The sequence below is a fragment of the Idiotropiscis lumnitzeri genome, chromosome 14 (genome assembly GCF_059441095.1).
Source record: "Idiotropiscis lumnitzeri isolate Australia: NSW breed Sydney's pygmy pipehorse chromosome 14, RoL_Ilum_1.0, whole genome shotgun sequence".
NCBI lineage: Eukaryota > Metazoa > Chordata > Actinopteri > Syngnathiformes > Syngnathidae > Idiotropiscis > Idiotropiscis lumnitzeri.
In genome coordinates this window covers 20,123,314-20,181,603 of record NC_142404.1, presented here as the reverse complement: position 1 = coordinate 20,181,603, position 58,290 = coordinate 20,123,314, and the positions used below count along the sequence as shown (strand labels likewise).

The following is a 58,290-nucleotide window of genomic DNA, read 5'->3' as shown; positions in this document are numbered from 1 at the left end:
CACTAGAACTAACATTTTGGCAAATCAAATTGTTATTGAAATAATTACGGAGATTTTTTTGTTTTGTTCTTTAATTAGCAAACTGTGGATGTTGTTTATGAGCGGACCCTTTAGTTTTTTTTAGACGTTAGTTTGTTGCTGTGTAGACCAGTCATTTAGAGTTAGCGTTAGAATGATTATTCAATGTCCTTTGTCCTGAACAACTTTGTCTTCTCCTAGTGCGCACATGCAACCGCGTCAACACACCCCGACACGTCCCCGCTAGAAAATGGCGAAAAGAAGCGTGTTCATTTGTCATGACGTCGAGTTGCAGTTAGGTCAAAATCCGCAATGGCCATTAAAAGTTACAATTGTGAAATGTGCAAATTGTGGATATTTGTTGAGCTCATCTGGGCTGAATCGCAAACGTGTGGATGGCGACTCGCTGGGCTCCGTCTTGGAAAGGTTTTATATACATCGACACATCCATTCATCTTCTGTCGCGCTTCTCCTCACGCGGGTCGCGGGGGGTGCTGGAGCCTATCCCAGGTATCTTCAGGCAGTAGACATCGTGAACTGGTCGCCGGCCAATCGCTGGGCACACGTCGACGAACATCCATCCGCCCGCACACTCATACCTCGGGGCAATTTCGAGAGTTCAATCGGCCTGCCGTGCATGTTTTTGGAATGTGGGAGGAAACCCGCGCAGGCACGGGGAGAACACGCAAACTCCACACAGGATGGCCGGAGCCGGGATCGAACCCACGCCCGATGCTGTCTCGCACTGTGAGGCCGTCGTGCCGCCCTACATATACGCAATCCATTCTATTTTTATAGCGCATTTCATAACAGATGGAGCTGTAACAAAGCGCTTGCCATATGGTGTCATACAATTGTGGTCTGCTTCCCCAGAGGAAGAGGACCAGAAGAGCCGAAAGCTCACAAGCGACATTGTCCTTGGCTTTTCGTCGCGTGTGTAGTAGAAGATCAAGCGAGGTAAAGGTTTGAACATTTTACTGAAATGAAAGCGTCACGCTATTGGATTCTTTTGGTCTTTCTGCGTGGTTCTTGGCGCTCTCGCCGTCAAACTCCGTGTCCGGTTCGACACGTCCTCTGCGTTCGTCTTTGCCTTCCTCGCCGCCGACGTCCCCCGCCACCACACGACCGTGGCGGGCATCCAGCTCCCACTCCAGGAGAGCCACGCGGGCCTCCATCTTGCGGTGACTAGACTCGGCCTCCGCCATGAGTCGAGCCAGTTTGGTTTGCAGGGCCTCCAGGGTGCTCTCCAGACCGCCGAGTTTCGTCCCGACTTGCTGTGCGCCGGCCGCCCCGCCGACGTCAAGCATTCCCATCTTGGTGAGGATCTGGTGGCCCTTCTCCTCCAGGTGGCGCTTGGCCGCCGGGTACTCGGACAGCACATCCGTCAGGTCCTCTTTGGATAGGCTGAACAGGTCTGAGTAGCCGATGCTTCGGATGTTGGCCGTGCGCCGATTTCCCGATTTGTTGCCTACCGTGTGAACATGGTGTTTAAAAAGGAAGTGGGAGAGCTCAACGTGACTGACCTCTGATGTTGAGAATGCTGATTTCTCCAAAGAAGTTTCCTTCGCTGAGCACGGCAAACTCAGAGACGCCGTCGTCTGCCACCACGGCCAGCTTCCCATCTTTGATGATGTACATGTCGTGGCCCACGTCGCCCTTCCTGCACACGTACTCCCCCGGACTGAAAACCTGCACCGCGCCCACAACAACAACCTTTGTCATCCCAACTCCTGCAACGTCAAAACACATTATCAACACCGAGGAAACGGACACTCGGATCATCACCGCGTGTCGTGTTGGGTAAGTGACTTCCAAAATACAATCTATTACTTATTGCTCATAACTTGCATGTAAAAGTCATCGATTTCAGAATGTTTCGGCAAGACTCTTGATGAGTGCTAGAACGTTTACTGGCCAGCTTGCACTGGCTCCTTCCTTCCCTGAGATGTGATTGAAGGTTTTGTTACTTCCTCCCAAAACATTAGATGGTTTAGCACCTTGCTGACTTAGCGTTAGCGTATGTTTCATCTGGAGACCTACGCTGGCGACATGTTACACTATTGATGACTCAGAGAGCTAAAAAGAATTCGCTGCCCGGGATTAAGCTACCTTTGTAAAAGTAATTCAATCTTGGCTTTCTGTATTTTTACACTCTTGCATTGAGTTAAAGCGCACCTGGATGGTATGCAAATTTCCTCTTGCCCCATTATGTTGATTTTGGCCTGTTTTCTTGCCACTTCTCCTCTCCCCCCTCGCGTTGAGAGAGTTGGCTCGGTGGCAATAATGGAATTGAGGCTGTTACTTTTGGGATTTTTCAACGACCAAGCGGAACAAGATCTGAGGCGGCCCACTTCCCCGGTAGGGGTCTTCCATCCTGTTCCTCGAGGGCCGGCGTCCTGCCCGTTTTCCACCTCTCCCTGGTGCAACACACCTGAGCGATCGTTATCTAGCTTCTGCAGACCTTGCTGATTATTTTATCATTTGAATCGGCTGTGTTGCAGCATGGAGAGATGGAAAACCTGCAGGACACCGGCCCTCGAGGAACAGGATTGAGGACCCCTGCAGTGTAGAGGATCAACTAATTGGATCCGGTACTGTGGAAGAACCACTTGCCCAAAGGCGTCCACATGTGGCGCTTTATTTCATGAAGTGGACGCTCATTTTGGTTTAACTAACGTTGTGCAGCACCTTTTCATGTGAAAAATGCCTCTCACTCGGCATCCAGTTCCGCCTGGTCATTCTGGAAAGATTCCTCAATCTGTAATCTCTCAAGGTTTCTTTCTCCAACACTTAATTTACAGTTAAGAACCGGGAACACCAGCAGCCAATGCACACGCCACAACCGCCCAATGGCTAACCTGCGGCGTTAGCTTGAGCACCAGCTCTTCGAGGAGACTCTTCTCACAGCTCTGGAAGATGCTGACCTTGGAGAGGGTCGGTAAGTGTACACTGACTGCGATCTCAGTCCTGAGGTGAACTGGTAACTGCTGCAGAATCTCATTCTCGCGCATGATTTTCTTGTTGATGTGCAGGTGCTGGTACCAGTTGTCGATGCGCTGACGCAGCTCCTTGCTGATGTGGTGGCTGCGCAGGTAGGCCTTCACCTAAAAGACAGACAATGGAAAACCCAGATCCAGCTTTGAGTCGTTCTGCCTGTCAGTATACAGTAAGATGTTGTCGAAGAAACATTTGTCTGAAACATATCAACTTTAAAGCAAGCGTGCCAAACTGCTGCTTGTTGACTAAAGTTTATCTCAAAGTCGCAGAGGCCATTCGGTTAGCACGATGGCCCCACAGTACAGAGGTGCAGGGTTCCATTCCGGCCCTGGCCTTCCTGTGTGCCGATTGCTGCATGCTGCGGGGGTTTCCTCCCACATTCCAAAAACATGCATGGCAGGTTGATTGAACACTCTAAATAGTCCCCAGGTGTGAGTGAGACTGAATGGTTGTTTGTCTATGTGTGCCCTGCGATAGGCTGGCAACCAGTTCAGGTTGTACTCCGCCTACTGCCCGAGACAGCTGGGATAGGCTCCAGCACCCCCGCGACCCTTGTGAGGAGAAGCTGTACAGATAATGGATGGGACTTAAGTTGGATCACTCGTAAGTCACGGCAGCTTTGTATGTAACTTCCTCTAACCTCTGCCAGTCTTACCAGCTCATGGTTGGGAAAAAAGACGTTATCACGGTCCCTCAGGCTGGTGATGACATTGCCCACGTTTCCCACAATGGACGCGAACACCAGCACGGCGATGAGCAGGTCAGCTATCATGAACAGGAAGGCCTCTTCCTGATAGGGCAGCGGGGTGTCTCCAACAGTGGTGAAGATCTGGGCCGAGAACCAAAAGCAGTAGAAGTACTGGCGGCGGGTAGATGCGAACACCGGGTCGGATATGTTGGGGTAAACCCAGTTGTCGCTCCCGAAACCGATGTAGTCGGAGAGTGCGAAATAGAGGCAGGCGTTCCAATGGATCAGCACAAAGATGTAGATCATCAGCTTCGTGATACGGAAGGTGTTGGGATATGAAGTCCTGGTCTCCATGCGGTCCAGGGCCTCGTTGAGTCGCGGTGTGCGAAGCAGACGGTTGATCCTCACCATGGCCGCCTGGATGCCGAAGACCAAGTAGAACAAGTCGGTAGGGAGCAGGGACGCCAGGTCCCGGAAGAAACGCTTGGAGCGAACGTAGCGACTCTTTAGACGACCCAGATCTGTAATCAGGACACCCTGCTCCAGGTAGCCTGGAAATGGTTCAAAACCGTCAATCAACCAATGAAAAAAGCTGGAACCATTAAGCTGATGGGGTTTATGCCGCAAATAGGGCAAGAACTCTGGTAAAACATATGAGCCAACCCATATATTTCTGGTTGCCAACGCATTCGGTTAGACTTTTGGAAACATTATCAGCTAGTCAACGCTGAGAAAATGAAATGAGTTGGGTCATTTTGAAGGAATCCTAAAATATGGACAGAAAAACATCACACACACGGCGAGCATGAAAAAAATCCAAATAATTTGTTGCTTGTGAAAGGAGTCTGCAGATGCACACGATCCCTCGCTTGAATCGAAAACCAGCTGTGACATTGCAGACCGAGTTCTGGACATTCTCGCTCGCTTGTTACTCAGAAAAACTGTTCCAACATAAAAAGGCATCCAGATCCATCATCTTGTAAGACAACAAACCTGAATAAGCAAACAATACGTACCCGAACGTACGGAGATGATCATGTCGGCAGCATACATCAGATCGGATGCGAAGTCCAGGGTGAGCCACACAACCAGGTAGCCCAGCGCAATGGAGGGGAAGCAGGTCCTGTTGCCAGAAAACAAAACAGCGTTTCTGAGTTCTGGCGATGCAAAAAGACGGAATGTACTGGCAGAACTGCTCGGACCACGTCTAAATAACGGTGCTGATGTTCCAAAGTCATTTGGATGACACAATGCGCGTACCTGAGGATGACCACGACCCAGTTGTAGACCACGGGCGGGACCATGAGCTGCAGCCAAACGTAATAGAAGTGCTCGGCCGGGTCCACCACCCAACTTGTCCAGCTGGAACGAAACAAGCACCGTTTGCCAGCGAGTCACTTTTACTTCCTTACATTCCTACTCAAGGTTTAGAACCTTGGTATTACACTTGTGTTCTTCTCGCCACGGCTGGGTGAGGCAAAGCGTATTCTACGTCAGGGGTCAAGTGAGAGCTACTTCTTGGGTACTGATTACTGCAAAGGGATACCAATTTTCATACAACTCCTCACATTGATCATGTCATTGATTTCTCACAATCAATCTGAAACCGAAAGCTATAATTTATTGGAATGTACCGGGTCTTCAAATCATCCCATTCCTAGTACATTACAATGTCCCATCACGGGTGAGATCTTTTTAGGGGTTCTCAACCTGGTGGCCACGGACAACACGTGGGTTACCCTCCGTGGCCTACGTCATGCCAAAGCCACCGCAATGCAGAATTAAAGCCAAGAACTGGATTTTTTTTTCTAAACAATTTTCAAGTGAAAAGTTTGAACTCTTTAATTTGTTTAACATTTACATTTGAAAAGAAATGGAAGTTAGAATTAACGTGAATGAATTCATATTATTAGCAGTCGTAGTCATGGTAGTCCTGGTGGTGGGGTTAGTAGTCATGAATTCCTAATTCGTGCTTTTGATGCGTGTACCAACAAACGAAACAACGTACACTGACAACATCAACGGTGTACAATGGACAATCTATCATCTCGCAGGCTGGGGGTTGTTTCAGTCCTGCATCCTGACCATTTTTTTTTTCTGCCATTGTTTTCCCTTGTTGCTGTTCTTGCTCTTCTTGGCCTTGGTGGCCTCGCTCTCCATCTCTTGTCAACGACTCCTCGGGTGACAACCGCTCCTGTGTCCTCTCTTCCGCCGTTTCCTTCTCGGCCTTCGCCTGAATCCGCGGTTTGTTGTCCCGTCGGCGACCGACCCTTTGGTTCCACCTCCTCTCCGCGAGCAGCTCCATCTCCAGCTGCCCCAGCCTCTTCCTCCAGGTTTCCTCCGAGTCGCTCATCCGGCGTCGGTGGCCCAGCTCCAGGGCATCGTAGCGCTTCCTCCAGCATTCCTCGCTCTCCTTCAGCTGCATCTCGCGCAGGGTGAGCTGGTGCAGGGTGTCCACGTAGGCTCGAGTTCGAGCCCGCCGCCTCCATAGGATTTTGGCCAGCAGGGCATCCTTGCCGCTCAGCTCAGAAAGGACAATGTGCTGCTTCAGGGTTTGGTTCTCCTGCCTCAAGGCCTCCATCTCTTCTACATTGAGGAAGCCTGAGACAAAAATCTTTGCCACGTAAGAGAACTTGTCGTTCACCAAAAAAACATTTGTCTGAACCCACGTCATCAAAAACTGATAGTCAACTAAGACCTGACGACTGCAATTGGTCTCTATTCGGAGTTCCGCAAGAGTCCATTCATGGACCACTTTGACTTGAGAACTACACACTGCCTCTTCTGTATTCCACATACGGGTGAGTTCCTTTCTGTTTTTTTGGCTTTTTTTTTTTTTTTCTCCTCTTTTTGTCCTTGTTTCTGTATCTTCTCCCAACGAGCTCAGCGTGTCCACTTTTGTCAGGTTTAAATGCCCATTTTGGGAGGGCTTACTGAAATAACTTACTAAATGTAACGGCCGAAATAAAACGCTAGCTGAATGGCCAGGAGGAACCAGACACCGTTGTTCATTTTCCTCGCCGGCGGGGGAAAAGAGTGGGACAGAGAGGCCGCGAGCAGCCTGCTCGCGGCCGCCCCATGCAACTCCTCTTTCTCCTCCTCTCACCGGCTCGGCTTTTATTAGTTTGACTCAAGAATCACATGAAATTAGAATACAATGAAGGTCTGTTTAGCCTAAACTAAATCACCAGAATACAGGAGATTAATTAACAATGGTGGTCTGTTTTAGACTAAACTAATCAGCAGAAGACAGAAAACATCAATAACTAATCATCAGTAACTCTAGCAGGCAGAGAATCACAACTCACAGTGTAAAGGTCAATTTAACTATACACATCATCAGGATACGGTGTCTGTGTGGGTGTGTGATAAAATAACAAGTAAGTGTCTATGTGTGTGTGTTTAAACATGAATGAGTGTATAAAAACATGATTATAAATACACAAACCGATTAACTATCCTCAGCCCATCTTACAACTTTTATTAGTCTTCAGTTTATTATATTTTTGTGTTAGACTTTTACTGTTGTTTGGCAGGGACGGCTCTTGTTTGTTTTTCTCTCCCCGGGCTTGACCGTTACATAAGCGGCTGAGAAAATAAATCGAGTGTATTTTAGAAAGATCAAATAAAAGGCCGCAGGGGCTTGACTGAGGCTCCAGAGATTTCAGATGGCGCTCTAGCATCCTTTAGCCCCGGTCGGCATGGCACCAATCCTGTTGTTTGAGTTTAATATTAACTTTGGCGGACTTTGTGCTCTCTTGGTTAAATGTGGTTTGTTTGATTTTGTCACATTGGTGCTTCGAATTCCGAAGACGTGATCGCGACGCATTTCATGAGACGAATGTGAACGACGATGTGACCTGAAGGCTGCCGCGCGAGCACGTTGAAAAGTGTTGTTGCCGGTTTACTCACGTTGCGGCGACCTCAGAGGGATCCGCTCCGTCCCGACCTCGGCGCTGGCGGACCCCGCCGTCTGCCTCGTGGGCCACCTTGGACCTCTGCCGCCACCTGAGCCACGCGGAGGCCGAACCACCAGAACTTCCGTCCATGGTTGCTTTGAATCTGCTGGTGCGGGCAAGAGGCTCTTGTCACTACGGACGACAACACAACATTATCGCCTCCTCCGGGAGTGTCTTCATTTCCTTCGGGACATCTGAGGAGGATCGTATTGTTGGACAGATTTAAGTGTGTTTTCTTTCTTACTTTTCATACGATGAAGTCCCTTTTTTTTTGTTGTTGTTGTTTTTTTTTAATTCTAGAAAATACAACTTTGTCATAATCTTTTCCTCCCCATGGATCTACTCATTTCTCAACTATAAATTGTACAACAAAACACAATTCTGTTCCTTGTATTTTTTTTGTTTTATTAAACTTCATTTTTGGAGAGTTGAGACAGTTTTTTTATCACAATTTTTGCTCCTTTTTTCTGAAAGGGAAAAAACGGAAAATGTTTTTTCCATTATTCGATTTAGAGATTTTTCTGAGGCAATTCTTGTTTTTCTATTTTTAGGGATTCTGAATGTTTAGTTTTTCAAAGTACTCTATTTTCTAACCAACAGAAAATACACAAATAAAAACTAGATTGTTTTAAATGTGCTCTGCTCTCCGACAAACAAACAAATACGAATTCTGAAACCAAACAGCCAAGGCATCTTCATTTGCGTATGTATAATGTCTCTTTTGGTCATTGGATTTTATGTTTGAAAACAAATTTTAAAAATAAAAAAACAACCGATTATTTGATTTCCATTTTAAAAAAGAAACATCAAAATGGAAATACATCTTAATCTCCTGATTTGTCTGGAACGAGGAAAGAAAAGTCAAAAAACGGTTTGAATAGAAGTTCTTAATTCTCAAACAAAAATAGAATATAGCACAAAACACAAATCACAATACGGCTCGTAAATTTCTTTTCTATTCCCGGAAGTTGTCACCGACTGCATTTCTCTGACTGACCAGCAGACGGCGATATCATATGCAGCCAAATTCCATAAACGCTAACTAACTACACGTAGAGAAAACGGTTGGTACCCCACCACCCAAAAATATATATAGAATTGGCAAGTTTATCCTTGCTTCTCGGAGTAAAGTGAGACCCCTTAGATTTCAACAAAAATGATCTCAACAATGAATTCCGAACATTTCTGATTGCGTTAAAGGGGAACGTGCAATAAAAGTGCGTAACGGCCAGGAAGTTCAAACAATGATAATTTAATGAAAAAAAAGTTAATACATTGTTGCCAGCTAGCTTATTGCGCACAAAACAGGGGGGGAAAGGTTTCCACATTTTTTTTACATTTAAATTGAAAGAGTCATAATTCTCTGATTTCCAGTCAAACATGAATAAATATGTCATAATTTCTGTAGTGAAAGCAAACAAATTGTCTTTGTGTATGGAACATAACTGGCATTGATGGAGACTGGACTTTAAAAAAAAAATCTAATTTTTTGAGGCCCACCAAAACCTTGAACCACATCTCTGATCAGCACATGAGACTGGAGCAATAATCCCAAATACTGAATAATTTTCATCTGAGATTTGTTTATCCTCCATGGTGAGGATAAACCGTTCCGATAATTGATTGACGGATGTTGTGCCAATTGCCTTTTTTTTTCAAGGCAGTGAGCTCAAATTTGGAGGAAAACTAAAATTTGAATTTCTTTGTGTTTCATTCAAATTCTACTTTTTTGCCCAACCTGTTTCAGGAATTTATTTGATTTATTTTAAACGAAGCTGTTCAAACACAATTCAAAAGCTATTTCTGATTTTCATTAGTCATTTTTCATTTTTAAAAAAGTCTACTCCTCATTTAGTAATTTCATGTCGTTAACGTTTGTGTTTCTTGGACCAAATCACAGTTTTTGTTCTTTTTCGTGTTGGTTTCCAGAAGCAGCGCGTACTCGCGCGTGGCACGCAGGGCTGACGCGCACGAGCACGTCGTCGGGCGGAATCAGTGACTGTGTCGCTCTCGCACGGCCAAGATGGCGGCGGGCCGAGGAAGAACCTCCGTGTGACTCGTCGCTGGACGGCGATGCTCGCTCGCTCGCTCCGTTCCGTTGGTTACCGACAGAATGCCCCGACTGTGCGCCTCTCTCTCGCCCCCGCACCGAGGCGCCGCGGGCCACCTTGCCGCCGGGCGCTGCGCTGACGTTGTGGCGTTCGTAGCGGCTAGCCACCGCTAGCCACCGCTAGCCACCGCTAGCCACCGCTAGCCTCCGCTAGCCACCGCTAGCCACCGCTCGACTGGACTGCAAAACAAGGTGAGCCAAGCCAGCAAGCATTTAGTTAGCATTTCGCACTTTCCTTAGCACATGCGATGATGTCTATTTATTTGGCAGTTAAAGCCTCGTAATGTTCACTTTGGGCATTTCGTGAAGGCGCTTCGTCTTTGCGCCATTGACTTGCTCGCGACGAGCTGAGCGCGGAGAGTCCGCAGAACATTTCCGAAGAGCACAAGCCAGCAAAGTCACAACTCCATCGCGGGCGTGCGTTGCTCGTGTCCGGAACAACCCGCGATCAATCTGCGACATGCGATAGACAATTTCTATCGGGAAAAACAAAACAAAACCGTAGGCATTGCTGGACGATATAGTGGAAAGGTGTTATCGCCAAATAAGTAATGAATTGCTCATTAATGATTTGTTGTCTTTTTACTCTTTATAATCACGACCCGGAGTAAAAAAAAAAAAAGGCTGACTTTAGGTAATTTTATGTTTAAAAAATGTGTACCCTTATGAAGTGGTTAACATTATTTAATGCAATCAGAATATCATAATTGTATCGCACATCTTGTTGACAGGATGGATCCGACATTGCAGGTCACTTGATATATAGACTTATAAATTGTAACATAAAAAAAAGGAAACTTACATATAGCTCTTAACATATATTGATGTCAAGTATGCTCACTATACAGTAATATTGGACGTCGTAAAATGTGATATTATAATAATTGTTTTGACAATTGTGCCCATTTTTTTTTATCGTTCAGTGTAATAATTGCAGTCGTAGTTGAATTCATTACACAGCCCTAACATAAAATATACAATATGAAAATGAAATATTTCGCAGTTTGAATTTTGTTTTTAATTATAATTGTATCTTTTTCAGTCAAATTTATCAAGAAGTATTCCACGTGTATTATAAGATTACTCTTTCTTTCTCAAAAATAATTTTGTATAAACATGTAAAGATAGATAGATATAGATTTTTTTTAATGATTCTTTCCCTTGCGCATGAATAAACTTATTCTAAATAAAGTGGTCCTTTTTTTTGCAAGAACATAATTAAAAAAATCATATTGTTCTGAGAAGGAAAATAATCTTAATTTGACAAAGTAAAAATTGTTTTTTTTAAGTCAAGTTGTATTCTTTGTAAAAAAAAAAGCATTTTTTGAGGAAGTCCTAGCCGCATTTATGTTTTTTATTATTTTTTTCTTCAAGTAAATGCATTTTAGTTGTACAAAAAAGTATTTTATTTATTTTTCTTGAAAAATTCAAGGTTGTATTTTTTTCAAGAACGTTCAAGAAAATAAAGATTCTTCCTGAGACAAAAAGTCACAAGCTAACGCTTAATTCTATATTAATTTTTTGTCCTTCATTCATCTCCACGTTTGTACTTGTTTTCTGGACAAAAAAAAGCAGCGATGTGTGAAAAGCGATTGATGGTTTGTTCCAGGTGTTTGCAGCGGCTAGGCCCCACCCTGGGGTGCAAAGGTCATCGGACGGCTCGGCGCTCACACGCCTGCATTCTCACTCGAAGGACGTCGCGACTCAAAAGAGGCCCGTCCGTCTCGTTTCGTCTCGGCAATCGACGTCGCTTTCTTCTGCTTCGATTGCCGGATGTATTGCGGTGAGTGTTGCTTCGTTTTTGTTTTTTGTTTTTTTCCTCTGAGGACTTGAGCTTGTTCTTCGGCTCGTCTGTTCAAAGGTAAGACAAAAGCGGTTTAAACGTTAACTTGTGGCCACTAACCGTCAACACTTGGTTGGATTTGTGAGTTGAACGGTGGCCAGAGATTTGTCCCGATGGCCGGTCTTGCTTATGATCTTTGGAAAGCCCCCCCAACTTTGACCGGGACCTCATTAACTTGTTGAACTGTCGCGGATGTTTTGGTCCGAGCGTTTTTCAAGGGTGGGGACCTCTAATGTTTAACACACACCAGAAGGGGGCAACATTGCCCCGCTTAGGATATGCTATCAGCACAGCTGTCGAGTAGAAGACAAAGATTTGGGAGCGAATCTCGGCTTCTTGTGTCGATTGTTGGGGGGGGGGGGTGCCAACACAAGTTTAGGCACCAGAGACATAAACAGAGTGACGGCTGCACGGCATTCCCAGGCTGGCTGGGGTAGACGCGGCCTCTCCAGTTGGTCCTGGGTTGTCCCCGAGGCCGCCTCCTGGTGGGAACACCTTGCCACCGAGGAAGGGTCCAGGAGGCAGGAGGAGGAGAGCCTTGTTGTGGATGAACTGGCACAACCAACGAGACAAATGTGATGATGATGATGATGATGGCGGTGGTATCGTGTCTACAGCAAGCATGGCGTGTTTGTGGCTGCAGACCGGATGACCGGCTGCGGCTGGAGTAGTGGGTTGGCAGCACTTCCTGCTTGTGACAGCGACGTCGGCAGGCCGGCCGTCCCCGCCCCTGGCCCCGCCCCTGGCCCCGCCCCTCGCTTTTAAGTCGGACAGCCTCCACCCGCTGGGTCATCGTCACCCGAAGATGAGCTGGCTCAGCAGGTTGACGCCACGCGCCCCCCCCGCTCGCTCGGGCCGGGGTGCCACCCCACCGGAAGTGCCCTCTTGCACCGCCGACCCCGAGACCTGCCTCATGGTCTTTGAGAACCATTGGAGACAAGTGAGTGCTTTTGACACCATTATATTGATGCTAAGACTTATGAAAAAAAAATATATGTATATCCTTTTATTTTTGTTGTTTTTTTGTAAGTCGCAATTTGCCATCCATCACACATTTTGGACTCTTATGAGAATAAAGTATATTGTTTTTTTTATGTGACTTGTAAAAATGCAATTATTGGGAGAAAATCAATTTATTTTACAGACCAAAGGAATTCCATGAAAGGAAATAGATTTAAAAGAATGCAAAAAGTGTTTTCTTAAAAGAAAGTCCTCATGTTTCTAAAGTTTTTATTTTTTTCTCAAGATCAATTGTCTTTCAGGCCCTTAAGCAATTCTCATTTCTCTGTGTTCGAATGTATGTCCACTCTGGTTATTTTTTGTCAGTGTCATTTATTGTTATTATTACTAAGAGTAAAGTCGCATTTGCTCTGCAAAAAAATTGACCATTTTTAAAAAAGGCAAAAAGCGACTTTGTGTTGTCGTCGTCGAAGCGTCGGAGGAAGTAACGCTTATCATCAAGCGCAATCATCTGCTGCACTGCTACCACCACACGTTTCTTGCGGACAATTTGAGAGAGAAAAAAAACGTTACAGTTTAATGAGGAAAAAATAAGTCTACAAAATAAGTATTCCTGACCAAAAATGTCATTTCAGGGCTAGGGTTATTTCAACTCATTCACCAACGGCCGACTTGAAAAAAAATGGATCTTTGACGTCAATGGCAGTAAATGAGTTCATATATTTTTTTCTGTTCAAAAAAATGTAACTTGCAGTACTAGATTATAATATGAATATTTTCTTGGTTGGGGGGGGGGTAATTAGAATAAGCTTGTTCATTTCTTTTGTGTGTTTATATATCATTGTGAGAATTGTTACGCAGCCAGGTCAGCATAGCAAAAGTGAATCTGTTCTCATTCGGCCCATCTCGAGAACTGTCGGCTCCAATAAAATGTTTTGACCGTGACGCCGAAGTGACCATCTGAGCGCGCTGCAGCGTCGCTACACTAAGCTAGCGTCTGCGTCCCGCAGGTGTCCCGTGTGCTGGACCAGAGCGAGCCGTCACACTCCACCGACGACCTGATTGCGGTGATGAACCACACGGACCAGATGTTCTGCCTCCTGGCCGAGGAGCGGCCCCCCCAAAGCCAGGACGACGGCCAAGATGTTGGGCCCATTCTGCAAGTGGTGGTCCGCGAGCGCGTCCTGGAGCGCCTTCTGCTGTGGCACCTGCGCCCCAGCCCCGACATGAGCAGCCTGGGGGCGTTGCTCAAGCTCTTGGAGATGCTGATTGGTCAGTCGCAGCAGGTCTTGCTGAGCCGCCCGGCCGTCCTGCACCCGCTGCTCAGGCTGGTGGGGGCCTGCGCCCACCTGGACCGCGGGTGCCCCCCCGTGCTGGAGAACAGCCTGGTGCTGCTGCTCAATCAGGTGAGCTTTGAAAGTCATTTGGAACAATAGACCAAAAAATGTCTGAAGAAAGGAAATAATGATTTGACAGAAAAGTTGCCATTTCAAGAAAGACACAATTTATCTTTGGGACTAAAAACAAGGAATTGCCTTTTAAAAGGGCAAAAAGATAGAGCGGTATTGAAAGAAAACAAGAAGTTGCCTTGTGGAAAATGTCTTGGAATGAAAAGCACAAACAGCTCTTGAAAGACAAAAAAACCCAAAAGTTGTCTTTGCCAGTTCATGTGCCGTATTTTCAAGACCATAAGGTGCCCTTCAAAGTCCCAAATCTCCCCCAAAACCCTAGAGCGTGGAACGCTTTGCGTTTGGACGGAGATCTTTCCAGTTGAGCAATCCGTCTGAGCGGCTGGGCGCAGTACGCTAGCACCCTCTATTGGTGAAGTCTGCAGAATTGACAGGTGTGACGGTTTCAGGCAAAGCTGACGGTGTCTTACTCACAAGCTGCCTCAAGCATGCGTGCTAGCTATTGTTTTAGCGCTAAGGCATGTCTTGACATACCTGCACCTAATCATAAATTGTGAAAATGCACTAATGTTGTCTTTCAAAGAAAACTGTGTGCGTGTGTGTCCGTCGGCAGGTGTGCGTGCGGGTGGCGCGCGAGCCGGCGCTGCTGGAGACGTTGTTGCGGGCGGCTCCGGCGCAGCAGGGCTCCACCAACCTGCTGGTCTTCTCCCTGCTGGTGCCCTTCATCCACCGCGAGGGCGCCGTCGGACAGCAGGCGCGCGACGCCCTCCTGCTGGTCATGGCCGCCTCGGCCACCAACCGCGCCGTGGCGCGCTACATCGCCCACAACTCTTACTTCTGCCCCGTACGTATACACTCGCCAAAAAGACCCAGAAAGTTGGGGGCCGTTCTGGTGACGAGTCTCTAGAAAGCATAAAAGCAATAGCGGCTCACGGATGGTTTCGAAAGTCAAACGTGACATGTCGTCATGAACTGAACGTCAAAAACATTCTCCAATTCTTCTCTGCAAAAAGACGCATCAAGTGTACCGTTTTAGATTCCGTCTTCGGCTTACTAAGTTGAGGATTGATGATTGGCTAACTCGCACGCCATCTCAAGCCTCCGTCCCACCTCCCTTCCCAGGTGCTGGCGACGGGTCTGAGCGCACTCTACTCGTCGCTGCCCCGCAAGATGGAGGTGCGTGGGGACGACTGGCACGCTCTCCGGCGCGAGGACTGGATGGGCGTGTCGTCGCTGGTGGTCTTCATGAACTCGCTGGAGTTCTGCAACGCGGTGGTGCAGGTGGCCCACCCCATGGTACGCTCGCAGCTTCTGGACTATCTGCACAACGGCTTCCTGGTCCCTGTGGTGGCGCCTGCCCTCTTCAAGGTACACGTTTGGATCCTAAAGTTGGCCTACGTGAACTTGGCTTGTTTACAGCACCAGGTGGGCATCGGCGGTCGCGCTCTACATTGGTTTCAATCCGATTTGACTGGCCGGACCTTTTGCGTTCACCGAGGTTGAACCGAGTCCCTTTGTCGTACGGTGTTCCGCAAGGTTCTGTTTTGGGGCCCTTGCGGTTTTTGTTGTACTTGCTGCCCCTAGAAAACATGGAATTTCCTTGCATTGCTTTGCAGACGGCAGTCAGATCGATGAGTCCTGCTGAGCAAGAAAGTCGCTTTCTCTTTGAGAGCACTTTTGTCCTGCCTTGAGGAAATCAAAATCGGGATGTCACTTAACTTCCACAATTTCAATGAAAAGAAGACAGAGGTTATGGTCTTTGGTCCCAGTGGCCCTTCCGCTCTCAACCCTGTTGACCTCGTCCCCCTGACATCTTCTCCAAAGCCAACAATGTCCAACTTGGCTTTGAAACTGGACAGTGATTTGAAATGAGATCATCAGATCGGTGCTGTTGCTCATCTTGGGCGGCTGGCCTAAGTGAAGTCCTTTCTTTCCGAACAGTAATGCACGCCTTGGCTAGATTACTGTCATGCGCTTGACTTTGGAGTCAGCCAGTCCTCCCTCAAGCGTCTCCAGTTGCTCCAAAATAGGGCTGCTCGGAAGACGGATCACATCACCCCAATCTTGGCCTCTCTTCTCCGGCTCCCAATGCACTTTCGAGTTGGCTTTAAGATACTTGTGTTTGTCTTCAAATCTTGAAGTGGCCTCGCCGAGCTCCTCCTCCTTTTCTGTTGCCGGCCCTTCTTTCGTCGTTCCCGCTCCCATTGAATGTTAGGAAAGCCCCGCCCACTCTGTCCAAAACTCGTTTGAAGACACATTTTTTTTCTCGCAATTTCAACATGAGACTGTCTTTTAATTTGTGTTCTAATCTCTATGACACCACCTGGAAAGCGCTCCAACTGCTGTCTAATGCGCTTTAGAAATAAAGTTGTCTTGTCCGACTCCTCGAACGGTGTGCGTAGTCGTCGGTGGACGAGATGATCGCCAGCACGGCCTACCTGGACCTGTTCCTGCGCAGCGTAAGTGAGACGTGCCTGCTCAAGACCTTCCTGCGCTTCATCCTGCTGCATCGCCTCGACGACGACTCCATTCTGGACACGTTGCTCACGCGCATCAGCAGCAACTCCAGGGTGGGTGCGCATGTTTCGATATTCGAAAAAGCAAATTTGAGTTTTGATTGCCATGTTTGAGTGAACGCGTGCCGTCTTGTGTTGTAGCTCTGCATGGTGTCCCTGAGCCTCTTCCGGACTCTTCTGTCGTTCAACTGCGAGGACATCATGCTGCAGCTTGTCTTCAGGTACCTTTTGCGTTCATCCTCGATGACGTCGTCGGCGTCAACGGCGCTCTGCCCCCCCGCCAGGTACCTGCTCCCGTGCAGCCACGTCATGCTGAGTCAGCGCCGCGCCATCCGAGAGGCCGACATCTACGGCAGATGCGCCGACAAGTTCCTGTCGCTCATCCCCGAGTGCTGTCGCACCGCCGCGCGTGGCCAGGAGGCTGCCTTCAGGGGCAAAGGTGAATGTTGAAAGGAATCAGAAGATGTGGGAAATTGAATTGGATAGATTTATAGACGTCGTTCAAATGAAAAAGAAAATTCCATGAAAAATAGAGAGATGATTGTGATTGTCATAGGAGCTCTCCTTGCCCACGTAGCAGCGCATCAATTTTATTGTTATTTATTTATTTATTTTTTACATTTCGGAATGACTAAAGGTGACTTGGTTTTAAAATCCATTGAAAGTTTTGTTGCGTTAATTTGGAATGACCTTCAATTAGTCGAGTTTCATTTTCAGATTTACCGTATCGTATTATGTATGGAGTGTTATATTGAAATTGAATGTAATGTTTAATGTTTTGTTGCCAAATTGAGCAATTGTATTATTTTTATTTATTTTTTTACAAGTCGTAAACACACTTTATTCGTAACTCCTCTCCTTGCCTCCACAGCAAAAACACGAAAAGTTTCACAAACTGTGCCCTCTCCTTCTTTCCACAAGTAACACAGCCATGTGAAGGTTATTACTGAAAATAAAACATGGAGGACACCATGAAATGTTTCATTAAATTTCATTATTTAATTATATCAAATATAATAAATGTGTCATTAATTAAATTGTCAATGATTGTAAAAAAAAAAATATATGTATTTGAATACAGCAATCCATCTTCTGTAGCGCTTCTCCTCACGCGGGTCGCGGGAGGGAAGGGGGTGCTGGAGCCTATCCCAGCGGGGGACACCCTGAACTGGTTGCCAGCCAATCGCAGGGCACACAGAGACGAACAAGGGCAATTTAGAGCGTTCAATCGGCCTGCCGTGCATGTTTTGGAATGTGGGAGGAAACCCACGCAAGCACGGGGAGAACATGCAAACTCCACACAGGATGGCCGGAGCCGGGATCGAACCCACGCCCGATGCTGTCTCGCACTGTGAGGCCATCGTGCTAACCAGTCGCCCACCGTGCCGCCCGAATACAGAAATAATTATCGATTTTTTTGATAACAATCATTGGTAATTCTATTAATGACACATTTCGTTATTTAATTCCGTATTTTTTTAATAAATGAAACAATGACCATTTTCATTCAATATTTCATTGGTTTAATTTTAGCACTTTCAGTCCTCCATAATTGTGTCAAACAAATGTCGAATTGTTTGGCCTCCATCAAGCAAAAAAAAAAAAAAATCTTTTGGGAATCATTGAAGTGGAATATATTCTCCAAAATTAGATTCAAGTTCCCTGTTCAGAGTTAAGCTCAGTTGTGTTATGTTTCCTACTTTGAAGGTTTTTATTCTTCTCCAAATGTTACCTCCTCCTGTCCACAGCGGCCTACAACGCAGGCGGGGAGTCCTCGGCGCCGTCCAGACCCAGCACGCCCTCCCGCTTGGCCTTTTTCATCCGCCAGCAAAGCGCCGGCACCCCCTCGGCGGCAGGGGCGGCGGCCGCACCCACCCCGGCCGGCTTGGAATCCCCGCAGTCGGCCGCCCACGAAAGTCCCGCGCACCAGCCGCAGCCTGAAATTGCGGCGTGGGATTCAGGCTACTTGGACTACCTGAAGGACGCCCGACGAAGCATTGAGCTTTGCTCCTGGGCGTGTCGGGAGTGGTCGGCGCCCTACGATGGCGAAAACCCGTGCCCGAGCACCGCTCCCCCTCCCCCGGCCCCGCCCACCTACACTCCCCCCATGGCCGCGTACCCTGAGCACTTCTCACTCCTGCCGGGGAGCGGCGGCCCATTGAGGGCCGGCGCGGCGACGGCGCGGTCCGAGTGGAGCGGCTCGGAACACGACAGCGGCGAGTGGGACATCACCATCGGCCAAAACAACTGCATCAGCCTCACGCCGCGCTCCAAGAAGCGGAGCCTTCAACGTGAAGAACAACTTCCAAAATCTGCGCCTCCGCCACTTTGCCCAACGCCTTTGCCCACTTCCCCGCCAGTGCCGGACAACTCCGTCGCAACCTTGTTCAACGGCACGGCGGGGCTGGGCGAGGCCAAGAAGGTGAAGCGAGATTCGGACCACCGGGACTTTTTGGACGAGAACGGATGCGCGGCCAAAGAGGCCAGCGATGATTGTGCGCCGACGGTCGAGAGCCTCATCCAGGAGCTTCTGGAACAATCTCCCGACGACGCTAACGATGAGAGCGTCGGCGTTGAGGCCTTCACCAGGGAGCTGAAGGAGCTGGAAGAGCGCATGACACCACCCGCCAGCGCCGTTGACGCATCCTCGGGTGACCGGCGCCAACGCGACGAGGACCCGGAGCAGAAAAGGGCCACCACCGACGTCAAGGCGGAAAGTTCCAAAATGGCCGTCTGCGGTCCCGCCCGACCTCTCGCTTTTGCTCACGGCTCGTGTCAGCCGTACACGGGTAAGAAGTTGCGCGTCGACTTGTTATGGCCCAAATTTTGTATGCGGGAAAAGCCCGAAAGGTGAGTTTGTGACTTGTGGGATGCGTACAGGTCCGTTGATGGCGGTGCTGCTGGCCAAGATGGAGAACATGCTCCACAACTCGCTGTACGTCAACATCCTGCTGACGGGCATGGTGGCGCGGCTGGCGTGCTACCCGCAGCCGCTGCTACGCTCCTTCCTGCTCAACACCAACATGGTCTTCCAGCCCAGCGTCAAGTCTCTCCTACAGGTCAGCCTCCGGCTTCTCGATGTCTTCCAGCGAAGGACTCGCCGCTTGCTGGGCTCAACGTCACAAAAGATTCCACTCGACTTATTTTGTCTGCATGCAGCAAAACAGCTGAATGGCACTTCACCATGTTTGCTTTGAACTCTGCGCTGACCCGAGTCCGCAGACCTCGGAACGCTACTAACGTTTCTTTCGGGACCGAAACCAATCAGCAATTCGTAAACCGGTAGCCGAACCTTCGAGTTCATCTTCACTTGTATCTGAAGGCACCGCTGTTTTTTTCCCAGGTTCTGGGTTCAGTGAAAAACCGCATTGAGTCCTTCGCCGCCTCCCATGAAGACTTCCCCGCCATGCTACGGAAGGCCCAGCAGTACCTGGTGGCACGCGGCAAGGTGGACTGGAGCGAGCCGCCCGGCGCGGTCCCCCCCCTTCGGCGTTCGGATTCGCTAGGTGAGCACGGGTTGAAAACGGCCAGCGACGGTGACTTCCTGTCGCGCTGACTCTGGGTCTTCTCTTGTGCCAGTCAAGAGTCGCAAGTCATCCCTCAGCGACCTGATCCTCCGCCACACCAACAGCCCCACTCGAACCCGGAACGCCGCCCAGATGGCTCTGGCCCACGTGCGGGTGGGCGGCCAGACACTGCACAGCGCTCTGTTCCGTGGTGGTGCAACTGGAGGAACCGGTGGTGGTGTGTCCAACCTGGAAAAGCAGGCGGAGGCGCTCCGCGTGAAGAACGCCGTCTACTGCGCCGTCATCTTTTGCGAGTTCCTCAAGGAACTCGCCGCCCTCGCCCAGGAACACGCCGTCGCGCTACCCTTCACTTGCACTGACGCCGAGGAGTAGATGGCGGAGGGACACACGCCGAGGGCTAGACCCCATGAAGAAGACCTCAGCCGTGCCCAGAGGTAGCCATCGAAGACTGGCTTCCGATGAGAACTGACCGGCACGTCGAGCCTCGACACCGCACCACTAGAAGTAGAAACCTGTGTGGAGTCCAAGCAGCGGACGTGTTGGTAAAGAAGTCAATATCAAAGGGGGCGGGCGCCAAGGCCGAGATACTCGAGGCGGTGCTGAGGAGCGGACGACAAACATTGAGATTAAATGCTAAAGGGGCGCACGATGAGGAGTTTGTTCATTGCCAACTGGGGAGAACTCTCACGATGCTGACGGGAAGACTCAAAGGAGTTGATGGGGACGACGAAAGAGGATGCTGACGAATCCACGACGAAGTGAGCGTAAGGATGGCATTGTAGGACGTGGATGCGCACATACGTGCATGTGATCTTGTGCATATCATGTATTATGTTGACCTTCTGGCGAAGCGCACTGTTGGTGCTGGTCCAAGTATTTCCCTTTGAAAGAACAATCATCAGTAGTCCTGTATGTAAAAGTCTCACTTGGCGTTTATTTTGAAAGGCTGCGCGACGTACCGAGCGCCGCTTTTGCTGAATGTGGTGTTAACTGGCGATGCGTTTTCTGACATGGTCAAATTGTCACCAGTCCCAGTTGAGACCAGGGAAGAGCATCGTTGAAGGGTGAGCCCGATTTGAAAGATTATCACAAGCTCTTCAGGTGATGGAAGCGTTTATTTATTTCTTTGTTTTCTCATCTTTAATGCTGACATGGGAGAAATGCAAGTTTCCGCTCGACGCTTTTGGAGCATTTGGAGGCTGCTAAGTAGTGCTTAGGCGCCGTTTGGACCCGGTTACAGCCAGCAAGGAAGCGTTTGCATCGCAGCCGTTTAAGCTCATTTGGCTCCAGTTTGGAGCCACTTCGGGCCAACGAGGGCCAGTCGGCAGCCGTTTGAGACGGTGGGGGGCCGGACCGGGCCGTAATTCGGCATCTTTGATGAGCTAGCGCCAGCGTGACGTTTGCAATGTCCGACCCTCCCCAACGTCACATCGAGTCCAAATCAAGCAAGTCAAACGTGAACGACCGCGGCAAGAACGAGTCCGCTCCAAAGATGAACCAGTCTGAAGACGGCTAACTGCGCTATGCTAATGCTAATAGGAGCAACAATCGTGCTTTGGGGTTGCGGCGGCCGCAAATAAGTAAATATTTGCAATGCTTTGGTGGAGAAGCAACTTTGCGCATTACACTAAAACTGTTATTTATTTAAAGCGTTAGAAAAAATATTGTGCTATTTTATTTAAAAAGATCGATTCTCTCTTTCATATTTGACTTCATCCCGTTAAATATTGAAGATAATAAAATGACCTAAATTCGGGTTTTGTTTTTGCTTTTTCAGGTCCTTATTTTTGATTGTAGAAATAATATCGATAGCGACCAGTAGTGATGAGAAAACGAAGCTTCATGAGCACTTGTGATAGTTTGCGCTCTTGGTGTTCCACGACTTCTTTAAACCAAGAGCGCCATCGAGCGGGATGAAAAATGATCACAAGTGCTTCATGAAGCTTCAAAAAGTTTTCGGTCCGAGCGCCCAGCCCAAGTTTTTGTCTTGAGCGTTTCTTTAGCTCCGTCTTGCTCGCATTTGGTGCTACCTGCCAACAAGGCACTTCAAAACGTACACAATCGTTCCGTCTTTTGTGTCATGTCATAAGTTTTCTCGCCAAGATCTTGACAGGCAGTGGGAAAAAAAAGTTTGCCGATGAGACTTTTGTTGTCTTTCAAGTGGACACGATTTGTCCCCCCTCGTTTATTTTCAAGTGACTCCCTCGCACGACTGGTGCCATGTTTGACTCTTCACCCGATCTTCCAATTTGCAACTATGCAAACGCGTGGAGGCGGTCAGCACACTCAAACGGAACGTGTAAATATTGTAAGAAAACGACAAAGAAATTGGGGAGAAATGTCAAATAGGAACTATTTTTCTATGCATGTGTGTGACGTGTGCAAAACAAAAACACTAAAGGGAATGTTTTTATTAATTTATAAAGTCATTGTTAGCAACATCGTATGTGTGTCTGCTCTCTGTGTTAAAAAATATTCTCGGATGGTCAAGTTCAAGCAGAAGCTGTGGCGACCGTTTAGAAATGTTTTTTTTTTTTCAATCCACGACTATTTGTCACGTGCCGTTCAGTTGTATTTCACTTTGCAGTAAAATACGCTGCCAACATTTAATTGTTGATGTTCCATTTGTTGAAGTCTGCGTCATTCGCAATAGCAAGCATTTCCACAAGATGGCGCGTGCAGGATCCAAATCAGGGGTCTCAAACTAAATTTACCTGGGGGCCACTAGAGGCAGACTCTGGGTGAGGCTGGGCCGCATCAGGTTTTCCCCAAGAAAAAAAATCTAATCTTCTCAAATGTCTTTATTTTTATTTTTTAACACAAAATAAGATTTAAAAATAAATAAGGAATTAATAAGAAAATTAATCAGTAATAAATAATAATAATAATGAGTCAAATGTCTGTGTTAACAGTTCTTTAATCTTCTTCTGAACATGAGTGGAACATTCATCAATCAAACGCCTACTAAAACATTGAAAAAAAATTACAATCCTACCCTCGTTTTAAAGCTGAAGATGTGCCCAACAATAATCGGCGGTTCAATTTTATCCACTGTGACCAGGTAATCCTACATTTTATAATTAGTCCCGTCTGTGCTAGTGCTGATGCAAAGCTCCGTCAGACTGCACATCCTGTTCGCGCGTGGATCTCCTGTCAATCAAATCAAAATCTTGTCAAATAGCAGAGATCCTAAGCATAAACCAGAGTTCTGGGATGAGTAGGCCTACTTCTGTAGTTATAAAGCTTTAATTACACTGTAATTAAAGCTTTATAACTACAGACATATCAAATTCGCGGGCTGCACGAACATTAAACTTTCATAATAAGGCGGGGGCCGCAAACTATCATCCGCGAGTTTGAGACCCCTGATCCAAATGCAGCTATTTGCTTGAACGAAAATGTCAATATGCTTTCACTTTTACTTCCTTTCATTGCTTGTTCGCCAATGACCAAGTTGGTTGATCAATTTACGACGACGCGCGTGTCAAGTAACGAACGTTGGAGTGGCGGCTTTTTAAATTCTAGTGCGTTCTGCTTGTTGGGCCCGAACCGAAGTCTGTTAACGGTTTGACTTCCTTGACCCCACCCCCCCTTGAAATGGAATACCCCAGTAGCATGTGCACTGGACCAAAAAACTCTGGCCTTCTCAAATGTGGCCACCGGCCGGCCGGCCCTGACCTCGGGCCTGGCCGGAGGAGAAGGTGCACTGTCAGACAGGAAGTTTCTTCTGACTTGTTTGATAATCACCTCAAGTTACTGATTGTCAGACGCCTCGTTTAGAACATTTGGTTACTCTTTAATGGTAGTGGCTGCTGACGTCAAAAATGCAACGCACGACATCTAAAATGGTAACGAGCGTCTGCTTGATGCATTTTGCACCGCACCGTTTCAAATATTAACGATACTTGGGAGGTCCATCTTTGTAATTCGTTTGGAACGGTTAATGATTGCAAAAACGGTTTCTACTCAACTCTGTGTACTATTGATGACTCCAAAATGATCCATCCGTGATCTCCTCGCGAGGCGTGCTGGAGTCTGGAGCTGTCAAATTCGAAAAGTTGAGTCAAGTCAAATTATTTCCATCAAAAACGAGCATTCACACAGAAAATAAATCTCTAACCAAAAAAAAGTTCCGAGCAGAAACAGTCTTTTTATAATTTCAATGACAGTGATGAATAAATCGTCGTCGTAAAAGTTCTTCAGGTTGAGTTGGTGCAATTTGCGCAAAGGTGGCGTTAAAAAAACAAAAAACGGCGAGCTTGCGACGTCAAATGAAAAGTTGCGTCTCTTTCCGCTGTGTGACGTGGTTGCAAATGGATGAGAAGGAAAGCTCGCAAAGAAGCGACGGCGCAGCTCGAGTTATCGAGCGAGCGACTTCTTAATCGAGCAGCCGCAAATATTTGGATGTTGGCATGTTTGCTAAGTCTGACGCACTGTCAAAGCCTTGCGGAAATTGGAAGGCATGTGGAACACCAACAAGCCGAACTGAATAGCAAGTGACCTTTGACCTTTTGGTTGTACAGTGCGGGGCCATTATTGTACATTTACAGAGGGGGCATACATATGCAACCTGGTCCTAAGAGACTTGAGACTTGGGCGGTACTGTCTGAAGACCTGAGTAGCAACAATAGCGGCTAATGTTCGTGTGCTGCTAACATTAGCGGCTAGTGTTTGCCTGCGTATGTTTGATGTGAACCGGACTGAGTGGCCCAAGGCACGCTTGTTGCTAATGTGTGATTGTCTGGTTCGCACGAGTGCCAGAAGACCAAAGTCCACAAGAAGATGCCGAGTCACACTGGTCGCTTGCCTGTTTGTTTTTGCCCTGAAAAGTTCAGGCTGGACTCAGAGTCTCAGAACTTTGCCAAGACTTTACTTTGGAATGCGTTGACGTCCATCCTGTTGTGGTGTCGACATCTGACTTGTACCGGAACCACGACAGCAACAACAGGAAGTAGCTACCGGCTAACGTTGACGTTCGGGCCTTATACGAGATTGTGTCGGTGTGGAACATGTTTGTGTGTCTTTTTTCTTGAGCGAGTGTGTGTCTGTGACTCTTAACATGTGTAAAAGAGAAGAGAGAGTCTATGAGAGGGAAACTTTTGTGTGGACTGGACTGAGCCACTCAATCTTGCACTTGCTTACACACACACACACACACAGGCCGACAGATGTGTGTCGAGGGGAGGTGTCGTGGTTGTCCTTAAAAGACCGCTTTCAGTTTGTCTTTGTGGGTGCGTTGGTCAGGAAGGTCTTGGCGATGCAGGTCTACGAAGACTCTGTGTCCTTCTTGGGGTCCTGGGGTCCCTTCCAGAGGCGAGTGGTCTTGCAGTTGTGCCTGGCCGCCGTCCCCTCGGGATACAACATGCTGTCCAGCCTCTACCTGTTGGCCACGCCGCCGCACGCCTGCCGGATGCCCGAAAACAACCTCAGCCAGAAATGGACGCAGGTCAGCGCCCCTCTGCAGGTCACAAGTGGATGTTGATCACATTCTCCTTGTATGGCTTCGTAATGTGTGTTCTCACAAATGTCTGGGCTCTAAAACAGTCGTGCTAAATTTGGAACCAGTTGGTTGTTTGAGTTTCAACAGGACATTCCGTCGACTTCCCCCTCGTTGGGTTCGATTGACACGTCCCCGTTTAAAAAAAAAAAAAAACATTGAACTTGGTCTTGATCGCATGACTTCCAATCGTTTGCTGATCGTGCCGTCGGACAAAGCTCCAAGTCCGAGTGAGCTCCTTGGGAAATATCCTGGATGCAGAAGTTCCAATTTCCAATGGGGGAAAAGAAATCCACCAATCTGCGCAGTTAGCAAATTATGGATAACGGAGTTTTGCAGTGAACTCTGAAGCCAGTACGAACTGGTCAAGTAATGCATTCATGTGTTGTTTGCTGGCCAGCTGGTGACCGGGCAGACGGATCGCAGAGGCTGCAGCCACTTCCAGCTGAGCCTCCTTCAGAACCTCAGCACACTGGGAAGCACCTGGAACCAAAGCAGTGGTGCGCCGGGATCCACTACGGGTCTGCCACTGTCCAGCCTGCCGCAGGAGCGCTGCAAGCATGGTTGGAACTTCAGCACGGAGCACTACCAGTCCACCGTGGTCACTGAGGTCCGCAATCGTCTGTGACAAATCTTCCAAGTCGCTGTTACTTCCGTTACACCATCCAGCCCACCTGTGCTTTTCCTTGGGTGTTTCTCATGAAGTCCCCATTTGGTGTTGGTGTTGTGCTCCCTCCAGTTCAACCTGGTGTGTGAGGACGTGTGGAAAGCGCCGCTGAGCACTCTGGCCTACTTCATGGGCGGCCTGTGCGGCTGCTTCGTCTCCGGCCAGATGTCCGACAGGTAACTTGCCACGGTGCGTGTCCTTCGCTTCACAAAGTCACGTTCAACGGCCGTGGCCCGCAGGTTTGGCAGGAAACCGATCTTGCTGGCTTCTGTCGCCCTGCTGAGCATCTTGAGCGCCGTCCTGGCTTTGGCGCCGTCCTGGCCGATATTCACCGCGCTCTTCTTCACCCTTGGCCTCGGACAAATCGGCTGCTACGTCGTGGTCTTTATTCTCGGTTGGTGCCTACTCTTCTTTTTTAGGCAAGTTCTTGATGCCAACTTTGAACTGCCGATTTGCTCTCGTTTAATGTTGAAGCAACGGAATTGAAGCGACATCCCACGATGGCGAGTGATGATGAGCTTAGCAATGTTTTGAACGTGAACGCGACTTTTTGACTACCGACTGACTGATGCCAGGCAAAGGCTACTAGTTTGCGCTGGTATACTTCTGAGGCAACTTCAGGTTCCATCACTGGTGCCTCTGTGATGAAGACCAAGTCGTCACTTTGAAAGTGATTCCCATTCATTTGAGTCTGCTTGTTCTTCAGGCTCAGAGATTCTGACGGGTCCGACCCGGGTTCTCTTCTCCAATCTGTGCTTGCCCTTCGCTTACGTCTTCGGCATGCTTCTTTTGCCCGGGACCGCCTATCTGGTCCGGACCTGGCGCCTCCTGGCACTCATCCTGGCGCTCCCTGGTCTGGCCTGTGCGCCGCTCTGGTGGTGAGATGGTCTCACTACAACTTGTGAAAACATTTTCATACAATCCATCGAGAGAAAATTCATGCCGAGCAACCTTAACGTAGCTTCCACATCACATCCTCTAGCCTCTGTGTTGGGTTGCAGGCTCCTTCCAGAGTCTCCTCGCTGGCTGGTGTCTCGTGGACATCTGAGGCAAGCTGAAGTTCTGCTTAGATCAGCTGCTCTGGAAAACCGCGTGGAAGCTCCACAGGTCATCTTCCAAACCACCAAGGTGAGCAGACCTCAACCTGGACTCGATGGGATGACTCAGGTCGTAAATTGTGTCCTTTTCGTGGGCGCTTTGACTCTGGAGTTCACTAAGCTCTTCACAAGAACCTCAACAAGAGCCTCTGAGATTCTCAGTGAGGTCTTGTTTGCAATCTTCACCAGACCCCGAATGTGGTCTTCACTGAGGTTTGTATCCGGCAGGTCGGGAATCAGTCGATCAACCAGACGGAATCGATGAATTTTTTGGGCCTGGTGCGGACCAGGAATATTCGTCATATGTCGCTGATCCTGTGGATCATCTGGTGGGTTTTTGTCCATTCCATTCATGGCATGCAGTATTCACACTGAACGAAGTTCCAAAGGTTTTGTAAATTGTCACAGAGCAGCTGCGGTTATTATTTTTTTGTGATGTTGCATTCAGGTTCTCCGTGAACGTCAGCTACTTCGGGATGTCGTTCAACATGTCGTCTCTATCCGGAAACCCCTTTTTCAACTACTTCCTGGTGGCGGCCATTGAGCTTCCTGCATATGCTGCGAGCTGGCTGGCGTCTCGTCGCCTTCCTCGCCGTCTGTCCTTCATCGCCTTCTCCCTGCTTGGGGCTGTGGCGCTGTTCCTGGTCCAGATCACCGTGCACGGTGAAGTACAGCTCAGTCCACGCTGAACAACGCTGGTACAAACTGACGGCTTCTTGCCGTGTCTGCTCCCTCCCTGCAGCCCATCCAGACGTGACCCTCTTCCTGGTCCTGCTAGGAAAGTTTGGCGTTCTGGCTGGTGTGAGCATTTTGTACACGTACAGTGGAGAACTGTACCCCACCGTAATACGAAACACGGCCTTGTCCTCCTGCGCCACGTTCTCACGACTCGGTTCTGCAGTGTCGCCCTATGTCCTCCGACTGGGTCAGTTCAAATTCTGAGTGGAATTGTTCAGTAGTCATCAAGTCAAGTTAATTTCTCTCACCCTTAAATCACTTTCCTTTCCTTTACTCAGACATTCAGTTCTTCAGTATCTTCAGTCAGAGTTGTCATTTGGGTCCTAACTGGGGCCTTTGTGGTCTTCACTCACTGGGGACTTGATTTTGGTTTGTGGTGGGCTCTTAATGATGTTGTTCACTTTACTGGGGTTGTCTTCACTTGGGTCTCTACAAGAATCTTCACTCAGTGATTTCACCAAGGGCCTTTTTGGGGTACTCACAAGAGTCTTCACTGGGGTCTTCATCGGGGTCTTTGCGTATGTGTTTACAGGGTCTTAGGTGTTACAAGTTGGTTGATGAGAATGCATGGATGTTTGTGTGCATGTGTCAGGCGTGTGGTACGAGTTGTTGCCATGGATCCTGGTGGGTTCTTTGTCTGTGTTTGGGGTTGCGCTCAGCATCTTCCTGCCTGAGACTTCCTCACGGGCGCTCCCTGACACCATTGAACAGATGGCCACCATGCGCAAGTATAGTTTTTCATCATCATCATCATCGCGTCATCATTAAATTACCTTACCCCCCCTCCCCCCAGATGGCCATGCTCGTCCTGTTCTGCAAAACACGATGAAGAACAACTATGTGGACCAGCAGTCATCCGGACAGCTCAATTTTAACAACTGAATATTTCCGTGGGGCGGCACGGTGGCCGACTGGTTAGCACGATGGCCACACAGTGAGAGACAGCATCGGTCGTGGGTTCAATCCCGGCTCCGGCCATCCTGTGTGGAGTTTGCATGTTCTCCCCGTGCTTGCGTGGGTTTCCTCCCACATTCCAAAAACATGCATGGCAGGCCGATTGAACTCTCTAAATTGCCCCGAGGTATGAGTGTGCGGGCGGATGGTTGTTCGTCGACGTGTGCCCTGCAATTGGCTGGCAACCAGTTCAGGGTGTGACCCCGCCTACTTCCCCGAAGATAGCTGGGATAGGCTCCAGTACCCCCCCCCCCCGCGACCCGCGTGAGGAGAAGCGGTACAGAAGATGGATGGATGGATATTTCCGTGATCTCAGTTTGCTCACTAGCTGGCGCCAAAAAAAATGTCAGAGCACTTCAAGTGGTCGTCAACGCACAGAAATGCCACCATTATAAGAATGTGTGGTCCGAAATATCAATATTTTAGTTACTGTCTTGCGTTTTTCTCTAAATTGTATTTTCGTGTCCACCGAACAATAAAAAGTAACTCATAAACATCTAAGATTGGTTGTTTCTAAGTCGTTAAATAGATGAAATAGAGGTTAGATTTTCAAGTTTCCGAGTTGCTTCCATCCCGGAAGTTTGTAACTCACGTATTTCAAAGTATTTTGTCGTCAACGTAAGATAAGTTGGCCTTCTTATCTGCGCAGTACGTGTAAATAGTGTAAATGGTGCAATAGACATAATAATGTTTTCATAAACACACCGACATATCAAGTCACATCAGGTACCTTAAGCTTCACTTCCCCACATTTATATTTTGAAGCGAAGTGCAACGGAAAAGCTTCTGTCTTGGAGCCGCACTGCGCATGCGCAGAGCAGCGGCAGTGCCGCCCGACAGTTGGTGGCTGATTTGCTTCCAGCTAGCAAGCTAACCGGGTGAAAAAAAAAACTGTAAAACTCCGCCAATGGGAGATCCGGGAAACTTGCGCAAGTCTTGAAGGTGCCGCACGATGACAAAGGTCTGACTCAAAGGTAAGAGAAGTCCGTAGTTTGGCGCACAGTCGTTGCCAAATTGATCGGAGAGGGATCGATCGAGAGGCGAGGGAGTCAATGTAGGTCATTGTGGCTGCGAGCCGAACAGACGACGAGGACGAGGCCGCCGCTGCACATCTGGATCATCATCTGGACCTCTTGTTGAACAAAATGCGCCGCCCGAAAATCTTGAAAGTTTTTTTGCGTGTGACTTTTTTTTTCACGGTCAAACACGATAGTTTGAATTCCGCGTTTTACAAAGCTTCCTTGTTTGGGAAAGTGCTCGACCAGATGTGAAGCTGTAACCCATGCCGCATCTCACATACTTTTTATGCACAACTCTGAATTAAATGTGCAGTAAATGAATTTACGATTGTGACTGTGGGCGTTATCAGATTGGGCCGCCCACTGCACCATCTGATTGGTTCCTTGTGCAGCGTGGCAGCCAATCAGCAGTAAGCTGCCTGTTTGCTTTTTCACCTCGAGTCACACGGACTGCGGGTGGCAACAGACTCTGCCGAAATTTCAATCATGTCAATCGACTACAACTCACAACTAAAAGAAAACTATTTGCCGTCGTAAACTTTATGTTTTTTTTCATTGAACTTTAAGTCACGCATCTGAGCCTGGGAGCTCCGTGCACTTTTTGTTAGACTTTGAAAACTAAGTAGTCTATTTTCTAAGATAAAAAAAAAAACTTTAACATGTTGTAAATCACTAAAGTGGTGTTTAATGGCAAAAAAAACTCAATCAAGTTTTGGACTTGCTATTTTCCCAAATTTCACACCATTTTTTTCTACAACTGCATATCGGCTTCAAATATCGGTTATCGGCACCCATGAGTTCTAGTAATCTATATCGGCCCCAAGAAAAGCATATCGCTTTATCACTTCCGCAAACAAAGCTCGCCGTGATCAGATGAGCCGATGTCGTCTGAATCAAAGTCCACGTTTCGTTTCAAGTTGTTGCTGTTGTGCTGCGAGACGTGCCATCAGGTGAGCGTGATGGAAGCTAGCGGCATCATCAATGTGCTCAACAAGAAGCTGGCCTTCCTCTCAGGTACGCGCACGCGCATGTTTTTGCACGCTCGTCGTTTTTGGACCAATGTGACTAAAACGCCTTGCGCTGTTTGCGCTTTGAGGCGGGAAAGACCGGCGCAGCGGTCTGATCCTCAGCATCCCTCTGGGCTGCGACCAGACCAACATGGACGAGCTCAGCGACACACTGGACTATCTGCTCAGCATACCCAGGTACGCATGCACGCACACGCGTGCACCCGTGGCCGCGTCACCGTGTGACTCGCGCCACACTGGAACATTGCCACAGCATACCAGAATGTAGCCGGTACCACGCGCAACAGCAGCTAGACATAGCCGCGTAAACAAAATGGTGAGAACGTCGTCAACTTGTCATCACAGCAAAGGCGTTCCAAAGTTGCTTTGTATTTGTGCACTTGCAGCACCCCCTGGTGGTTAGTTTGTTCCTTTGAGAAAAACAGGAAGACGAGCTGTTCGAATATTTGTCCACATCTGCGTGCGTGTGTTTGTCAGCGACAAGTGCAAGGCGCGAGGCTTCACCGTCATCGTGGACGGCCGACGCTCGCAGTGGAACACGGTCAAGACGGTGGTGCTCATGCTGCAGGTACGTGGCGGCGCCGGCGGCGAGCGAGCGAGCCCGGCTAACGAACGCTTGTTCTCTCAGAACGTGATCCCGGCCGAGGTGTCGCTGGTGTGCGTGGTCAAGCCGGACGAGTTCTGGGACAAGAAGGTCACGCACTTTTGCTTCTGGAAGGAGAAGGACCGACTCGGCTTTGAGGTTCGACGCACGCGCGCGCGCGAGAGAGAGAGAGAAATTGTACAGGAAGGGAGTGGAAATATGTGTGTCTGCGTGCAAATAATTGAAGTGAAGCTCCCGTCAGGTGATTCTGGTTTCGGCCAATAAGCTGACGCGTTACATCGAACCGTCGCAGCTCACCGACGACTTCGGAGGAACTTTGGACTACGACCACGGCGACTGGCTCGGCAAAAGACTGGTCGCCGCCGCTAAACATTCACCGATCCGCGTTCACGAGTCCGGCTGCTTGTTGCCATGGCAACTCAACCTCCTTTTCTGCATGTGTGCGCGCGTCAGGTGTTTGAGAAGTTCACCAAGGAGTCCACGTCGCTGCTGGACGAGCTTTCGATCATCAACGACAGCGACAAGAACGTCGCACTTGACAAGTACGTGCGCGCGCGCTCGTGCACGTGCACGCATGGATTGTAGTGTTGATGTGCGTAAGTGTGTGCAGGTCAGCTGACGTCCTCCTGCCATCTTTTGACCCTGAAACGGTCCTCCAGACAGGTAAGGAGCAGCTTGGTCTGTGTGTGTGTGTTCAGCTGTTGCGATTGGCGTGCGTGTTAAAGACGTCGTTGTTGCCTTGGTGCCATTCGCCTCCGAGTCGAGTGAAAGCAACGCGCTCTTTCTGCTGCGTGCGCGCGCAGGTCACGAGTTGCTGTCCGAGCTGCAGCAGCGCCGCTTTAATGTCTCCGAGGGAGGAGGAATCGGAGGAGGCGGCAGCGGCGCGCAAGGAGGTGAGGAAGCGCCGACGAGCGATAGACCGATGCGCTTTTTTTTCCCGGACCGATTCTTAGAAGTCTGGAGGCCGATATTAATTTGTTGAAAAAAGGGATATAATGGTGTCAGAATTTAGAAAATGAAAAACTCCGAAACTCGACTTTGCCTGTCAGCACACGTTTATGAAACAACTTTAGTGAAGCTTTTTTAGATCTTAGAAAAAGGACAACTTCGTTTCAAAAGTTGAACGAAAAGTACTCGGAGCTCCCAGGCTCAGCTGCGTGTTTTCTCGTTCAATGAAAACAAACCGATCAGATGGCGCTGTGGGCGGGCCAATCTGCTTCTGCGGAGGCAGAGAGAAGAGAGAGCTCCAGCGAGACAAAATAAACCAGCTTTTAATTTATCGGCCTTGAAGGTTTAAAAAAAAAAAAAATAATCGTCAACATGCCAAATGTGGGCCCGGCCGATAATCGGTCCAACACTCGCGTCGACGTCCCTGCTGAAATCCGTCAGCTTTGTGCCGCGTCCGCCCGACCCGGTTTTGTTGCCCAGCGTCCTCCTTTTTTGCCCGCAGTGCCAACGTGGCGTCCGATGGAGGAGGAGCTGCTGGCTCAGCCTCAGGTCATGAAGCTTCTGGACTCGCTGAGGGAGAAGTACACCCGCTATCAGGAAGTGTGCCGGCAACGCAGCAAGCGCTCGCAGATCCACGACGTGCACGCCAAAGTCATGCAGGTGCAAACGCGCGCCAGCGGCCGTCTTGGAGATCGGCCCGCCGACCGGTTTTGGTTGCCACGGCGACGGGATGATCTGCGGCTTCTCAGCACACTTGACATACGTTCAAAATGTATATATATATCAGACCGATACAATGAGCACAAAATATATTAAAAACAATGAAATCTGTAAAAACAGAATAAGAGAAATGCTCATGAAAATGCAAAAGAAATCAATGAAGTCAACATTTTAAAAACTTTCAACAAATTACAAACAGTGTTGAAAGTCGTCTAAGTTAAACCATAAAAAGAAAAACCAAATGTGTAAATATGCGAAATAAAGAAATCACACCAATTAAAATGACAAACACAAACAAATTGGATGCAAATCGAATTAGAGCAAATGTGCAGGACTAGAAGTCGGCGTACAAAAAAAAAAAAAAGTCGAAGGGGAAGTCAAGCCAAACATTTTCTTTGCTCGCCTCTTTTCTGAAGATGGGCCGTGATTGGTCAACAGCTCAGCCCGAACAACTGTGATATCATTTGCGGTCGACGGCGAGTGGCAAAATGGACGCCGCAAACGCAAGATTCATCACGATGGCGAGTTTTGAAGTGTCAAAAAATGTGTTTGTGTTTGCCTTGACTTCCTCTTTCCTCTCACACTCGCAAAAAAAGGATGACAAAAGTATCAAATCAAGAAGTTACCTTGAAAAAATACAATCATCACACCAAATGTTTTTTAGTTGAAACTCCAAAGAACCCATACGAGTGAAAGTCAGGAAAATAGTTGCAACTGTCAAAAAGGGAAAACATGCCAAAGAAATAAATCTGTGCGTGTGCGTGTGCGTGTGCGTGTGCGCACGCAAGGTGGTGACGTGGCTGCAAGGTCCAGGCTCGGAGCTGCTCAAGACGCAACAGGCCATCGGAGACTCCATGCGGGCGGCGCAGGCGCTGCAGCAGAAGCACGAGGAGATCGAGAGTCAGCACAGCGTACGGCGAGCTCCACGCACTCGCACGCACTCGCACGCACTCGCACGCGCGCGCGCGTAACACGCGGTTGTCCCCCTCCAGGAATGGTTTGCGGTGTACGTGGAGCTGAACCAGCAGATCGGCGTCCTGCTCAGCGGCGGAGACGACGACGAGGAGGAAGCCGGCGAGCTGAAGGCGCTGCAGCGGCAGCTCAGTGACGTCTGCTACCAGCAGGCGGCGCTGTTGGAGAGCCGGCAGAATGTGCTGCAGGCCGCGCACGCCTTCCACGTCGCCGCGCAGGAGGTGAGCTCAGTTTAGCTGACTGGAACTTGTTTTTGTGCTATTTGGACTGATGGGGCTGAGCTTAGCTGAGCTTATCTTATTTTATCTTAGCTTAGCTGCATGGGCTTTAGCATAGCTATCACTGCTCTCTCTCTTTTTTGTTTTTTTTAAACTCCTTCAATCCATAAAACACACATATATGTTTTCAAGAACGTACTCCTCGCCTTGCCCAAAGACGTCTTAGCCCTTTTTTGGAGTGTTTTGATCAAATTAGAACACAATATTCTGTTGGCCTGACAAATCCAGAAAAATGCTGCAATTGAGGGGTTTCCTCTCGTGACAATTTCTGGGATTAAATGATTAATCATATCTTCTTCAAACATGTTTTTTTTTTTTTGGAATACTTTTACTGTAGTTTAGTTGAGCCATTCGTGTTGTGCTCACGAGCACACTTTCCGAGACTTGCCGAAACCAGAACTCAACTTGACGAGACCGAGGCGAGTCCCGTCGTCTGCAAAACAGCGGTTCGTTCCAAATGTTTATTTCTTGATGGCTGTCTTAGCGTAGTTTAGCTTTTGGTCCTACTTGAGCTTAGCGTTGCTGATGTTAACTCCGATCTTCGCTTAGCATGTGGCGCGGCACCGCTGACGTCGCATTTGCTGTCCTCAGCTGTCCCAGCAGCTGGACGCACTCCTGGGCATGCTGTGCGCCGACGTGGCGCCGACGGACGGCTCGCAAATCCAACACAACCTCAAGCTGCTGGAGGAGAAGCTGCAAAGCGTCGGTGCGTGCGTGGCTAACTCGGGCGAGGCGTCGCCGCCGCGCCGTGACTTGCGCTGACTCCTCCCACCTTTTGAATGTGAGCAGAAACCGGGCTGGCTTCTCTGCGCCAGAAGGGGGCGCTGCTCCTGGAGCAAACGTGCGCCGATGACGGCGAGAACGCAGCGGCCGAGCCGACGGACAACGTGCGGCAGATCCGCGACGTCATGGACGACATGCAGATGAGGAAACAGAGGTGAACGCACGCTAACGCCCGTGCTAACGCGCTAATATGCTCAAAGAGGTGAACACGTTCCGATTTGCCGGTGTCCCTCGTCACATGACGTGTGCGCAGGTGTGAGGACATGGTGGACGTGCGTCGTCTAAAAATGCTTCAGATGGTTCAGTTGTTCAAATGCGAAGAAGACGCCTTACAGGTCAGACGGGCTCACGTGAGCGGGCGGCCATGACGTCACCGGAGCACGCAAGTATGTGCAATGTCGCGTGTGTGCGCGCAGGCTGTGGATTGGCTGTGCGAGCTGCTGGACGCGCTGCTGAAGACGCACGTGCGACTGGGCGACGACGTCGGCGACACCAAGGCCTTGATGGACAAACATCGTAAATTCGTGGACGTGGCGCAGGTCAGACATGAGCGCCACAAACTTGTCCTTGCGCGATGGCGTGCACGATGGCTGACGTGACGCGTGCGCGGCAGAGCACGTACGACTACGGGCGGCAGCTGCTGCAGGCCACGGTGGTGCTGTGCCAGTCGCTGCGCTGCGCCACGCGCTCGTCCGGCGACACGCTGCCTCGACTCAACCGCGTGTGGAAGCAGTTCGCCGTCAGCGCCGACGAGCGGCAACACCGACTGCAGCTCGCCCTCGCCTTCCACCGGCACGCCGACGTGGTCAGTGTACACTGTTGCTTTAAAAAAAATGTTGAACGTAGAGCGCCATCTACAGGAGTCCAAAAATATTACAAGTGGTTCACGAAGCAGATTTGAAGCTTCATTTAGCCATCACCAAGACCAAAGCGGAGCGACCCCGTCAAAAGGGCTGTCGACTGTCTTCCCAACACGTGTGTTGGTGTGTTTGGGTTTCAGGTGTTACAGGACGAGCACGTGGAGGCGGAGTCTCTGGATGAGGTGGACGCTTCAGCCAAAGCGCTGCTGGACAGGCTCGGCATGCCCGTCATCTTCCCTGATGGGTTTGTACGCGTGCGCGCGCACACACGCTAACGCGACAACAGAGCAACAGCATGCTAACAGAAGTGACTAGCTAGCGCCGTAACGCACACGCTAACCCAGGCGATGACATGCTCACTTCTGGCAATTTCCATCCATCTATCGTCTGAATTGCATTTCCTCGTCGTGTTTTCATTGCCGAGCTTCTTTTTGCGCTTAATACTCCCAAAAAAATGATGAAATCAATTGCGATCAAAGTCCATTACAGGATTGAATTTCTTGGAAAAACATGATCTCAAACCTTAAACTGGACTGTTTGAAACCTCCCTGGCTAGCAATCATTTTCTTTTTTTCCCCCAAAACCCAAAACTTTGCTTTGAATCCGAAACTGAAACCAAAATCTCGACATAATGTGCCGAAAAGCCTGGTTTCAAACCTTAGCCTTGACTTGAAAACGTCATTTTCAACCGGAACCCGATTCACACACCTGACTGAGCGCGCGTGCGTGCGTGCGTGCGTGCGTTAGGAGCGAGCAGCGTTTCGGCAGCTCCGCCAACAACGACGACACGGCGGCGGCAGCCGAGTGCGTGCGAGAACGCCTCCTGCTGGTGGAGGAGCGCCGGTTGCAGCTTCAAGAGGCGGAGCTGGGCGGAGAGCCCCGCCCACAGGAAGAGGCGCTCCACGGCGCCCTGGATGTCATCGGCGAGGAGCCGGGTGAGAAGGAGGACGACGACGACGACGACGACGACGACGACGACCCGGACCTCCCGGAAGAAAATATGCTCCAAAGCTAAAGTTTGGCGCCTGTTAGCCCGGGAAACTAACTGATGCTAATAGTTTCTTTGTAACATCTGGAATAAAGACATACCCAGCATGCTCCTTGTTCCTGCATGTGCTCTCCAAAACAAGACTTTCAGTTAAAAAAAAAAAAAAGTAATTTATTATCCCGGTGCTTTTTTTCTTGAATGGCTGCTGCTGAATGTGTCTGTTATATCCCCCCAACCCAAGGAATTGTTGTCCAAATAAACGTTTTCAAGTTTCAGTCTTTTTGTCAATTTGCTTATGATTGCATCTCTCACGTTCGGATCGTTGTGAGAGTTGAAGACCTAACAACATTTTGAGAAGTTTCAGAATTCTCGACGTGTTTATTTTGCCGAGCGAAAACGTGATTTAACAGGAATTGTCACTCGTCAAAATCAATCGCAAATGCTAAATGTGGATAGGGCGAATGAAGTTCGGGATAATGAGTTTTGGATTGTTTCTAAACTTTTGCACACGAATGACCAAAGGGGCGGGGCGGCGTGATGCTATCAAAAGGCGACAATGTTGGACTACCGTCGGGTAGTTTCGATCAACTTGTGTGGAGAGAAAAATAAATAGCGTGTGTTGTTCGCTCCAAAGGCTTATGCTTGTATTTTATTTTAATTTTTGTAATCTATAAGGTACATTCACAACGAGTCGGCTAGTTATTTGTTTTTTTAACATGTCGGCTTGTCGTTTTTGGAGTGAAGCGTGCGACGCGTCATCGAGAGGCGACGCGCTTGGAAAATGAGCAGTAAAATTATTGCGTTTTAAAACGTAAAAGGCTATATCGTGTGTGATTTTTCTTTATCTCCACATATGGGTGACTTGATAAAAGCCATTGATTTGTCAGAGCAGACGACGAAAAGCTAAGCGCTAGCAGCACAAGCCACGTCACAGCTGCGCTTAATAAAAAGCAGGAGCTTTTTTTTAAATATGTATAATATGTATATAAGCGATCGTTTGGGTGTGTGCACATGATGACACGATGGCGAAACCATTTTCTCGTACTTCGAGTGCTGTAATTAAATGAAGAAGGCTGCAAGCGAATGAATGTGTAAGTTGTCAGGATGGCCGAGCGGTCTAAGGCGCCAGACTCAAGGTTGAAACCTTCTCGCCAGCGGGATTTCTGGTCTCCGAATGGAGGCGTGGGTTCGAATCCCACTTCTGACACAATTTTTACTTCTTTTTTTTTTGGGAGGGGGTGGATTTTTTTCGTCTTTCAAGATTGCAAGTCGCGCAAATTGCACAATGAAAACGCGTTTCCACTTATTTTCAAACGACATTTTCATAACTGTTAGATGCACTGACGGTTTACGTCCACTAGATGTCAGTGTAGGAAGAGGAAACCACTCCCACACACAACATCCAACCACATTTCCCACTTTTCCGTCCGAATTATCGGCAGGTGGCGGTGTACCTAATGATGTGTACACAGAGAGGATTAGTTTGGCTTATTTTTTTGGCTTTTTGCGATGTCGCCACAAACAAGCTTCGAGTTAAGGCGTGACTACAACCACAAAGCAGGAAGTAGCTCTTGCGGCTTCGACTGACACACACTGAACCAAATTGATGCTAAACCTGCTAGCATGTAGCTCAAATGCTAACGCCTGGACGTGAACTGTGAAGTTGGACTACAAACTCTTTTCTGTCCATGACGACGCCGTCAAAAGTGTCTTCCAAGCCAAGTGAAGGGTGAGGACTTTGATTTTGTTTGACATGCACTGTTTTCTGCTAGCTTAGCTTAGCATCCTGCTAAACAAAGTTCATGTAACACACAATTGACAAATGGGCTCTTTTACGGGGTGGCAAGCAGTGGAGGCTGCCATCTCCAACTAAAGTTGAAGCCACCAAAACTAAATGAAGTATTTCATTATAAATGTTGTCTCCGCGGTGTGTCTAAATCTTTTAAGAACCTGTTCAGAATTTCCGCCTTTTTGTTTTCCCTTTCATGGCTGCCATTGACGACGTCTTGGTTCGTCATTGGGAGCCCGTTGAATGCTTGCCCAACAACCAATAGTTGGGCTGCAACAAAAGCGCAAACAGGAAATGTTGCAAAGTAGCACAAGCTGCACATGAACAAAAGTGGGTCAATCTTGCGCCGACCTGCTCACCGGACGGCCTCACACTCAATTAAGACTCAATCAGCTTGTTGAAAGTCAGACCTCCAAAAGTAAACGCGCACGCCAGACGAACAAGCCCGTTCAAAAGTACTTTCCAACGTTAACGGCTGAACGAGTGTTTGACTGGCTCACTTTTTATTTTGAAGGCCTGATTTTTGACGGGCTTGTTTGGCCGTTCGCCACGTTTGAATCGAAACGTCATCTGTTGATGAAAGTTCTGCCGTTAAATAAAGACGCCGTACACGCCAAGTTTTTGTTAGCGCTTGAAATGAATGCTAATTGGCAAGCTAACGTCATCTTCCGTTGTCCGTGTTTGGGTATCAGCATTTTTGGGGTTTTTTTGGCGGCAGACGACGCCTGCGACCCGCATGCTAATTTTTGTTAGCTTCTCCAATATGAGTTAGCCTTTAGCCGGCAAGTTCTGTTTGCAAAAATCTTTTCTGTATTTGTACAATGCAACTCATTGTTTTTGTTGTGTTTTTACTTTGACAGTACGTGGGCTTTCATTTGAAAACATTTTTTTAAAATGTTGTCGTCCATTTTGAAAAGTGTAAGAAATTGTTGCCTACCGACAGACACTTTTTTTTTTGGCTGTAAGTCTTTTTTGTTTCTGTTTTTTGAGGCGATTGATTGGATTTAAACGGCGGCACAGTTCAACGTTTTGGAGTTTGCGACACTTTCAAGGAATATTTTGCTACCGTTTTTTTATTTTGCCACACGGCATCATGTTGCTCATTCATCCAAACCGACTTTGCATTGCCAATTTCTTGCCGTCCCCCTCGTGAAAGTGGAACCGACTGCCCCCCCCCCCATTAGCACCCGACTCGCCCCCATCCCATGCCCCCCCCATCCTAGCTGTCAGCGCTACAACAATGGCGCGCAGCATTAGCATGTTAATGAGGCCAAACAGGTGGCCAGTAGACGTCTCAATTAAAGAGCTCGTTAAACAGCAAAGTTAAGCAACAGCACTTTTTTATTTATTTATTTTTTTGCATTTTGTGCGCAACAAATGAGTGTGCGTGTGTGTGAGTGACAGGTCGCAGGAAGTGAGACGGACGTAGCTAACGAGCGCATTGAAAGGTGGCCTTTCCCTTCCTCGGGGGCGGCGCAGAAATGGCCACAAATGACCAAAAGGCGACTTGCGGGACCACCGCGCAACAAAAGCAACACACTTCCTCCTGCATGTAAAAAAAAAAATCTTTTTGCAAAGTACGAGCAGCGTTAATGGCATTCCCACTCGTTTCAATGCGCGCCCACGTGCAAGAAAACACACTTTTAAATGCACACGCAGACACAACATACATTCCCCAAAACACACGCACGTCCCAATCCTTTTTGCAGGTCAAACATTTTTGTGTTTTTGCATTTTGTTTGTTGTCTGCTGGTTCCCCGTGAAATGTTTCCAATATTTGGTGGCTGTGGCCAGTCTTTTTAAATTCCTGCCAAATGTTTTCAGAACCTATCGCGCATAAAAAAGCAATGAAGTTGTGCAACAAAAAAAAAACCGCTCGGGACAATTTCGAGTGTCCAATCAATTTAGCACGCATGTTTTCAAATGTGGGAGGAAACCGGAGTGCCCGGAGAAAAGCAGGCACGGGAGATCATGCAAAGCCCACACAGGAAGGCCAAAGCCGGAATCAAACCCTCCACCTCTGCACTGTGAGGCAGACGTGCTAACCAGATGCCCAATTTCGGCTCAATTCTTTTTTTTTCATTCTTATTTATTTTTTTATTTTGGGGGGAGAAAATGGATGGGGTGGTTGAGGGATTGCGGTGGTCCGTCTTTTTATTTTTTTATTAAACCAAAAGTTGATACTGTGTTGCTCTTTGTGCGTCGCTACGTTTTCAGAGTGAAGTGAATTTGCGTCTTGGTAATTTGCTTTCGGACAACACGTGGGGTGGGGGGGGGGGGTTGTGCGTGCGTGCGTGCGTGTGTGCGTGCGCGCGCGAGCGAGCGCTTGCGTAGCACAATCAAGATGTAACACAACATGCTAATCACTTTGTCGCCACCACCAATTTGCTGCTAATCCTCGAGTCGTGTTCTCCGGACTGTGAAAATGGGGCCGCGCGCGCGCGCGTGTGCGCGCGTGACATGCGTCATGCCGAGAGTTAAAGGGGCGGGTGGCGCGCATTGGACAAACGGGGTTATGTTATGTCGTCGCGCACAATCGGCGACGGCGACGCTGGACACAAAAAAAAAAAATGTGTGTGAAAGATGGACGCCCCCCTCTGTCCCCCCTCCTCATGAATATGCTAATCCTTGTTTAGCATAGCTTGTTAATTAATGAGCCACAATGGCCCGCTTCTTCTTCGTCTTCGTCGTTTTGTTGCGCTCACACACTGACACCATTGCAACAAACTTTTTATGTGTCATCGACGCTGGCTGTGTTTCGTCTTTAGCTGCCGTCGCGCGCGCGACTCTTGTTAGCGTGGGCCGGGTATTAACCTACATAAGAGCAAGTTGGACAACAAAAGCTGTCGACCATCACTCGCCTCTCTGGGACAACATGGCGCCCTTCTTTAGCCGCTCGTTAGCATCATGCTAATGTGGATGCGCACAATAGCTACAATGTTGTTTCTGGCGGGTCCGCTTTGTGGCTGGGAGCCTGTCATTTTTTTTTTAACAACGCTAATGTTAGTACGAGTCAGTTTGTAGTTTTTTTTTCTTTTCATGTGAGCGCTTTGTCAACGTCAGCAAACTGGAAGTTGGTCATTTTGTGCTTTTGCGCTAATATTAGCCACTTTCTAAGCGGTTGGGGAATTGAAGAACTGGCGAAACGTTGCCCGTGGTTGAACTTTGGCCTCGCGACAACCTCAGCGTGACCTTGCACGCCTCAACGGCGACGTTAGCATAAAAGAACAGTTTGCATTTGCAATCAATGAAAGGTGTTATCCACGAGGGGGCGCTCACGCAACATGAAAATAAGCAGGTAGTAGCATTAGCATAACGAGTGTCAACGACATCTCAGCTAGCGTAGCCGCTGTCCTAATTGAAGCGCAACTCTTACGGCTGCCATGTTGTCTAATTTGCGTTGATTTTGCCGCATTTAGCTTTTTTTTTTTTAGGAGTGTTTCCTTCCCCTTGTCCATGACGTGAGATGTAAGTGTGTATATTCATGTGGATTTGTGTACATATTGTGGATATTTGCAGAGGTTTGCTGCTGCTAATCTTATACATTCCGCCGCCGCCGCCGCCTCGGTATGATCTACATTTTTGTTGCTGCAAATTTTCCCATTGTGGGACAAATCTTTATCTTTCTATAATAATGTTAGCATGGTGGTTTTGGTTTGAGAATAGTTAGCGGCATTTTGAGCTCATGTAAAAGATTGTTAATTTGGACAGATTTGAGTTAGCTAATTTAGCCTTTTAGTCTGAAAAAAAGTGATTTTGAGTGTGTTTTTTTTTACATTTTGACATCAGTGAAAATGTTTGTACTTTTAATTGAGTTCAGTGCTTTTGTTTTGTTGTAATCGCTGTAAATTTTGATGTCGTTTTGAGCAACCGTATTTGGTGAAAATGGCCGTAAATCAGAGCTGAATGAGCGATATATATATATATATATTTATATATTGTTTTTGTGACGGATTAACCAATGACTTTTTATTCCTCCATCGAGGTTCGAAATATTCGGAACAGCTGCCGAATGCAATGACCAAGCATGTGCAGGTGAAAGTGAGCAGGGGACGTTTAATTAGGAACAACAAGTGTCTAACTCCTATTGTGTGTGTGTGTCCACTTCAGGGTCCTCAAGACTTGGAGGAGCGCCCCGCCCCCTTCGAAGACAAGTTAGGTCCTCGAGTCAATTGTCCGCCGGACAACAGAGGTGAGGAACGACAAGACGATGGCAGGCCTCTAAATCATGGCCTGTTGTGTGTGTTTTTTTTACAGTGGCGGGTGGGGGCGTGATCTCCTGGTAGGTGGTCATCGCCGACCCGCGCTCACCCCACATCCTCTGGCCTTTCTCCGCCGCCTTGTCGCTGAGACCTCCCTGCTAATTAGCCCCCCAGGAGGCGCTAAACGTGCCCGTGTGACTCCGGCGTCGGCCGAGACGCCATTCAGGACGCAACCCCCCTCCCTCCCGTTGCCGCCGCCCCTCTACATTTCATCACCGCCCCCTGCTTTTGTCTCGCTGTCTCCCTCCATCAATCGTGCCATTAGGCCCCCGAATTACGGAAACTGGCAGGACCGCCCCTTTGCAGACCCACCCCCAACAGTCTCATTAACCCCACCTGTTGCTGGCCACCGATGCTGGCCCCGCCTCCTGAACAAGGTGGGGGGGGGGGGCATCACTTTGGGTGGTATGTTTCCTGTGGGGGGGGCCACAAAGCCCCCTGTGTTCAGGCGGGCCCACAGGAGCTTGTTTTACAACAGGGGAGGGGCCGCCCTCAATGGGCCGATGATGTGAACCGCCCCCGACCGACCCTTTCACGCTCACAAACACCCCCCCCCCCCCGCCCCGTGTCCCCCAACAGTAACCCCCTGATCCCCAAAGACACCCGCCTGGCAAGGCTCCCCCGCCAAAAAAAAAAAAAATGCTCCCGTTTTTCTCGCTTCGTTCCCAAACTAAAATCGTATCGAGCATCAAATTACGATTTGGCTTTGTGGAAAATGAAAGTTGAGCGAGCAAATTGCTCTGAAAGTCTCATTTTGGGCGGATCACGTAAGTCCCTCTCGGGTTTTGAGTCCCCATTGGATCGCTTTTCATGCGGTTCGGGTGCCAAATGAGGTGCACTTCCAAATCAAACTGATCGATGATCAAATTACTCGCCAACAATTGTTTCGCTTTGAGTCGCCACACGACAGTCAATTTTTCTGTGAATTTTTTTTCATGAAAGCAAAATAAGAACTTTGCAAACTTTCCCAAACGCTTGCGAAGTCCCTCTTGTGTGATATTGCGCAATTGTTGTTTAGTTTATTTTGTTGTTTTTTTTTTTTCTTTTGGTCCCAAAAATAAACAATATTTTGGAATCCGATTTTATTCGATGATTGCATCCACGGATGGAATGCTCAACCCCAAAAGTATTTGCGATGGCGACAGCTCAGGTTAGCGTTTTCGACAACCGCGTCAAGTGAGGCGGCATCCGTCGTTGGCCGAGGAATGCGAATTGTTGTGAACGCGCTTTGCGGTCGTCAACGTGGGCGCGTGTGCGTGTCGCCGCGCCAACTTGCGCCGACGTCTCCGTTAGCGAACGTGCAAAACGGGATTAGCGCGTTTACACGCCCGGCTAGCCGTTCGCAGGGAGGCTCTTTCAGGCCTTGAATGGCCGCGTGAATATATTCATCTCCATGCTGCTTTGTCAATCGTCCCCCCCCCAAGACCCCCGTCCCGTGCCCGCTCCCGTGACCCTGTAGGATCAGAGACCAGGTTGTCGAAACATTTGTAACATTTGGCAAAAGCAAATCTCTGCCTGTTGAATTGAGACAAGGAGTGGTGAGGAACAAAGTCCCCCCCCCCTCCCCAAAACACCCCCTTATCCCCTCTTGCTCGCCCACACAGCGGCGCAAATCCCCTTTTTCTCTGCCGGCGGCCAGATGGGGCAGCGGGAAGAAAAGGGCGAGCCGATCCTGCGCCATTCAATTTGTCACGCCGTCGAAAGAGCTTGTAAGCTCCTCATTCGCACGGGAAGCCGTCCGGGCCCTGCCACTTAATTAGCTCCTAATAGTCGCCGTCCACACAAAGCCCCTCACCGCCCCCCGCCCCCCCTCCCGCCGCGGCGTATCGTTTTAAGCACCGTCGCGAGTGCAGCAAACAAACGGCGCTCAACCGCCAGAGAAAGCAAAGAAACGGCAACAAGGCTTGACGGATTAGTTTTTGTTGTCCCGTATCCCCCCCCGCCACCCCCCCAAATCCCTTTTTTGGGGCTCTTGGGCCCATCTGCAACTTCATCAAACTTACACCCAAGAAACTCAAAGCGCAAAACATCGTCAATCGGGATGAGGTTCGTTGCTGTTTTCTTTTGGTTTTTGGTATCTCCGATCACGAGATTTGGTCCAGAGTTCTTTCAAAGCCATCGCGGTTTTTGATGTTGGCAAAGTGCGATGAGGGCAGCGACCAAAGAAATGCCAGCAGGTTTTTGTGTGTCTGTGTTGTCCCCGCGAGTGGCTTCATTGTGCCAAAAAAAAACAAAGCTGTTCACGTAACCCAAAAGACCTTGGCAAGTCCGAATGAAGGATGCCACCGACGCTCCACATGGAACGTTTTGTTTCTGTTCTGGAGTTTGCTGCAAATTGAGACGGCGAACACGAAGACGCAAACGTGACGGTCAACTTTCGTTGCTTGGCACCGACGACCCGAGAGGAGAAAATGTTTTGAGGTCATTTGGACCTCAACCCCAAGACCTGAATCTTGGGTCTGACTTGAAACTGCGGTCTTAAACTTGCCATTGAAATCATGGACCTTGGACCTGAAACTGGGACGCCAGCCTTGGTGGACCATAGACCTGACCCAGATGCCAGACCTGAACCTTGACTTGATCCAAAGTTAAACTGAAGGCAACAAACGTGTTTGATGACATCACTTCCTGCTCACAGAATAGATGGTTTTCAGCCATCCGAGACGTTCCTCGCAGCCCACCTGTCACCCATGACGACTCCCGTTTTGGTGAGTGAACTCGTTTGTTCTTTACGTCTCGGTCGCGTGGCCTGAAGGGGGCGCTCCAGAGGCCATGTCCTCACAAGTTCACCAAAAACAAGAAGCGCTTCATTTCTTCGCAACGTTCAATCATCGTATGGCTGAAATATTGTTAGATTTGTTAAGTTCTCCAGCATTTGCGTTATGATCGTCATGATCCGAGAGCCATCTCCATACTGAACTCTCACACACACACGAGACCACCCTAACCTCGCAAAACAGCATTGTGATGTGTTTCTATATGCCCTATTCAGTACTGAATTCCATTGCACTGTCTTCTTTATTTATCTAATTTATATATTTGTCTGTATTATTGTTGTATTGCACTGGAGAGGGGAGCCCTCTAATCTCGTTGCACACTTGAGTACAATGACAATAAAGGGATTTCTATTCTATTCTATTCTATGATGGCGAGGAGGAGGAGGCAACATTTTCAGGATTAATATTCACAAACAATTTGGGTTGGTATATATATATATATATATATTTTTTTTTTTTCCATTTATTTAATAAATGTAAATCCCTTTAAAACTGCATCAACATGCACACAAACATTTAATGGTTTTAACAGTTTGACCAATGCCATCGTCAACCGATTTCTGATCATAATAATTGGGAATAATAAATCAGAGATTTCTCTTAATTTCCAGTTGTCATTTGAACAATCAGAAAAAGTGCGAAAGAAAGTAAAGCAAAACAATCCGACATGCGGCCTTTCTAGGAGTGAAAGTGAATTATAAAATAATAATAATAATAATCAGGAATATCATATCTGCAGAAAAAAAATCACTTGGCCTCCAAATCAAAAATAAATGTTACGTCACAGGTAGCGAGGAGGGTGTGTGTGTGTGTGTGGGGGTGTGCGCGTGTGTGTAAGATTTCACTTAAGATGTTGCCCCGCCCTCCCTCAAGGCAGTTGATTGGTAGCTTGCACAAACACACACACACACATTCACACACACACGCACAGAGTGTTGTTGTCCCGGTGTGAGCCCACCCGCGCCCGCGCCCCCCCCCCTCCGTATAAAAAGCGCCAAGCACCGGGGGCATGTCACTGTGCAGCAGCCCCGCGCGTGGAAGGACGTCCACGTCGTCCACGTGGTCCACGTCCAGCGCTGACGACGTCACGTCACGCACGTCACGCGGATTTCGCCCCCCCCCCTTCTTTTTTGGACCCTTTTTGGGCCTTTTTGGGAACTTGGCCTCCTAATAAGAGACGGTGAGTTTCAAGAAATCCACTTTGTGCAACTTTCATCGGCGTGCGCGGGCGCGTGCCCTCTTTCGGGACAGACGGGCGAGTGTGCGCATGCAAACAAATTTAATTTCGCTGCAAGGATGCTCGCGACTTTCTTCCAAATGTCACTAATTATATTATATTATATTATATTATATGATATGTGTACACCGTATTTGCATCAAACAATATTGACCATCGTTTGGGCGGCAAATACAAAATGTATTCTATAAATTGAATATGAATACCAACGTAGTCAATTTAATCTGTGCTGCATTAATTTTATTTTTGGGGGGCGGGGGGGAGGGGTGAACAAAGTATTAATTCGTGAGCATTTGCCTTAATTTGTTTGGGTTCATTCGCTTGCGTCCAAGATGCTTTTCTTCATTTCAGCTGCTCGAGGGCCGCTGAATGCGCTGCCTGTTTTTTTTTTTATTCTATTTTATTTTATTTTATTTTTTTAGTATTTTTTATGTTTCCCTCCGCCAATGCTTCAAATGATTTGTGATGATCTTTTCGGCGACGGACGCGTCGAAAAAGCGGCCCTCGAGGAAGAAAAACAAACGGAAAAAACGGTCCTCCGTTTTTGGGTTGACTTTCAATAAAGGGAAACAACCCTAATAAAAAAATATTTTCTCGATTTCTTTGCAAATTGCAGTTTTGAACGGAACCAAATGTGAAAGGCGTGATTCCGTTTCTCTCTGCTTTGGACTTGTTTTCATGCAATTTGAAATCAATTATTTGCTAGTTGTTTTTTTTCTTTTTGTTTAAAAAAAAGTGTATAGAAAATTAAAATCATGAATGTCAAATTATTGTTCATCTTCCTGAAAAGATTTAGTGTCGCATTGAAATCATTTTGGGGGCGGGCGCAAAACGATTTATCTTCAAATTGCTTCAAAGTGTTTTTTTTTTTTGTCTGTCTTTAAAGGCGAAGCAAGCACGAAACGGAATCGCGTCTGTCACGTTTGGTTGCCCTCGAAACGGCACAAAACCAAAAAAAGTTTTTTTTTTTTTTGTTTTGTTTTTAATTTCGGTATGTTCATTTGTTGCAAGTCTAGCCACGAACTGAAAATCTCCGCGCGGCAAACTTTGGCGCGCTTGACCTTTCTGACTTTTGCTGCCGTCACTGACGTGATTTTATTTTGGCAGGTGCGCGCGCACGATGGAGTCGGACGCGAGCCGCGTGTCGTCGCCGGAAGCGGACGCCGCATTCCTGTCCACGCTGCGCCGCTCCGCGCACGCGCACACGCACACGCACGGCTTCCCGGGCGCCGTGTCGTCCACGCAGGTCGACTCGCCCACGGGGGAGGGGGCGCCCCTCCGCCACCACCTGCACCACCTCGATGACGATGACGAGGACGAGGACGCGGACGTGGACGCGCGAGCGGCCTCCAAGAAGGCGGAGCGCAAGTTGCTGTCGGAGCACGAGCTGCAGTCCATCCGCTTGAAGATCAACAGCCGCGAGCGCAAGCGCATGCACGACCTGAACGTGGCCATGGACGGCCTGCGCGAAGTCATGCCTTACGCGCACGGGCCTTCGGTGCGCAAATTGTCCAAGATCGCCACCTTGCTGCTGGCCAGGAACTACATCCTCATGCTCAGCTCCTCGCTGGACGAGATGAAGCGCCTGCTGGCCGACATTTACGGCGGGGGTGCGGTCGCGGGGGGCTCTGCCGCCTCCGCCGCGCACCACCCCTCTTTGACTCACGCGCACCCGGCCGCCCTGGCGTCGGGCCCGCACGGGGTCGTCCACCCGTTGCTCCAGCCGCCGCCGCCGCCGCCCCCCGCCAGAGCCCCGCACGGACTCCTCAAGGCCCCCCCGCCTGCCTTCCAGCACTGGGGCGTCGCCGCCGCCGGGATGCCGTGCCCGTGCAGCATGTGCGCGGTGCCGCGCCTGCACGCGGGAGACTCCAACAAGTGAATGCACGCGCGACAACTTAAGACAACGAAGTCCCCCTCAACCACAACGCGTGGCTTGTAAATAGTTGTACAGCGCACGTGTTCTGTCTTTTTCCTTTGTGAATGTTTGTCAGGACGGAAAAAACGAGCAAATATTTATTGACAATTGTCATGTGACTCCACTTGAGAAAAATAAATGAAAGTGAAAATAAAAAAATGCCTGCATGTTGCCTTTTCTTTCGTTTCAATTTAAAAAGGAAAGACTATTTTTGGTGTGTTTAAAAAAAAACTTGATCTTCCTGCCCGTTTCTCGTTTGTTTGGAAAGTTGAGAAAAAAATCAATTCCATTTATGCTGCAACTATTGGAATCTGATTACAATTTTTAATTGTGAACATTTGAATCCAAAATTGATTCTTGCATCATGTTCACTTTTCACGTCTTTACGATAGAAAATAAGGTTTTGTTCTGTTTGTGCATGAAAAAAGATCATTGTCGTGAGTTTTGGACGTCAACTTCCAGGCGGAAGTGTGACGTCATTTTCATGTTTGTTCCTTTCCCGCGAGCGAAGGAAGCCACAATCATTTTCGCTCCTTTTTCAGCGATTGCATCGTCGTCGGCTCTTTTGCTTCTTTTCATGCCGTGCACGCGCGCGCGTGCGTTGCTCTTTCTGAAGTTCCCCTCAAACACACTTTCAGGCAGCTTCTCATTTCTTCGCGTGCTACGTTGGCGGGATTTGGAAGGGGAAAAAAACACAAACAACGTGTTTGCTTTGTGTCATTTGTCTCACGTCTGGAGAAACGTTGAAAACACAAAGCAAAATGATCCTAAATTTCTATTTGGAGAAACAAAAGTGTTGCAGTTAGGCGATCTTAGCAAACGGCAACGCTTGCCAGCATCCGGGTTCTTTTGAGGTTCCGCTGTCGACGAATGTCCCGAGGCCACGACACGTGACCTTTGGCAGCAGGCCCGGTGCAAACAAATGCGTTCGAGGTTGCGTTTTGAAATTGAGCATTCAAAAAAGTCAACCAAAATGCTGCTCTCAACATTTTGTTTGCTGCATTTTGCCATCATTAAAATTGTTGTCACGTTTCCGGCTCCATTTTGCTCCAATTCAAATTTGGAGAGCGGCTTACGGAAACATCACAGAAATCGCATTTCAGCTTCAATTTTGTCCCGCCGGTGATGACATCCTGAAAAACGACTTTCTATACACGGGCCTCTTATAAACAAACGGAACAAAAACAAGGATGAAGCGTTTGCAAAATCCCGAATCAAATTTTGCTTGTTGATCCAAATTCGATTTGAACTTTTCAACCTCGTCATTGTCCCTCAATCTGTCTCAACACAATGTCGGCTTGGTTTTGTTCCCGTCGCAGCCTCGGGCTTTTTTTTTTTTTTTTGGACCCGGTCTCAACATCCCAAATTGTTGCTCTTCTCTTGTGAGTCTCGATCTGGTCTTGAGCACGGCACCGGTTTTGACTCTCAAATCTCATTCGTCTCATCGCCCAAAAGACGTTTTGGGACACAACCTGCTCAGGACGACATGCAACTTGTTTTTCAGGACTTCCTGCTTTGGCGCGTGAAGAGACGTTCGAATCGTCCTGCTGCGTTGTCATGGCGACCCCGGTTCTTTTCCTGGGACAGTCGAGCCTTCTTTAAGCGCGCAGGTGCACACATGCTGCCGATCCAAATGGATGCTGCTGCGTGTGACCCCCCCCCCCCCCGCCCCCATAAAGCCTCCAGTCTTCCCGCGCCAGTTCGCTCCTGGAAGCTGTGCGGCGGATGCGGCGGCGCCCATCCCGCTCGTGAGGGACACCGGCTTCTTTATTTCGAGCCCAAGCACACGACGTCCCCCAAGCAGGTGTCCCCTTTTTGCCCCCCCGGATGCGACGTTAACATGCCGCATCCGTCACGTTGATTGTCCGCACACACACACACACACACACTTTCTAAAACGACACACAGGTGGCGTCCCTTCCTGTCGTCCGTCCTCTGCGCAGACTTCCTGCGCTCGTCCTTTTGTTGCAAACAAGCCGCCTCGTGTTTGGAGTTGCACCATCCGGTCCTCCTGCTTCACTTGGGATCCTTGCACGGCGGTGAGGCCCCCCACATGGGGGCGGGGGGGGCGGGGGGAGGAGGCTTGTCTCAATGCTCCTGTTGTCATTTTTAGAAGGTGGGGCTTGAATATAACGGTTGAGCTCGCCCAAGATTCGCCTGAGCTCGGCGTCAAGTAGTACGTGTGTGTGCGTGTGCACGTGTGTGCGTGCGTGTGCACGTGTGTGCGTGAGTACACGCTTATCTCTGCCCAAAAAAACTTCTGTGTTTCCTGTGATGCCGGCGTTGTGGATTTGGAGTGCCGTTGAAGAAATGATAAATGCCAGTTGGTTGGATAGGCACTGCCCTGGAAGGGTGGGGGGGGGGGGGGGGGGGGGGGCGGTCATTTAGCTCACTTTCCAGCATGTGAGAAGGCATCACTTTCAGAGTTCTCACTGTGGAGTGAGAAGGCTCTCACGAGGAAGATTTCGAGTCGTCTTGCGCAACTGCGAGCGGCGTCGTTTGACTCTTTTTGTCCAAGACAACTTGAAGATGAACGTCTTGAGCAACCCGATTCTCAGAGCCCCCCAGGACCTCCATTACGGACCCGCCTCAGTGCAGAACCTGTCCTCCTGCCCTTCCGCTTTGGCTCCCCACCTTCACCCGCCGCCGGCACCCGGGGGCCCCCCCAGGGGGGGCTCCTCCAAGGCGAGCCGGGAACTGAGTTCCGAGGAGCAGCAAGAACTGAGGAGGAAGATCAACAGCCGCGAGAGGAAGAGGATGCAGGACCTCAACGTCGCCATGGATGCGCTGAGAGAGGTCATGGTCCCCTACGCCTCCTCCGCCCCCGCCTCGGCGCCCCCCCACCCTGCGGGCGCGTCTCCCGGTCGCCGCCTCTCCAAGATCTCCACGCTGGTGCTGGCGCGGAACTACATCCTGTTGCTAGGCTCGTCCCTGCAGGAGATGCGGCGGCTTCTGGGCGAGCTGAGCGCGGGGGCGAGCGCGGGGGCGGGGCCCGGCCCCCGGCTGCTGCTGACGGGGGGCTGGCCCCTCATGTCGGGCCCCGGGCGGCTTCTCCTCACCCAGGAGCCCTTCCCGGCCTCGGGCGTTGCGCCCCCCCTCCCGCTCTCCGCCCTCAAAGGTCCCCCGGAGAGCCCCCTCCCCCCCTCCCCGTGGGGCTTGGGGCCGGCCTCGGGGTTGCCCTTGTGCCTGTGCGGCGTGTGCAGACTGCCCAGGTTCGGCCAGCCGGCCCTGCCTGCCCGGTTCCCGAAGTGACACCCGCAAGTTGCCGGAGAAGTTTTGCAAACGTAAAAGATGAATTTTGTACTGCTGACTTCGCCTCGCTAATGCTCGTTCACAAAGACGCAAACTCTGGCGGTGATGCTAACACACAAGCGAGCGTCGTCATTGGTCTGCCCCCCCCCCAGCATGAAAAGATCATTTTGATTCTTTGCTCTTTCCGCCGCTCACAATATGTTCAATCGGACAGAAAAAGTGCCAGCGCTGATGGGAAACTTGACGAGCACTCGATGAGGATTACGAGCGGGACGTCATTAGGACAGATTACGGGCAAGTAAGGATGAGGGGGCGGGGCTTCATCAAAGTCGGCGTGCACATTTGCATAAAGCTGTTTGTGTGAGATTAGCTACCTTGCGAGTTGGTTCACTCGCCCCCCCCCCCCCAATCTTGAGTGCCCCCCCCCCCCGAAGAGAAGGTTGCTTTCCACTGCCGGCTGCTGTCATTGTTGCAGCATCTCACGCTTTTGAACTCATCTTCTGCTTTCACACGCACACACACTATATATTTCCAGTTTTGTATTTTGGGGAGTTTATTGTATTTAATTCACAAAGTTGTGTTTTCGTGAAAAACATTTCTATTACTGAAAATGTTGGAGGGTCTAAATTTTGCAGAAAATGTATATTTTAAACAAATTGTGTATTTCTGGGACAAAAACAGTTTTGAAATAAATTGTAACATATAAAAAATATGAATAGGTTGGAAATTGTGTATTTTTAAGGAGAGAAAATGAAATTATTTATTAAGATTTGTATTTCGTAAGACACAGAAAGTGACCTTTGAACCCTGCGTGGACTCGGAAGAACTTGAAGAAATGACTCGTACCTCGTCGCAGACACACCTGCACGCTTTTGCGTGCGTTAATTGAGTGGTTTGGCACACACACAATTGAAATCACGCATTCTGTCCCATGGACGGAAAAACACGTTCAAATCTTTTGCCAACGCGATTGAACGACCAAGCCGACATTAAAAATAAAAAGAGTGCTGGTCCGGCAGCCTAATCTGCAACAGCCAATCACGGCCTCGCTTGTTGGCGCGCAGCCATAGACGGGACGAAAAAGTCTCGCATGAAAAATTTGTGACGTGGCGGGAAAAAAAACCCCATAAAATATTTGTCAATAATGAAGCCGAGGACACTGAGGCGAGTCTGGCACTTTATATGAAATGTATGAATGAATAATTGAATGTTTTTTTTTCTGGGGCGGTGCACAGCATTCGCCGTTCGCAGGATTCAAATATTTTGCAAGTCGGAGCAGAAGGAAATCTCGAGTGAGAGAAGAAGCAATTGAGAGCCAAAAATGATCATTTGAAGCTGGATTTAATTTGGGCAAAGTGATAAAGTTGTGTGCCGCATACACACGCACGCACACCCCCACGCACACACACACACATGCACACGCACCCGAACACACACAAACAAGAAATTTAAGATGCATTTGTGTGTGCAATTGTGTTGTGAAGGAGCAATAAAGTGAAGTTTTTTTTGGGGGGGGGGGCATCAGCAAAGACCACATACACACTTTTTTCATCTGGACCCATCTGACCCATCCATCTGTTCGTACACACACACAAGTCAAGGGCAAAGTGAAAGGTCTAAACATATGTGCATGCAATATAGTTGATATTTTAAGATGTGTGTGAGAGATCTGGATCAGAGCCACAAAATCTCAGTCCCCCCCCCCCACACACACACACACAAAAACACTTGTTCGCTAGTCTTTCTGCTGACCAGCAGAAAGTCACACGTCAAGCCAAGGACATTGAACGCGCTTGCGTGTGTGTGTGTGTGTGTGTGTCCTTCGGGAGCACAAGGGCAGGTCAACATTCGAGGCCAAGCAGAAGAAGAAAAAGAAGAAGAAGAAGCGCGCTCTTTTGCGGTGATGTCATTGCGTGCGTGTGCGCAGGTGTCATGGCGGCTCCTCATTAGCATAAATTAGCATGTGTCAAAAACCTTCCCGAGCATCTTCACTTCCTGGACCGCCGCCCGCTCACGCACGCACATGCACGTGGGCGTGCACGTGAGCGGCCTGCTAAGTTTACACACGCAAACGCAAACACCAACCAAGCCGCACAATATTGATAAAATTGTAGAAGATAAACGGAATTTTTGGGTGGACAACAAAAGTGGCGCGAGGGTGGGACGCCATGTTGGTCATTTTGCAAAGGGGGCGCTGCGCCGTCGTGGGAACGCTCAACAAGCGTTTGTGTTTGTTGTCATTGAGCAAAAGGAGGACCAAAAAAAAAAAATGACCTAAAAACGATCGGTCCCAAAAGGGCAATTTGCAGACAACCAAAATTCATTCAGGACGCAACGAGGGTGTGAAAAATGTTGCGCTCCATTTTTTCGTTCAACACAATTTGGAACTTTTGAGAAGAACTTCATCCATCAAATGATACAAAAAGGAGCCAAATGAAAATGTGAAACGAGTTCAAGTTTGGTGGCGTCCCGTCGCAAAAGCAAATGAAGGTGACGCCGGCGTCACTCCTCCCGCCTTTTCCATCCTGTGGCGCTGGTTTTGCTGCCGCCGCCCCCCCGCCGGCCCAAACAGACGCGCGCATGTTTACCGGGCCGCTGTCATCGTGGCGGGAGTCTTGTCGCGCTCACACTGCGCGACAAGACGACGCTTAGCCTGGGCGCGCGCCGCATGCTCATGCTCACATTTGCCGCCGCCGCCGTTTCGTCACGTGGGACATGACGAGACCGAGTCCATCTGGACGATGTCGCCAAGCGCGGCGCTGGCGACATCGTCCAGAACAAAAAATGGCAACAAAAACAAAATGATGAAGACGATTGGAGGCTTTACGTCAAGTGAATTGGGAAAAGTGCGCGATGACGTTTGGCTCAGATTTTGCTTTTTGCCTCGGCCCCGCCCCCTCGCCGCAAAACACAACACAGACCGTCTCAATGTTGCTTGACATCTTTTTTTTTTTTCTCGACACAAACAGGCGCGTTGTGTGTCGCTCAATGTGTCCCTTCCGCGCCGGCGTCAACGTGTGTGTGGCGCACACACACACACTCTCGCTGGTAGCACTTTCGCTCGGATCGACACACGCTCTGAGCAGTTAGCTGTGGTGAGGCCTGATGGGAGTGGGCGTGGCTTGGCATCAGCGGCTATGATCGCTAATTTCCCTCAGGAGGACACACACACCCACGCGCATGCTGTGTGTGTGTGTGTGTTGTCACTGTGTCCTTTAATGAGGCGGCGACGCTCCCTGCGGTTCATTTAGCAACTCGCCACGTACTGACATTTACACACAATTAGCAGCCGCACTGCGCGTGCGCGTGTGCGCGTGCACGTGCACGTGTGAGAGGCAAGTGCAGGTCATCAGTTTCACGCGTTCAAAATGTGTTGCCGCAAAGCTTTGCGTGAACATCAACGAGATGCTCAAAGTTGAGTTTTCTTCGCAGAGGATAAAGAAGATGTATCTGCGAGTTTTGTTAATTCTACGTTTTGAAAGAAATATCCGACGCTTAACAACGCCAACGTTGACTTGTTAGGGCTGTTAGCCCGTCTATGGCATTTCTTTGCATCGTTAGCATGAAGCTCCAATGTCCGCTCACAGATCAAACTCTTCTCGTATCTCAAGGCACCACTGAAACGTTTGAGGTTTTTTTCACGCCAGCATTTTTTGTTGTTGTTGTTGTGAAGCAAAAAAACCCAAACAAAAACAGACCGCAAAGGGACGGAAGGACGCTGATCGTCGTGTACGCGATTGTTGTGTGATGTCATTCGGGGTTGCGTCATGCACGGACACGCCCCCCCCACCAAACTGGTGCCAGTCAGCACGTCCAGCTGTGACACACAAAACAACAAAGAAGCACTTGTGCGGCCAGCGTGCCGTCACTGAGTGTGCGCGCGCGCGCGCGTGCGTGTGCGCTCGTCAGCCGGCTTTGTTTGTTGTCATGAATGGACAAAATATTAGGAACAGCCGTCAAACACTTTTCAGTTTGATGTCGGCGTGTGTCAGGTGACCTCACATATGTGCTGGTGTCACTAGCCACGCCCCCCCGCCACACACTCATGGCAACACTAAGAAAAAAAAAAACGACTACACCTGATCAAGTCTCAGGAGTTTGTGCATCCTCATTAGCAAATATTTTTCTTGTGTTTGTTAATTGTGTGCTTCTGCACCAGCTGTCCCCCCCACAAGGTAACCCCCCCACACACACACACACACACACACACACACACACACGCGCTGCTCCCTAACAGCCACTAATTGTCATCATAAGGAAGTGAGGACGTCACAACTGGAGAACAGCCTGCGTCAATGCACTCGTGTATCGTGTGTGTGCGTGTGTAGTCTGGGCACACACACACACCCCCCGGCGGCCCCGAAAGAGTGCCGAGGAACCCCCCACCCCAAGAGAATGAAGGCAAACGCAAGTGTAGCTAATGACGAGATGAGTGGGCGAGAGACGAGGACCTCCGCCAAGGAAAAGTCCAAAGAAGGAAAGTTGAACAAAAAAAACTACAGAATTTTAAAAGTCAAGTTTGGAAAGCGAAGAATCGGGTCATCGTGTTGATTCAAAAAAGGGGAAGTGAAAAGTTAAAAGAAAAAAAAAAAAGAAAGAAACAATGCGTGCTCGGTTTGGTTCAAGTCTGATGATTGACTTGGCCAGTTTAAAGAGCAAAAAGAAAAGCACCCAAATGACTTTTTGGGCCGATTCGACGGATTGCGCAGATGAAAGGTGAGCGTTTGCCGAAATGCCGAAAAAAAAGAACTAAAGAGCAAACGTGAAATGTGGTGGCGGTCATGAGCTGCTTTGGGGCTGCTTTGCACCTTCACGACCTGGATGAGGTTCTGCCATAGTGATGGAACCGAAAATTCCGCTCTGGACCAGAAAATCCCTAACCCTGAAGGGACCTAGTCCAAATCCAGACCCGAATGTGATTGAAATGCTTTGCAGGCCTGACTCTCGAGATCTTGGAAAAAGCCTCGAGCGTCGCCGACAGACGGACGTCCAACAAAAGCGGAAACGAAATCCAAGTGAACTGACGAGGCAACGAGGAACACCTGAACAATACTCGAGTGGCTGAGGCAGCGGATCGGAAAACACAAACGGGACCGACTCGCCATTGACTTTTTTGTTCCCTTCGTAATTTAGATTTTGACCGCGCAGCGGCGAGTAAAAACGAGTTGAGAAGGGGGCAAAGACTTTTGCAGTGCACTCGGTGCAACGGTTTGTGTTTGTGTGTTTTGTGTACTTGTGTCTCAGCGGCAGGAAGGTCATGTGGACGTTGCGCTTCAGTTCCGACACAAGCGGATTCTTTTTCTTCCTCTTCTTGGCACGTTCAACACAACACTGACAGCTCAGCTCCACCAGGACGCCTACGCGCACACACACACACACACACACACACACACACACACACAGGGGAGACATTAACTCTGACGGAAAATGCAAGAAAAGTGGAGAGCCGCAAGATGAAGACAACCAGGATGATGTCCTTGCTCTTGTCCTGTTCTACGGGACGGCTGTGGTCTTGGTCTATGTTCTGATCCTGATCCTGCTCCTTATCTTTGTTGTTAACCTCGTTCTTATCTTACAACTAATGCTTGTTTTCCGTGTCCTTGTCCTGATTCTTGATCTGGTCCAGGTCCTAATCCTAGTCCCTGACCCAGTCCTTGTCCTGGTCCACAGCACAGTTCAGTTGGCGTTTCTGCTCAGTGCTGCAGGTTGCGGTCTCTCTTACGGTTCTCCGTCCTGCTCCGAGGTCCTTGCCGCAGTCAAAATGGCGTTTGTGGCATGTTTTGGTTCTGGTGGTCCCGCTCATGTTCCGAGTAGACGGTGGCATGGAAGTGGACTTTCACTCTTGTCCCATCCCACTCCCACAGAAAAAAAATTCTAT

At 48.9% G+C, this 58,290-nt stretch overlaps 6 protein-coding genes and 1 non-coding gene across 12 annotated transcripts; 6 read left to right on the top strand and 1 right to left on the bottom strand.

The window, feature by feature from the left end:
- Positions 1-992: 992 nt before the first annotated feature.
- On the bottom strand, positions 993-5,049 carry cnga4 (cyclic nucleotide gated channel subunit alpha 4). The gene is made up of 6 exons (XM_088314502.1): positions 4,964-5,049; positions 4,720-4,826; positions 3,671-4,254; positions 2,877-3,122; positions 1,542-1,707; positions 993-1,486 (listed from the first exon to the last, which is right to left on the bottom strand). The coding sequence occupies exons 1-6, from the start codon at positions 5,005-5,007 to the stop codon at positions 993-995; spliced, it is 1,641 nt and encodes a 546-aa protein (XP_088170628.1). The 5' UTR covers positions 5,008-5,049.
- Positions 5,050-9,643: 4,594 nt separating this feature from the next.
- fhip1b (FHF complex subunit HOOK interacting protein 1B) lies at positions 9,644-22,632 on the top strand. 2 transcript variants are annotated; one of them, XM_088315082.1, is made up of 13 exons: positions 9,644-9,964; positions 11,382-11,555; positions 12,259-12,555; positions 13,586-13,981; positions 14,598-14,828; positions 15,107-15,352; positions 16,387-16,554; positions 16,642-16,725; positions 16,789-16,939; positions 18,249-19,289; positions 19,381-19,559; positions 19,844-20,006; positions 20,080-22,632. In XM_088315082.1, the coding sequence occupies exons 3-13, from the start codon at positions 12,421-12,423 to the stop codon at positions 20,397-20,399; spliced, it is 3,114 nt and encodes a 1,037-aa protein (XP_088171208.1). In that variant the 5' UTR covers positions 9,644-9,964; positions 11,382-11,555; positions 12,259-12,420; the 3' UTR covers positions 20,400-22,632. The 2 variants fall into 2 exon arrangements, with proteins under 2 accessions (XP_088171208.1, XP_088171209.1); XM_088315083.1 differs by having other exon boundaries at positions 12,233-12,555.
- A 2,142-nt stretch (positions 22,633-24,774) lies between these two features.
- On the top strand, positions 24,775-29,481 carry LOC148323967 (organic cation/carnitine transporter 2-like). 2 transcript variants are annotated; one of them, XM_088314271.1, is made up of 11 exons: positions 24,775-25,473; positions 25,925-26,134; positions 26,264-26,367; positions 26,431-26,585; positions 26,898-27,069; positions 27,193-27,319; positions 27,517-27,617; positions 27,737-27,951; positions 28,031-28,213; positions 28,619-28,754; positions 28,820-29,481. In XM_088314271.1, exons 1-11 carry the CDS (start codon positions 25,087-25,089, stop codon positions 28,899-28,901), a joined length of 1,872 nt encoding a protein of 623 aa, XP_088170397.1. In that variant the 5' UTR covers positions 24,775-25,086; the 3' UTR covers positions 28,902-29,481. The 2 variants fall into 2 exon arrangements, with proteins under 2 accessions (XP_088170397.1, XP_088170396.1); XM_088314270.1 differs by having other exon boundaries at positions 27,478-27,617.
- A 280-nt stretch (positions 29,482-29,761) lies between these two features.
- sestd1 (SEC14 and spectrin domains 1) lies at positions 29,762-37,455 on the top strand. Its single transcript, XM_088315437.1, has 19 exons — positions 29,762-29,954; positions 30,917-31,013; positions 31,096-31,204; positions 31,505-31,595; positions 31,656-31,769; positions 31,873-31,986; positions 32,085-32,173; positions 32,242-32,294; positions 32,435-32,524; positions 33,082-33,239; positions 34,088-34,210; positions 34,292-34,492; positions 35,141-35,255; positions 35,339-35,486; positions 35,586-35,667; positions 35,749-35,871; positions 35,946-36,137; positions 36,333-36,436; positions 36,940-37,455. The coding sequence occupies exons 2-19, from the start codon at positions 30,959-30,961 to the stop codon at positions 37,205-37,207; spliced, it is 2,229 nt and encodes a 742-aa protein (XP_088171563.1). The 5' UTR covers positions 29,762-29,954; positions 30,917-30,958; the 3' UTR covers positions 37,208-37,455.
- An 823-nt stretch (positions 37,456-38,278) lies between these two features.
- On the top strand, positions 38,279-38,387 carry trnal-caa (transfer RNA leucine (anticodon CAA)). The gene is made up of 2 exons: positions 38,279-38,316; positions 38,342-38,387. It is a non-coding gene; the product is annotated as a tRNA-Leu (tRNA).
- A 235-nt stretch (positions 38,388-38,622) lies between these two features.
- Positions 38,623-49,292, top strand: olig2 (oligodendrocyte lineage transcription factor 2). Of its 4 annotated transcripts, none has more exons than XM_088315935.1 (4): positions 38,623-38,909; positions 43,080-43,161; positions 43,227-45,939; positions 48,353-49,292. In XM_088315935.1, exon 4 carries the CDS (start codon positions 48,366-48,368, stop codon positions 49,122-49,124), a length of 759 nt encoding a protein of 252 aa, XP_088172061.1. In that variant the 5' UTR covers positions 38,623-38,909; positions 43,080-43,161; positions 43,227-45,939; positions 48,353-48,365; the 3' UTR covers positions 49,125-49,292. The 4 variants fall into 4 exon arrangements, with proteins under 4 accessions (XP_088172061.1, XP_088172064.1, XP_088172062.1 ...); XM_088315936.1 differs by lacking the exon at positions 38,623-38,909 and adding an exon at positions 42,949-43,004; XM_088315938.1 differs by lacking the exon at positions 43,227-45,939.
- A 2,238-nt stretch (positions 49,293-51,530) lies between these two features.
- olig1 (oligodendrocyte transcription factor 1) lies at positions 51,531-53,013 on the top strand. Its single transcript, XM_088315560.1, has one exon. The coding sequence runs from the start codon at positions 51,690-51,692 to the stop codon at positions 52,410-52,412; it is 723 nt and encodes a 240-aa protein (XP_088171686.1). The 5' UTR covers positions 51,531-51,689; the 3' UTR covers positions 52,413-53,013.
- Positions 53,014-58,290: the final 5,277 nt, after the last annotated feature.

Bases quoted from the DNA above. Each gene is read 5' to 3' on its own strand.
- cnga4 (XM_088314502.1), bottom strand. From the start codon at position 5,007: ATGGTCCCGCCCGTGGTCTACAACTGGGTCGTGGTCATCCTCAG. The intron at 1,708-2,876 runs GTTAGCCATTGG...GGCGCGGTGCAG, and splicing joins TGCTCAAGCTAACGCCGCAG to GTTTTCAGTCCGGGGGAGTA. The intron at 1,487-1,541 runs GTCAGTCACGTT...TTCACACGGTAG, and splicing joins CAGCATTCTCAACATCAGAG to GCAACAAATCGGGAAATCGG.
- fhip1b (XM_088315082.1), top strand. From the start codon at position 12,421: ATGAGCTGGCTCAGCAGGTTGACGCCACGCGCCCCCCCCGCTCGCTCG. The intron at 14,829-15,106 runs GTACGTATACAC...CTCCCTTCCCAG, and splicing joins ACAACTCTTACTTCTGCCCC to GTGCTGGCGACGGGTCTGAG. The intron at 19,560-19,843 runs GTCAGCCTCCGG...TTTTTTTCCCAG, and splicing joins GCGTCAAGTCTCTCCTACAG to GTTCTGGGTTCAGTGAAAAA.
- LOC148323967 (XM_088314270.1), top strand. From the start codon at position 25,087: ATGTGTAAAAGAGAAGAGAGAGTCTATGAGAGGGAAACTTTTGTGTGG. The intron at 26,135-26,263 runs GTCCGCAATCGT...TGCTCCCTCCAG, and splicing joins AGTCCACCGTGGTCACTGAG to TTCAACCTGGTGTGTGAGGA. The intron at 26,368-26,430 runs GTAACTTGCCAC...CGTGGCCCGCAG, and splicing joins TCCGGCCAGATGTCCGACAG to GTTTGGCAGGAAACCGATCT.
- sestd1 (XM_088315437.1), top strand. From the start codon at position 30,959: ATGGAAGCTAGCGGCATCATCAATGTGCTCAACAAGAAGCTGGCCTTC. The intron at 32,174-32,241 runs GTACGTGCGCGC...AAGTGTGTGCAG, and splicing joins AAGAACGTCGCACTTGACAA to GTCAGCTGACGTCCTCCTGC. The intron at 34,493-35,140 runs GTGAGCTCAGTT...TGCTGTCCTCAG, and splicing joins TCCACGTCGCCGCGCAGGAG to CTGTCCCAGCAGCTGGACGC.
- olig2 (XM_088315938.1), top strand. From the start codon at position 48,366: ATGGAGTCGGACGCGAGCCGCGTGTCGTCGCCGGAAGCGGACGCCGCA.
- olig1 (XM_088315560.1), top strand. From the start codon at position 51,690: ATGAACGTCTTGAGCAACCCGATTCTCAGAGCCCCCCAGGACCTCCAT.